The sequence below is a fragment of the Triticum urartu genome, chromosome 3, assembly GCF_003073215.2.
Source record: "Triticum urartu cultivar G1812 chromosome 3, Tu2.1, whole genome shotgun sequence".
NCBI classification, from domain to species: domain Eukaryota; kingdom Viridiplantae; phylum Streptophyta; class Magnoliopsida; order Poales; family Poaceae; genus Triticum; species Triticum urartu.
This window is the reverse complement of record NC_053024.1, coordinates 478,079,910-478,151,998: the sequence shown is the minus strand read 5'-3', so window position 1 is coordinate 478,151,998 and position 72,089 is coordinate 478,079,910. Positions and strand designations below refer to the sequence as shown.

Below are 72,089 nucleotides of genomic sequence, written 5' to 3'. Positions count from 1 at the left end.
GAAAATTGGGACTCGATCCGCACACCCATTGCCTGATGGGCGATAAAGCGACGGTATGGCGATGCTGGCAAAGGTTGGCTCGCCGAGGCAAAGCCCTCGGTCCAGCTAACGTGACGGAGCTGGACGGCTAGTGATGCCGAAGTCTCCGGAGTAGGTTGATGAAGAGATGGCGAAGCCCCCGGTCCAGCCGAGATGTCGAAGCCTCGATGTCAGCCGATGAGTTGAAGTAGGTCGGCGTGACAGACACTGGCTTGAAGGACCAATAGTGCGGCCCTGCCGATGCAGGTCGTGACATGGTCGATGCCGGCTTGATGAAGTGACCGTGCGGTGATGCCGGTATGCCCGCTCCGTGTAATCTGTGGGGTGGAGATGTTGGTGATGATTTATCCTTCGCGATGCCGGACTCTTGTTCAGCTTGCCGAGATGATGATCCGAAGAATTTGAGCTCTGCTCAACAAAGTGACGACGTGTCTAGCGCAGGTCGGCAGCCTTGGAGCAATATTGCCGGACTGGTTTGACACCAGCATGATGATGAAGATGACCTCAGGGGAGGCTTAAAAATTTACGGGCACGTGTTTAAAAACAATGCACAATACCCTAGAAGAGAATTCCTCTAAAAAGGTTGTCCAATATCACGTTCACAAAGAAACATGAATTCGGGTCGGATCCGTATTCGCGCAGAAAACAGATCCGAAAATTGGTCCACTCATCTGAAGGTTCCCGGAGTTTGAACCGTCGGATCGAGCTGAAATTTGGAGGGGTGGTAGATATGGGAATTCCGCAGTATATGAACGGCTGGATCTTCCAAAGGACCTCCGAGCTGGGCTCTGGAGGCAACTCTTGGGGAACGTAGTAATTTCAAAAAATTCCTACGCACACGCAAGATCATGGTGATGCATAGCAACGAGAAGGGAGAGTGTTGTCTACATACCCTCGTAGACCGGAAGCGGAAGCGTTAGCACAACGCGGTTGATGTAGTCGTACGTCTTCACGGCCCGACCGATCAAGCACCGAAACTACGGCACCTCCGAGTTCTAGCACACGTTCAGCTCGATGACGATCCCCGGACTCCGATCCAGCAAAGTGTCGGGGATGAGTTCCGTTAGCATGACGGCGTGGTGATGATCTTGATGTTTTACCGTCACAGGGCTTCACCTAAGCACCGCTACAATATTATCGAGGACTATGGTGGAGGGGGGCACCGCACACGGCTAAGAGATCAATGATCAACTGTTGTGTCTATGGGGTGCCCCCTGCCTCCGATTATAAAGGAGTGGAGGAGGGGCCGTCCAAGGAGGGTGGCGCGCCCTAGGGGGAGTCCAACTCCCACCGGGAGTAGGACTCCCCTTTTTCCTATTAGGTGTAGGAGAGGGAAGGAAGAGGAAGGAGGGAGGAAGGAAAGGGGGGCCGGGCCCCCTCCCAATTCGGATTGGGCTTGGGGGGCGCGCCCCCTCCCTTGCTCCTTTCCCCTCCTTTCCATTAAGGCCCAATAAGGCCCATATACATCCCGGGGGGTTCCGATAACCTCCCGGTGATCCGGTATTGTCCCAATCTCACCCGGAACCTTTCTGGTGTCCAAATATAGTCGTCGAATATATCGATCTTTATGTCTCGACCATTTCGAGACTCCTCGTCAAGTCCGTGATCACATCCGGGACTCCGAACAACCTTCGGTACATCAAAATATATAAACTCATAATGAAACTGTCATCGTAACGTTAAGCGTGCAGACCCTACGGGTTCGAGAACAATGTAGACATGACCGAGACACATCTCCGGTCAATAACCAATAGCGGAACCTGGATGCTCATATTGGCTCCCACATATTCTATGAAGATCTTTATCGGCCAAACCGCATAACAACATACGTTGTTCCCTTTGTCATCGGTATGTTACTTGCCCGAGATTCGATCGTCGGTATCTCAATACCTAGTTCAATCTCGTTACCGGCAAGTCTCTTTACTCGTTTCGTAATACATCATCTCGCAACTAACTCATTAGTTGCAATGCTTGCAAGGCTTTAGGTGATGTGCATTACCGAGAGGGCCCAGAGATACCTCTCCAACAATCGGAGTGACAAATCCTAATCTCGAAATACTCCAACCCAACAAGTACCTTCGGAGACACCTGTAGAGCACCTTTATAATCACCCATTTACGTTGTGACGTTTGGTAGCACACAAAGTGTTCCTCCGGTAAATGGGAGTTGCATAATCTCATAGTCATAGGAACATGTATAAGTTATGAAGAAAGCAATAGCAATAAACTAAACGATCAAGTGCTATGCTAACGGAATGGGTCAAGTCAATCACATCATTCTTCCTAGTGATGTGATCCCATTAATCAAATGACAACTCATGTCTATGGTTAGGAAACATTACCATCTTTGATCAACGAGCTAGTCAAGTAGAGGCATACTAGTGACACTCTGTTTGTCTATGTATTCACACATGTATTATGTTTCCGGTTAATACAATTCTAGCATGAATAATAAACATTTATCATGATATAAGGAAATAAATAATAACTTTATTATTGACTCTAGGGCATATTTCCTTCAGTCTCCCACTTGCACTAGAGTCAATAATCTAGTTCACATCTCCATGTGATTTAACACCAATAGTTCACATCACCATGTGATTAACACCTATAGTTCACATCGACATGTGACCAACACCCAAAGGGTTTACTAGAGTCAATAATCTAGTTCACATCGCTATGTGATTAACACCCAAAGAGTACTAAGGTGTGATCATGTTTTGCTTGTGAGAGAAGTTTAGTCAACGGGTCTGCCACATTCAGATCCGTAAGTATTTTGCAAATTTCTGAGTCAACAATGCTCTGCACGGAGCTACTCTATCTAACTGCTCCCACTTTAAATATGTATCCAGATTGAGATTTTGAGTCATCTGGATCAGTGTCAAAACTTGCATCGATGTAACCCTTTACGACGAACCTTTTGTCATCTCCATAATCGAGAAACATATCCTTATTCCACTAAGGATAATTTTGACCAATGTCCAGTGATCTACTCCTAGATCACTATTGTACTCCCTTGCCAAACTCAGGGCAGGGTATACAATAGGTCTGGTACACAGCATGGCATACTTTATAGAACATATGGCTGAAGCATAGGGAATGACTTTCATTCTCTCTCTATCTTCTGCCGTGGTCGGTCTTTGAGTCTTACTCAATTTCACACCTTGTAACACAGGCAAGAACTCTTTCTTTGATTGTTCCATTTTGAACTACTTCAAAAACTTGTTAAGGTATGTACTCATTGAAAAATTTATCAAGCGTCTTGATCTATCTCTATAGATCTTGATGCTCAATATGTAAGCAGCTTCACCGAGGTCTTTCTTTGAAAAACTCCTTTCGAACACTCCTTTATGCTTTGCAGAATAATTCTACATTATTTCCGATCAACAATATGTCATACACATATACTTATCAGAAATGTTGTAGTGCTCCCACTCACTTTCTTGTAAATACAGGCTTCACCGCAAGTCTGTATAAAACTATATGCTTTGATCAACTTATCAAAGCGTATATTCCAACTCCGAGATGCTTGCACCAGTCCATAGATGGATCGCTGGAGCTTGCATATTTTGTTAGTACCTTTAGGATTGACAAAACCTTCTGGTTGCATCATATACAACTCTTCTTTAATAAATCCATTAAGGAATGCAGTTTTGTTTATCCATTTGCCAGATTTCATAAAATGCGGCAATTGCTAACATGATTTGGACAGACTTAAGCATAGATACGAGTGAGAAAATCTCATCGTAGTCAACACCTTGAACTTGTCGAAAACCTTTTTGCGACAATTCTAGCTTTGTAGATAGTAACACTACTATCAGCGTCCGTCTTCCTCTTGAAGATCCATTTAATCTCAATGGCTCACGATCATTGGGCAAGTCAATCAAAGTCCATACTTTGTTCTCATACATGGATCTCATCTCAGATTTCATGGCCTCAAGCCATTTCGCGGAATCTGGGCTCATCATTGCTTCCTCATAGTTCGTAGGCTCGTCATGGTCAAGTAACATGACCTCCAGAACAGGATTACCGTACCACTCTGGTGCGGATCTCACTCTGGTTTACCTATGAGGTTCGGTAGTAAATTGATCTGAAGTTACATGATCATCATCATTAGCTTCCTCACTAATCGGTATAGTAGTCACAGGAACAGATTTCTGTGATGAACTACTTTCCAATAAGGGAGCAGGTACAGTTACCTCATCAAGTTCTATTTTCCTCCCATTCACTTCTTTCGAGAGAAACTCCTTTTCTAGAAAGGATCCATTCAAAGCAACGAATATATTGCCTTCGGATCTATGATAGAAGGTGTACCCAACATTTTCTTTTGGGTATCCTATGAAGACGCACTTCTCCGATTTGGGTTAGAGCTTATCAGGTTGAAACTTTTTCACATAAGCATTGCAACCTCAAACTTTAAGAAACGACAGCTTAGATTTCTTGCCAAACCATAGTTCATACGGTGTCGTCTCAACGGATTTAGATGGTGCCCTATTTAACATGAATGCAGCTGTCTCTAATGCATAACCCCAAAACGATAGTGGTAGATCGGTAAGAGACATCATAGATCGCACCATATCTAATAAAGTACGGTTATGACGTTCGGACACACCATTACACTATGGTGTTCCAGGTGGCGTGAGTAGTGAAACTATTTCACATTGTTTTAACTGAAGGCCAAACTCGTAACTCAATTATTTTACTTCTGCGATCATATCGTAGAAACCTTATTTTCTTGTCACGATGATTTTCCACTTCACTCTGAAATTCTTTGAACTTTTCAAATGTTTCAGACTTGTGTTTCATCAAGTAGATATACTCATATCTGCTCAAATCATCTGTGAAGGTCGGAAAATAATGATACCTGCCATGAGCCTCAATATTCATCGGACCACATACATCAGTATGTATGATTTCCAACAAATCTGTTGCTCGCTCCATTGTTCTGGAGAACGGAGTCTTAGTCATCTTGCCCATGAGGCATGGTTCGCAAGCATCAACTGATTCATAATCAAGTGATTCCAAAAGCCCATCAGCATGGATTTTCTTCATGCGCTTTACACCAATATGACCTAAACGGCAGTGCCACACATAAGTTGCACCATCATTATTAACTTTGCATCTTTTGGTTTCAATATTATGAATATGTGTATCACTACGATCGAGATCCAACGAACCATTTTCATTGGGTGTGTAACCATATAAGGTTTTATTCATGTAAACAGAACAACAATTTATTCTCTTATTTAAATGAATAACCGTATTGCAATAAACATGATCAAATCATATTCATGCTCAACGGAAACACCAAATAACACTTATTTAGGTTCAACACTAATCCCAAAAGTATAGGGAGTGTGCGATGATGATCATATCAATCTTGGAACCACTTCCAACACACATCGTCACTTCACCCTTAACTAGTCTATGTTCATTCTGCAACTCCCATTTCGAGTTACTACTCTTAGCAACTGAACCAGTATCAAATACCGAGGGGTTGCTACGAACACTAGTAAAATACACATCAATAATCTGTATATCAAATATACCTTTGTTCACTTTACCATCCTTCTTATCCGCCAAATACTTGGGGTAGTTCCGCTTCTAGTGACCAGTCCCTTTGCAGTAGAAGCACTTAGTCTCAGGCTTAGGTCCAGACTTGGGTTTCTTCACTTGAGCAGCAACTTGTTTGTCGTTCTTCTTGAAGTTCCCCTTCTTCCCTTTATCCCTTTCTTGAAACTAGTGGTCTTGTCTACCATCAACACTTGATATTTTTCTTGATTTCTACCTTCATTGATTTCAGCATCACGAAAAGCTTGGGAATCGTTTCCGTTATCCCTTGCATATTATAGTTCATCACGAAGTTCTATTAACTTGGTGATGGTGACTAGAGAATTCTATCAATCACTATTTTATCTGGAAGATTAACTCCCACTTGATTCAAGCGATTGTAGTACCCAGACAATCTGAGCACATGCTCACTGCTTGAGCTATTCTCCTCCATCTTTTTAGCTATAGAACTTGTTGGAGACTTCATATCTCTCAACTCGGGTATTTGCTTGAAATATTAACTTGAACTCCTGGAACATCTCATACGGTCCATGACATTCAAAATGTCTTTGAAGTCCTGATTCTAAGCTGTTAAGCATGGTGCACTAAACTATCAAGTAGTCATCACATTGAGCTAGCCAAATGTTCATAACATCTGCATCTGCTCCTGCAATAGGTTTGTCACCTAGCGGTGCATCAAAGACATAATTCTTCTGTGCAGCAATGAGGATAAACCTCAGATCACGGATCCAATCCGCATCATTGCTACTAACATCTTTCAACTTAGTTTTCTCTAGGAACATATCAAAAATAAAACAGGGGAGCTAAACGCGAGCTATTGATCTACAACATAGATATGCTAATACTACCAGGACTAAGTTCATAATAAATTAAAGTTCAATTAATCATATTACTTAAGAACTTCCACTTAGATAGACATCCCTCTAATCCTCTAAGTGACCACATGATCCAAATCAACTAAACCATAACCGATCATCACGTGAAATGGAGTAGCTTTCAATGGTGAACATCACTTATGTTGATCATATCTACTATATGATTCACGCTCGACCTTTTGGTCTCAGTGTTTCAAGGCCATATCTGCATATGCTAGGCTCGTCAAGTTTAACCTGAGTATTCTGCGTGTGCAAAACTGGCCCGTTGTAGATGGACGTAGAGCTTATCACACCCGATCATCACGTGGTGTCTGGGCACGACGAACTTTGGCAACAGTGCATACTCAGGGAGAACACTTTTATCTTGAAATTTAGTGAGAGATTATCTTATAATGCTACCGCCAATCAAAGCAAGATAAGATGCATAAAATATAAACATCACATGCAATCAATATAAGTGATATGATATGGCCATCATCATCTTGTACTTGTGATCTTCATCTCCAAAGTACCGTCATAATCACCATCGTCACCGGCGTGACACCTTGATCTCCATCGTAGCATCGTTGTCGTCTCGCCAATCTTATGCTTCCACGACTATCGCTACCGCTTAGTGATAAAGTAAAGCACTACAGCGCGATTACATTGCATACAATAAAGCGACAACCATATGGCTCCTGCCAGTTGCCGATAACTCGGTTACAAAACATGATCATCTCATACAATAAAATTTAGCATCATGTCTTGACCATATCACATCACAACATGCCCTGCAAAAACAAGTTAGACGTCCTCTACTTTGTTGTTGCAAGTTTTACGTGGCTGCTACGGCTTAGCAAGAACCGTTGTTACCTACGCATCAAAACCACAACGATAGTTTGTCAAGTTGGTGCTGTTTTAACCTTCGCAAGGACCGGGCGTAGCCACACTTGGTTCAACTAAAGTTGGAGAAACTGACACCCGCCAGCCACCTGTGTGCAAAGCACGTCGGTAGAACCAGTCTCGCGTAAGCGTACGCGTAATGTCGGTCCGGGCCGCTTCATCCAACAATACCGCCGAACCAAAGTATGACATGCTGGTAAGCAGTATGACTTATATCGCCCACAACTCACTTGTGTTCTACTCGTGCATATAACATCAACACATAAAACCTAGGCTCGGATGCCACTGTTGGGGAACGTAGTAATTTCAAAAAAATTCCTACGCACACGCAAGATCATGGTGATGCATAGCAACAAGAAGGGAGAGTGTTGTCTATGTACCCTCGTAGACCGGAAGCGGAAGCGTTAGCACAACGCGGTTGATGTAGTCGTACGTCTTCACGGCCCGACCGATCAAGCACCGAAACTACGGCACCTCCGAGTTCTAGCACACGTTCAGCTCGATGACGATCCCCGGACTCCGATCCAGCAAAGTGTCGGGGATGAGTTCCGTCAGCACGACGGCGTGGTGACGATCTTGATGTTTTACCGTCGCAGGGCTTCGCCTAAGCACCGCTACAATATTATCGAGGACTATGGTGGAGGGGGGCACCGCACACGGCTAAGAGATCAATGATCAACTATTGTGTCTATGGGGTGCCCCCTGCCTCCGTATATAAAGGAGTGGAGGAGGGGGGCGGCCAAGGAGGGTGGCGCGCCCTAGGGGGAGTCCAACTCCCACCGGGAGTAGGACTCCCCTTTTTCCTATTAGGAGTAGGAGGGGGAAGGAAGAGGAAGGAGGGAGGAAGGAAAGGGGGGCCGGGCCCCCTCCCAATTAGGATTGGGCTTGGGGGGCGCGCCCCCTCCCTTGCTCCTTTCCCCTCCTTTCCACTAAGGCCCAATAAGGCCCATATACCTCCCGGGGGGTTCCGATAACCTCCCGGTGATCCAGTATTGTCCCAATCTCACCTGGAACCTTTCCGGTGTCCAAATATAGTCGTCCAATATATCAATCTTTATGTCTCGACCATTTCGAGACTCCTCGTCAAGTCTGTGATCACATCCGGGACTCCGAACAACCTTCGGTACATCAAAATATGTAAACTCATAATGAAACTTTCATCGTAACATTAAGCGTGCGGACCCTACGGGTTCGAGAACAATGTAGACATGACCGAGACACGTCTCCGGTCAATAACCAATAGCGGAACCTGGATGCTCATATTGGCTCCCACATATTCTACGAAGATCTTTATCAGTCAGACCGCATAACAACATACGTTGTTCCCTTTGTCATCGGTATGTTACTTGCCCGAGATTCGATCGTCGGTATCTCAATACCTAGTTCAATCTCGTTACCGGCAAGTCTCTTTACTCATTACGTAATACATCATCTCCCAACTAACTCATTAGTTGCAATGCTTGCAAGGCTTTAGGTGATGTGCATTACCGAGAGGGCCCAGAGATACCTCTCCGACAATCAGAGTGACAAATCCTAATCTCGAAATACGCCAACCCAACAAGTACCTTCGGAGACACCTGTAGAGCACCTTTATAATCACCCAGTTACGTTGTGACGTTTGGTAGCACACAAAGTGTTCCTCCGGTAAATGGGAGTTGCATAATCTCATAGTCATAGGAACATGTATAAGTTATGAAGAAAGCAATAGCAATAAACTAAATGATCAAGTGCTATGCTAACGGAATGGGTCAAGTCAATCACATCATTATTCCTAATGATGTGATCCCGTTAATCAAATGACAACTCATGTCTATGGTTAGGAAACATAACCATCTTTGATCAACGAGCTAGTCAAGTAGAGGCATACTAGTGACACTCTGTTTGTCTATGTATTCACACATGTATTATGTTTCCGGTTAATACAATTCTAGCATGAATAATAAACATTTATCATGATATAAGGAAATAAATAATAACTTTATTATTGCCTCTAGGGCATATTTCCTTCAGCCACGCCCTAAACTCGTCCAGATTCCCGTCCAGATTTGACAGGGCTCCGGTATATCGTAGATTGTCGGAGATTCCTCCATCGGAACTCGACGAAATTTTGCATGGATGTTGTAGACGTAATCCCGCACTATTCCACTGAAGCAATCGTCAAACCGACGCTCGAGGAGGTGGTGGCGGCGAATACAAGTTCGTTGTCCATAAAAACAGCACGGCCGCCCGAGGGCAATGTTGACGTTGAGCCCTCGAGCTCCATGGATGATTCCTCTGTGATCATGATAGAGATTGGAGTTGATGTTGAAGAAGGCCCCCATCCGAACATGACGATCGGAGATGGAGCACGGTTCTCGGTCGAGCCAAGGTGACCAGTCGAGCCGGCGATGAAGATGTCGGCGTCGCAGTTGACCTGAGGGTGAGCCATTGATCCTTTTGCTGATCACACAGCGGAACTCTCAATGAAAGCACCAATGTCGGTGTCAAAACCAGCGGATCTCGAATAGGGGGTCCGGAACTGTGCGTCTAGGATCGATGGTAATAGAAGGCAGGGGACACGATGTTTTACCCAGGTTCGAGCCCTCTTGATGGAGGTAAAACCCTACGTCCTGCTTGATTTATTCTTGATAATATGAGTAGTACAAGAGTTGATCTACCACGAGATCGGAGAGGCTAAACCCTAGAAGCTAGCCTATGGTATGATCGTATGTATATGATCTATCGACTAGCCTGGCCTCGGTTTATATAATGCACCAGAGGCCTAGGATAACAAGAGTCCTAGCCGAATACGCCGGTGGGGAGGAGTCCTTGTCTTGATCACCAAGTCTTGAGGAATCTTCCATGTATGCGGCAGCTATCCGAACTGGCCCATGAGTATACGGCCATGGGGGTCCTCGGCCCAATCTAACATATCGGGAGATGACGTGGTGAGTACCCCCTAGTCCAGGACACCGTCACTTGGACTCGACGGTTATGGAGCTTGAGGGGGTCTTAGGCGTCGCGGAGGGAACAAACGGACGACATGGTCAATGGTGGTGATGTAGTTGGCCTTGGCGGTCCTCAGGGGTGACGGAGACGTCAGTGCAGGGTCGCCGGAGTAGTGTGCGATGACGACAAGCTTCGGGTGTCGACGCGTGCTTGTTTCTAGGCGAAATGGGGTGAACCAAAATGTCAGAAGAAGAGCGCGAGCACTAGAAGACAAATGGAGAAGGTGAGCAATCAAATGGATGACAGGGCTCACTAGAGCTTCTTCGGCAAAGGCATTGAGTTCCGGGCTCCGACGAACTTGGTGTTCCCATGGTGTCTAGGTGTGTAGAAGATGTCCAGGAGGTTCGTCGTGGGGCAGCTGATGAATGGTGGCGGTGGTTGGGCTAGGGGTGGCTTGCCTCGTCGCAATTTGACCAACGATGAGCTAGGTCAATGGCGAAGGTTGGGAGTCTGTCGGCGAGCAGCCTGACGGCGATTGCGGGCGGTGGCAGGGGCTTGTATAGAGGGGTCGAGGGATATTTAACGGGCATGGCCATGGCCGTTGGCTCGCATGGAGAGCGCAGGTGGAGATCGTGGGCACGCTCGCTTCGTGCGCGACTTGGGCGCGTGCGTCGGGCAATAGTTGAGCGAGGTGGGCGACGACCCTCACGGGTGTGTCCTGCATGGCTGTGAGGGAGAAGAGGGAGGGGGCGTGGTGCAAGGGTGGGCTCGCCTGTCTAGCTGGTCCTTGGTTGGCCTCGCTGGCTTTTTTGTTCTTTTATCTTTCTTTTGTCTTTTGTAAATTCAAAATAATTTGATTTTTATTTTTCTGCCAACTACAAACTTGCCTTAAATTCACTTTGGAATATTCCTAGTTGTGTAAACATTTTGTTTATGGATTTCGGCGAACTATTTTTGTCACCTATTGGGCACCTTTTTCAAAGTTTTTTTATTTATTTTCAATTTTTATTTTTTAAACCAGATTTTACTTATAGGTTAAATTGACCATATTTAAACTATTTTCAAACCCTGTTTCAAGCAATAATAAGGGGAAATATTTATCTTAGGAGAGTTCTCTCCTATCCTTATGCATTGTTTTGATAAACTTTTATTCGGAGAAACTTCCATGACCATTAGTTAAACATAACCCAAACCCTAGATCTAGAGTGTCGATGCGAAGAAGCGCTACAAACCGCATACATTTTACCTAAAGATTTATGGATCTGGTAAAATGGTAAAAATCAGAAATACGTCACAGAAATCATTCGTTCGGTTTGGATCTGGATCTGGATCAAACATTTTCAAAATCTGACTTGGCAACCAGGCTTACTTCAAGATCTGTGCATTCCATCTGACGGACAAAAACAATGTTCGTTCCAAAATTCTGAAAATCTGACATTAGATTTTTGTCGATTCTGTTAAATTTTACCAGCCAAAGTCATTGGTATAGTGTATGTTCAAATTGTTCTAGGTAATGTTGAAGCTGATTTTGTCAGCTATCTTCCCTTTTGGCTGCTTCACACAACTCCCTTTTCTCACTCTTTCTTTGGAAAAGGAGGATTACCTCCGGCCTCTGCATTAGTATGATGCATGCAACCATATTATTAAGCAATTTCTATAATCCGGTACAATCTCGCAAAAGAAGCTTGTAAAGCATAAAAAACTTGAAACATGTCACAACCCGCAAAAATAGAACAAGATGACTAAGCACCTATCCTATTATTGGACCGCCATCCAAACCGGTTGTAGGTATCTCGTGCTACCGTGTCCCAACGGTTGCACCCAATAGCCATATGCTCTTTGGCTTCCGCATGGCTGAGTGACAGTCACATACGAATTCATGCGGTTGTTCTGTAAATGATCTGTAAAAAAATTGTAATGGATTGTCTGTTGAAGATCACATCGTTTCGGCAGTTTCACATAGCCCAAAGTAATGCACACACCCCGACTTGAATATGTGCCACAATTTGAGACTCTACTCCGTCTAACCACATCCCAAATAACGTGGCAACACTATTCGGAGGACTGGCGTTAAAGGCCACATGTACCATACACCATAAAAGCTTGGCTAGTGGGCATTTGAGAAAGTTTCATCTCGATGACAAAAGCAACATCATTTACTACCCTCCCATCTGCATTTTGCCAAGTTAGCCTTAGTCGGAATCACTTCCTTGTACACAAACCACATACGAATTTTTTATTTCTAAAGGCCCTTTAATCTTTCAAATATGAAGTGATCTCAGGATTGGACTAGAGTCTAATAAATCTAGATACATGTACTTCACCGCGAAAACTCCAGACATCGAGAGTTTTCAGTGAAGCGTATCAGGCTCATCATAAGGTTAACCTCTATCAGCATGTGCACAAGATGTAGCCATCTGTCCCAAACTAGGGACCATTGGGACTGAATGTTTAACGGAACCGACCCTAATATTGTACTAATAAAAGCTTCCTTACGTTGTATAATATTCTAAAGGGAAGGATATTATGTGGCTAATGGTGTGTCTCCTAACCATGTATCTTATTTATCTTGTCGTGTGGCCATTCCTAACGATAAACCCTTTTCTCACTCTTGATTTGTGTCTCGCACACACACAAGAACCAGATTTGTGTCTCGCACACACACAAGAACCAGTGCAGTGTTCATAAAAAAAGTGCAGTGAAGCTTTATTGATATACTAGCAAGATCCCGTGCATTGCACGGAACATTAAGGTGCATTTGTATGAGTAGTTTATCTTGTGAGAGAAAAGAATGAACAAAAGAAGGCCTTATTTGTAAATATAGAGAAGGGTGTAGGTATCTTATTGTAAAATTGTCATAGTTTCTTCCTATCCGTCAGATATAAATCATCACTAACTCGGTTTTTTATAAGAGTATATAGATATATAGATATATAGATATAGAAAATCTCTATACACCACAAGCTTGTTGGTGCTGAATCAGCCAAACTCCATAAACCAAACGTTAGAGCTGATTGACTTGGCTCTAATTTCAAACCCACTCCGTGTATAAGCGAATAATGTCTGCAAAGCGGGCCCAACAAAACGAAGGCATGACAAGTCTCGGACAGGGACAATGCACGGCTACTGCAGAATACTGGATTCGACCGTTACTCTTTAATTTATATTTATATATATATTTCAAGGATACATCAGGGCCTTCACAAAACGAAGAAGAAGAAAAGTTGCTGCGATGCTCAGTCCTCATCCACAAAGATAGTCTCTTGCTTGAAGAGTCCCCCAAACACGGGCCTCACCTCCTTCTTGGGAGCCGGCTGCATTGCTGCCTGCTTCACCTTCTGCGCCACCGGCTTCACGACGGCCCTCTGCGGTGCCAGCTTCTTGGCCTTGGCCTGGCCTCTCACCGTGGCGATCTGGGCCCTTGGTTCCTCCTCGTCCGAGCTCCGCGCGGTCGCTCCTACGGCTGCAAGCTGTGTGCTGAACTTGTCCCAGGAGAAGTCAGTGTTAAGCTTGAGCCCCTTGGCTCTGGTTAGAAGGTTCTCCAGCGAGGCCTGCGCCTCGTTCACGGTGCTTGCGCCAGCCTCTTCTGAGGTCGTGTCCTTCCCTTCGGTTTTGAGCTTAGTGGTGGGTTCTTCTGCATCAGCAGCTCGCTGGGAGGCCAGGGCTTCCTCCTGCGCCCTCGCATTTGCAGCAGCTTCTTGGTACTCTTTTCTTCTAATGTCCTCAGGAATAGCTCTGAAGAGGGAGATAACAATAGTTTTTGAAGTAGCAATACAAAGAAGGAAACTTGTTGTGGCACATAACTATCTTTTGTTAGTTACATTTGTGGTCAAATCTAGGCTCCAAATCTGAGAGGGACTTAAATCCGGATGGAGGTAGTACAATATTAGCACGGTTCTCTTATTAAAGTGCCACATAAAAAGGCTATCAATATCAAAGGATTCAAGAAAGAATTAGGCGGAGAAATTTTGGTTAGCCTACTCACGTTAGTGCCTCCACTGTGGGCTTGGACGTTCCCAAGGAGCTAGTTGAAACTTCCACAACCTGGAAACGAGAAATATCATTGGGAAAATTAAAGTTGAGTAAATAAGGACCCATACGTAAAACTAAATTTGAATTATAGGGTGTCTTTTCTGTCATCATACATAGCATCTAATGGTATACACAAACTTGTGAATATAAGTTTTCAAGAAAAGCACATTCGCAACCAACAAGGCCTGGTCAGAAACAACTAGGAATTAGGACTGAAAATTTTGACACGATGTCTTCACTATCAGAAATTTAGTTTAGCAAAATCTTACACTTTTCCTAAATAAACAAGCATGTGCATAGCCAAATTTAAGTAGAAGCTGGGTGTATGCTTATTACGATTATGGTGGTGTTTGGTTCTCTAGTCCTAGGACTTTTTCTGGTCCCTAGGACTTTTTGAAAAAGACTCTCAAGGAGGTGCTTCTAAGGACTTTTAGCAAAAAGTCTCAAAAAAGTCCCACCATGTTTGGTGTGCTAGGGACTTTTTCTAGTCCCAACACAAAAAAGTCCCTGAAACCAAACACCCGAGCTTTGCTACATCTACGTAAAGATTTTTACGTAACCTACATAAAAGATGAGCTGGCCTGATTTGGTTGGAGGGGAAATAGGCCCAGGCCCACCCCGTGAAAATCAGGGGGGGCGATTAGTTTAGCGTTAAGGAAAGAACGTAGCTCTACGTAGCTGGTTTCGTAAGTCTAGCATTTTTGCCAAACACCCCTTATATCCCGTTCATGCTATATTTAGATGTCCTTTAGCGTAAAAAATGTGCATAGCCAGATGGATAGAAGAGCTTAGATCCGCGTAAAGCTTCCGTTTTGAATCCCATGTAGTATTCAATGTTGCCACAGTGTAGTAAAACTATTTGGTGGTCCACACATTTTTACTGCATGCATGGTTTTATTATGACATATACACTTTTGTTTTAAACGATAAAGTCAACATGTTCATAATTTGTTCGCCGCACTTCTATGACATGCAATACAAAATTTACTGTCGATTTAAGCAAAGGGGGTGGTTCATTGGTCTCAGAAGCGTTGTTCTAACTGAAACGCAGAAGAAGAATTTTGCGTTCTCGCTAAGAATTGCGCCACCATGCAGTACATATGTTTGTTGTTCTGCAATCGGTGGCAGAATAATTATTCCACACTATTTTTGAATTGCCTTCGCTTCACTATTTGTTCTGCCTCCGAATGATGCATTGTGCCTCACCAGACAAAAACTCAGAAGCAGTGCACCATTTTTACTGCCCAAACTGTGCGGGCAGTACAAATGATTGTTTTTTTTTAAATGAAAGTACAAATGATTGTGAAATTAGAACAATAGTGCAAAACTGGGATGCGGTACAAGATTGTACTGCAAGGTAATGCAAGCAATACAATGTAAGCAATCGGATTTTTATTGCGTGATTTTTGTGTGTGCACATTTTCCACGTTTCAATTAATAACGTCTTTCATGAAATTTGATAACCAAACAGTCAATGTAAGCAATCGGATTCTAGTTAAGCATGAAAACCCCATGCGATGGTGCTAGGATAGATAGAGTTCCACATGAAACTGCCAGAGAACCCTGGATTGAATTGCCTATCAAAAACTAAATAAGGTACCCCTTTGTGTGTTAAGTTTCAGTACCTTGTTCTCTGCGATCTCAATGTTGGAGAAAACATCAGCCACAAGGGAAGCAATCTGCAACTTGGACACCTACCAAACACACAAAGCAATGCACATGATTAAGAGAAAAGCAACGACACAAAGCTTCATGTGAACTGCATTGTACTATCACAGGTTTAAACTACCTTGCCAGTGTCAGTGGAGGAAGTCGTGGTGCTGGACGAACCCTCTTTGGCCAGGACCAGCCCATACGAGCTCTCAGGGTCGTAGTCTTCAGTGAGTGACGCCTTGACTAGCGTGTAGTTGACATCGGTCTCCACTACCTTGGCCAAAAATTCACTTAGCGGCAGAGTCTGCACGCGGGAGAACAGGTTCGAGAAAAAAGACGTGAACCCATTAAGCACACTGTTCGTGGAAGCCCCATTGACGCCACCGGCGCCCTCGTCGTAGACCACCACAACATGTGCCACGCCGGCGAGGTCCGCAGCCTGCACTACCCGGAGCGCATCCTCGGTAGTGACCGGCCCGCCCTCTAATCCCTTCTCGACCGGGCCGACGGTGATCACCACCTTGGCTGCTGGGCCGATGGACTTGGCGATCGCCTCAGTGTCATCGAAATCCGACTCCACCGCGTTGAGCCGGCGTGCCTCCGCGGGGGATATGAGTCTGTACGCGGCGGCGAGCCGAGCCAACTCCTGTGCCGACGCGAGGTCCGGAACCCCGGCGCGCACGGCGAAACCTTGCCGCAGCAGCGTCTGTGCAATGCGGACACCCGTCTGCCCCGTGGCGCCCGCCACGAACACCGTCTGTTGGTCCTTCTTTCCCCTCCCTCCGGCAAACAGGGACCCTGTTCCCGGCGATGGGAAGGCCTGTATCAGTGACTTGGCGTCCTCAAACTTGCCGCTGAAGTCGACAAAGAAGGGGTTCTTCTTGGCCTCCTCATCCGCCCCAGGCTTGCCGGCGCCGACGCGGCAGAGGAAGGATGGGGCGCGGCGGCGGAGAGGGGAGGATAAGGGCCGGAAGGAAGGGGGGTTGGAGGTGAGCGCGGGCGGCATGGCGGGCTGACAGGGTGGCGTCAGGAGGACGAACAGGTGGTGGGCATGGGCGCCGTGAGATGAGGAAGAGGTGGCGATGGGTAGCGCGCGCGTGGGATGGCATGTCTGGATTGGGGGAGGTGGAGAAGGAGCCTATCGCGGGAGGCCATGTAGGCCACCGTTTATCTCCTTCGCGGGGAATCGCTGGCCGTCAGCACGCCCCACGTCCATTTCCTTGGACCCACGGCGAAGATCGCATGTTTTTCCCTAAACCAGGTTTATATTATATTATTATTTTTTGTGAGCAACCAGGTTTATATGTTAGATCAATATATATGATATAATGGAATAAACTTTGTTAAAAATTAATTAAAATAGTTATTAGACGGTTGTGTAAGTTCACCGCCTCATTGCATCTGTGTGAGCATCTGTGTTAGTCTGGACACGACCCTACGTAACTACCGCCTTTGAATGGCGGTAGATAAGGTGTACCGCTACGCCTCCACATATTATATTCTGCTCATAGCACAACGCCTAGTGAGACGAAGATGCTTGGTAAACCTTTGAGGGCATCCGACCATGGCTACACAGCATAACATAGCATCGATCATAGAAAGGGTAATGATCATATACTTAGCCATTGTATAATTATAGTGCACACTGTCAATATCAACTCATGCACAAACATGTCTATTAAACTTGGACATCCACGAATCTATGTCTATGCCAGAGTGAAAATAAAGTTCTCTTGAGTTGTTATTATGTAGATTGAATAAGTTAATGGATTCTAAACTATCAAGTGATGCAACTCTCTTCTTTTCTCTATTATTAAAAGAGACCACATGACCCTCATTTTCATTTAAGAAAATGGAATTTAAAGCTTACAATACAACGATCTATGCATTAACCGGCGCACAACCTCAATTCTCCTTTTTGAGGTTATGATTTTAGCTTTTGTTTCTCTTCCTATACAGCCATGTTGTTGGGTATATTTTCCTTTTCCTGATCCTGGGCAAATGTACAACTCTCCCTTCTTATAACGAAAACAAAGCTCCTTTAGGTGGGCAGTTTCTGCCTCCATGGGCCTTTCAAAAAGAGAAAAACTACTATTGTTTCCCATAAAAAAACAAATTGTCACACAACAAACCTCAAGGCGGTAAGTAACTGGCTATCATGGCATGTGGGTTGCGGCTCATCCAACAACTTTTTTTTAGAGGAAGCCCATTCAGCCACTTGTTGTATGGTAATAAATAATAACATCCCTAAAGTCGATTTTTGTTCACGCCCTCCAAATAGCGCGAGAGCTATATATCGATGGAACTAGCTCTCGCGCCAGGCGCATCGCCAGTAGGCCGGCCTATTATATAGTTAGTCGTTCATTGTAGTTTGCTCGCTGTATGCTAGTTGATCTAGTTCTCTCTTGGGGTTTTTATTTCATTTTCGTTTGTTTTTCTTTTATAACCGGTTTTCTGTGGAATTTCTTTACTCTTCGATATAACTTTGGTTTTCTTTGTTTGTCTTGGTATTCACTGTGTTTTTTCTTTTCTTTCTTCTATTTTTCTTGTTTATTCTTAGTTTTCACTAGATTTTTAATTTGTTTTTTTGTTTTTATTCAGTTTTCTTTGTGTCTTTCTTCCATTTTTTTATTTTCTTTGGTTTTCTTTAATTCCCTTCTTTTTCACCAGATTTCTTTGGATTTTTCCTTTTTATGTGTTTTCATTTATGGTTTTCATCGGTTCTTCTTTTCTTTCTCATTTTTATTCTTTTTCTTTCTTTCTTGAATTGAAGTGGGTTTTTTTTCTTTGTTTCTTGGTTTGGAGTGGGTTTTTTGTTTCCTTTTTATTTTGTTTATTTATTTTATTCTCGTTTTCCCTTTTTCTTTGTTTATTTTGGTTTTCATTCAACATTTTTCGTATATGTCAAGAACATATTTCTAATATAGGTTTAACATTTTTAAAATACAAGTTTAACATCCTTTTAATGCATGGTCAACATATTTTCTATACACATTTAAAACATTTTCAAGTGCTTGATTAACATTTTGAAAATACAATATTTTCAAATACTTGATTGCATCTTTTAGGTACAAGATTAACAATATTTTAATACATGGTCAAAAATATAATTAACAATTTTCAAATACTTGTTTAACTATTTTTTTCAAATGCTTCATTACCATTTCTAAATAAACTGTCAACTTTTTTCATACACATTATGTACTTTTGTATACATTTTTTCGTATAGATGGGAAACATTTACTTTATACACATTTAACATTTTTAAATGCTTGGTTAACATTTTTTTAGTATATGGTGTACATTTTTTATACACATTTTTTACATTTTTCAAATGCTTGATTGACATTTCTAAATACAACATTCAATTTTTTTAATACATGGTCAAAACAATTTCTATACACATTTCAACATTTTCAAATGCTTGATTAAAAAATACTAGTTTGACATTTTCTTAATACATGGACAATATTTTTTCTATATACATTTAACATTTTTCAAATGGTTGATTAACATTTTTCAAATGCTTGATTAGCATTTTCAAATATTTGTTTAACATTTTTTAATGCTTAATTAACATGTTTAATATATATGATCAACTTTGTTGACGCCTATTATACCTCTTTCGTATACATAAAAACATTATATATATATATATATTTAAGAAAACAAATGCTTGGTTAACATTTTTTAAAATGTTTTTATGTAAGTGTTTTGTAGTATATTTATTAAGCATATTTAGAAGTATAAACAAAAGTAAACGCAAGAAGAGGAAACGAGGTTGTGGCCTCCCACCTCTGTCCATGTCATCAAATAGCGCCGGAACAACCGGCTACAACGCTCCTCTCTATCAATTTTCTTTCGCTTTTCTTTTCTTTGGGGGTTTCAGAAAATAGCTAATTCCTCCGATCCAATGTAACTAATGCTGCTTTACGAGAAATTTAGTAAAATAATCATTTAATTTGTATTAAAGAACGTCCATTGATTGGATTAGAGGGAGTACTGTTTTTTCACAGAGTAAAAGAATTGTTATTACAAGATAAAAAATGTTCAGCAATTTAAAAGATGATCAAGAATTTTTAAAATACTTGCAAATATAAAATATGTTCATTAATTAGAAAATGAGCCTAAATTTTAATTTATGCTCAAAAAATTATTCTTGTTTATTTTTCGAGAAAACTTCTAATCTATTCAACAATGGTCAAGGTAGTATAAAGAACACCAAAAGTTAGAATTACATCCAGGTCAATATACCACCTACCGACAATTACAACCACTGGAGCAAGACGAAGACGCGCCGCCCTCATCGCCCTCCCTCATCAGAGCTGGGCAAACATTGTTGTAGCAGACAGTCGGAAAGTCGTCGTGCTAAGGCCCTATAAGACCAGCGCACCAGAACAACAACCACCACCGATGAAGAGACGTCTAGATTGGAAGAATCCAACCTGCAGACACATAGACTAACGAAGACCAGATCAAAACGGATCCGCCGAAGAGAAACGTCGATTGGATCCCACGAGATCCGCTGAAGACACACCTTCACACGCCCTCCGACAATACTAGAAACATCGCCGAGACGGGGGCTAGGCGGGGAGGACCTTATTCCATCTTCAAGAAAACGCCTCCGCCTCATCTTCCTGAGCATGGTACAAACCCAAACAAAACTCCAAAAAAATCTGAAAACAGAGCTTTCCCGCCGGCAAGGCTGGGATCCACCGCGCCCCCATGATCCAAGGACCATAGGAGACGAGGCGGACCGGCGGCGGCGCCGGCGAGAGGCAGGGAAACCCTAACTCAGAGGTTGCAGGAGGCCGGAGCGAAGGGGTATCGTTTGGATCGATCGATAGACGTTATTCTTGGTTTTTTAGAAAAGATAATTAAAACAATGTTCACATATTTAGAAACAAAATTTCAAAAATATTTTAAAATTTTCATTAGGTTTATAAAAAACACTTATGACTTTTAAAAATGGTCTCGAATTTTGAAAATATTCTCGTATTACAATATGATCAGGAATTCAGAAAATGTTCACGAAATTATTTTACTTTTTGTCAAATATTTATGAATTTTAAGCAGGTGAAAATATAATAAAGGAAAAATAAATAAATAAAAATAAAACCTGAAGAGAACTAATGAAAACAATTAAGGAACTAAACATATACAGTAGAAGAACAAAATGGGAATAAAAACAACTAATGGACCAGCAATAATCACATGGCGACTAGAGAAGTTGAGCAGCCCCATATGCGCTACGTCGACATTCTTTCGCTGGAAGCAATAAATATGGTTTTCCATATTTCTGATGGCTTCTCTAAGTTGAAGTTTTTTTTGTCGAGATCTCTACAGATAAAGTAAAAGTAGAAGTAGTGAATCTTTGGGATAACATGTAGCAATTTAAAGGTTATTTTACTCTTTATTATTATTGTTGTTGTTGTTGTTGTTGTTGTTGTTGTTGTTGTTGTCTATATGAAGTCTGTTTTCTATTATCCCCAAGAAAATACTGCGAGAAAAAACTAAGATTTCACCACACACGAGGTGATTTGTCATAGTGACGAGCCCTTCAAGCACGAATCCCAAAGCGGGCACAACGCCATGTCTGACTATATTCACATAATTGTTTTGATACAAACATTTGGCATTGCCAATATTTGACAAGCCAACATTTGGCAAAATGAAAAGCTGCCAATATTAGCATGCCAACTTTTGGCATCAAATCAATATAACTACTGAAGGCTCAAAAAGCAAACGGCAGTGGGCTCACCATCAGCACCCAGAAGCCACCAACAAATTGACAACAGGCACACAGTCTAGTTGCTGTTCTATTCCACAACTGAGCTTGCTGCTTCAGGCTTTACACAGTGGCCTGACTCAGGAGGTAATAACTAGTGCTTCTGCTCAACCGAAAGAGGCCGGCTGCTCAGCTGCCAGATCCTCAAGGGTTCAGTTCCCAGCCAAGAATCCCAGATGCCTTATCCCGTTATCCACTGGCCTTTTGTCCAGGCATGCGATGCGATTGACAACCGACGCCGAGCCAGTAACCGACGGAGTTAGGCCGAGCCGATATTTCTAATTGCGATCAGGACGGCCTTACGTACTAACCCAAGGCCATAACCCTAGCCACCCTACTTCCAAGTTGCCAATTCTTGTATTCATGTCTGAAAAGTAGCTGGCCATCAAGCCCACCGCCGGCCGATACATGTCAGCCTCCATTAGCATTTCTATTCAGGCATTGACTTTGTTAATGATATCCTTTTGGTTGTCTCTTATAATTTTCTTTTTGACTCCACTACAGCCGCTAAAGCCCAGCCAGTCGGCAACTTCAGTCAACGCCTGGCTGACGACGATCGGGAAGTTCAAGGCCATCTTCAAGTCTTACTTGAATCTCCAACAAATTAATAAATGGTATTGGAAAGTGTCAAGGCTGTGCATTTCCTTGTCTTTCGACATGCGCAACAAAAAAGCCAAGTGTTCAAGTTGCCTTTAGCAGGGATCAACATAACCTATCATTTGTTCATCATGGTAAGAGAGCGAAAGGGTAACTCGCAACTGATTCTTCAAGTTGAAAACATTTGTTCGTCAACATCTTCGTATTCTCAAAGCCTCTTGATTGGGCCCGACTCATACTGAAATCTGCACTCCTCGACAAATAATAGTAACTGAAAAGCAAACGCACAATTGGGCTCCTCTCATCCTACTGTATCCAAGTAGTAGAAAAGAAATGCTAGCTCGCGCTGTCAGATTTCCCGTCGCAGAAAAGAAATGATAGTATTCAACACTTGGCCCCTTGTGCGATGAACCACGGCACACTGGATATGAAGCGAAATGGCATATTTGTCCAAGTTAAGGCACTGTTTGCAGGTCTGTGGTCTCTTTACAGCTGCAGCCTGCAAAGGACGGTTCCCAGATGGTGGGTGCACCGTCACTCAACACAGATGGGTTTGTTTAACCGTGACACTTTTCTAGCATGCGACCTGGCTGGTTTTAGAGGATAGGGTTCGGTTCCAGGTTCCAGCGTCCTCTTCCATAGAATCACTTTTCTTCCATGGCATATGGCATGGTTCAGAGCATCTGTGTGTCAATGGTCCGTCACTTCCTTAATGCATCAGCTCGAAATCAAATCACGTCGTCTCGACTGATAAACCCCCGAGACATGCTCTGTGTCGTATCTCATGCGATGTTCTTTCAACAACCTCCTCGCATCCATGTTCGTGGACACGTCGTCAAACTGTAACGGGGTAAAAAGAAAGAAATCATCACTCATCAATTCGTTCTTTCTTGCAATGGATATGAGCAAGTAAGAAAATGTGAAAACGGTTGACCTACTCCAGTCTCAGAGCTGGTCCAACCAAAAGGAGCACTAGTATAGTTCCAACTGGCGCATGGTTTACCATATGCCCCAATGGAACAGCTATCCTTGGAATTCTGGAAGAAATGGCTAGTGTGATCATGGGATGGTGAGGCTACTGACGCTTGACTTTTTAGTTTAAGCATAGACCGTACCGAACACTTGACTTGCGCAGCTGCCTGCATTCTGGCGCGTATTGACCTTGGCGGGCCGTTGAACTCGAGCCGAGCGTCGAGTTCGGCGCAGCAACGTGAGCTCTCGCGGATCTCCAGATTTTGTTGGTAGGTTCGCGCGCCTGCCTCGCTCCAGATCTAACGCGTTCACAACGTGCGGGCATGGCATGTGCCACCGCCGACACGCGCGGTCCGGGGCCAAACCGACCGGCGCGAGCTGCCGCCGAACAGGATCCGGCGCCTGATTCTGATTCCATCCGGATCGGCGGTGTCCCGGCGCTCCGCGTGCGTGGTGACCATGTCATACGTGTTCTCCGCCGCTTTGCGACGGAGTGGATGAATCGGATGTGCGTGCGCCCACTCGCCAGCTTGCCAGGTTGCGCCGCGCTGGGGCGCACGTCCGTCCGACGCGTCCCACCACCGCCGCTCCAGACGGATCGAGCAAGAGGGAGAGAGGGGCCGACAGGGCGCCGGCACCGTGAGTAGGGCGTCGAGCATCTCCCTCCATGCCCACTGTTGAAATGGAAGGAGCGGTGCATCCGACGCACATCCCAGTTTGCCGGCCCGTTGCGGCCCGGTCTGGCCCTTTTGGGCCGGCCGCCGCAGGAACGCCGTGGCACTCACCATGCCACCATGCCAGTGTGCGAGCTGGGGGTTTCCCTTTTCGGTCGGGCGACAGGGAATCGGCCGGCTCTGCACGATCAAGCCCGAACCATGCGTCGCGGAGAATGAGGCGCCGGCTAGGAGCAGAGGATAAGATATGTGAACAGTGTTTTTGCACAGCCTGGATGGATGGAACTGCTGCTGCTGCTGCTACCGGCAATTGGCATTGGCACTAGCAGACAGTGGCCGAGTGCATTGGCAATTTGCGCAGCCTCGATCGGTGACAGCGGTTGAATGCACTGCTGCGATGCACGTACAGTGCACATAGCTGTAAATAGAGGTGGGTGAAAAGGCACCAACTCTAGGAGGAGTCGGTCACATTGTCGAGATCTGTGTTCTCATCTTTGAATCCTGACCAAAATTTGATTTCTTCCCGGTCTACCGCAGAATTAACTACAGCAGGATGTTGCTGAGAGGGTGCTTGGATCCAAGAGACTATTTTTAGTCTGACTAAAAATAGTCTCTTTTAGGCCTCCTTTGGTTTGTAGGATTTTTGTAGGAATTCTATAGGATAGGATTTGTAAAGAAAAAATTCCTTTGAAGCCCTTTGGTTTGTAGGAATGGATTCCTATTCCTACCTTCACGTTTTGGAGGAAAAAAAAACATTAGCCTAGACTCAATGAAAAAAATCCTATCTTATACACCAAATGACATCACTTTCTCTATAGGAATTGACATGCATGTCATCTCACTTCCTATGATTTTCATATTCCTATAAAATTCCTATCCTATGAACCAAAGAAGACCTTAGAGGCTAAAGTTCCAAGCACCCCTCACTAAAGAGAGGCTAGGACTAGTCTTGAGGCTAAAATTTTTTAGTCATAGGAAACCTACTAAAATATGTATTAGCCCTCTCTCTCATCATTTAATGTCTCTCCTTTAACACATGCGAGTTCTGGATTGGAGGGTTTGGAGGATAATAAATGCTCAATAACTTGATTTGAGTCTCTTTAGTATTTGGATCCAAACATGGACGAGGCTAGCAAGTTTTTGTCCCACTACTTTTAGTCATGGGACTAAAACGTATCCAAGCACCCTCTGAGTGCGTAGTAGTGTGACCGTGGAGGCCAAGTACCCCTACCCAAAGTTCAACGGTGGGTTTGGTGGAGCAAACCCGTCCTTACTCCGATGAGATATCATTACTCTGTTGCGGACTCACAGGGCGCAATGTCAAAGCATGCACCCAAAGCCCAAAGCCCCTTTTGGGCGCACGCGTTGACCTCCGCTTCTGACACGCTTACACGATTACTCCACAGAGGAGGAGAGAATGGGGTTCTTCCCTGCGATGCGAGCCGAATCAGCAGCCACCGGTGTCGCGGCATTTTGCTTTCTCGGCAGTTGATCCGATCGTCCCTGACCGAGAAGGCGGCGGTGCACGTCCAATCTTGACCGGTGCGGCGGCACGGCACCGCTGGTTTAAGTGGGCGGTCGCATCGCGCAGCTGACCTGACAGGCACGCCCTATCTATTGCACTAACCACGCTCGTGCTTCACATGTGTGCATCTATTCTGGCTCAGAAAATAAGAGCCTATTTTTGCTCTGTACTGACGCTCGTGAGTCCCATTTAATCACACGGAAATCACGAGCAGTACTACGTCCCCCGTTATACAACGCGGAGCAGGATCGCCCTGGCGGTTTTCCGATCTCGTGTTCCTCGTTCTCAGTTTCCTGAAGAACCACGCGGAACGCAGAGTGCATATTGTATTTTTGGGCCTCACGCAAAGGAGAGCATATTGTATTGCTGCACCGCCACAAAAACAACACGAGGACACTGATTCGCTGAGCAGGCAGAAATAACGACGACAGTGGGATGCATGGGCCAAGCGCCTGCATGTGCAGGAGAGGAGAGGAGATGGATGCGTTTGACGGCGGCATGTGCAGCGAGCGAGCGGGCGGCCGTCGGTTGATTGAGCCGCCGCGCGTTCCCACCCACACAAACGCACGGGAAAAAGAAGGAAACAGCGTCCAATTGCCGCGCGTGGGTCGAACGCACAAGCCACGCTTTCTGGCTCGCCAAGTTGAGCATTGACACACACCAAACACCTTCCCCGCCACCCCGATCGGCCCCCTAATCTAACAAATCCCCACCCAATTAGCTCCAAGTCGTCTTCCCCTTCCCCTTCGCTTGCCTCCATGGATATATAAACGCGCGCAACCACAGCCCACCAGAACCCAACGCACACCAAACAAAAACAACAGGAACGAGATCGCCGGCGCATCCCATCCCAGAGCAACCACACACGCAAGACAAGCAAGAATGGCGATCGCCGTGAGCGGGCACTGGACGCGCCTGCGGACGCTCGGCTGCGGCGCGTCGGGGGCCGTGGTCTCCCTGGCGGCAGACGGCGCGTCGGGGGAGCTGTTCGCGGTCAAGTCGGTGCGCGCGGCGGACGCGGCGCAGCTGAGCCGGGAGCAGGGGATCCTCTCCGGGCTGTCCTCGCCGCACGTCGTGGCCTGCATCGGCGGCGGCGGCGCCCGCGACGGCTCCTACCACCTCTTCCTCGAGTTCGCCCCCGGCGGCTCGCTCGCCGACGAGGCCGCGAGGAATGGGGGCCGCCTGGAGGAGCGCGCCGTCCGGGCGCACGCGGCGGACGTCCTGCGCGGGCTCGCATACATCCACGGCAAGTCGCTCGTGCACGGCGACGTCAAGTCGAGGAACGTGGTGATCGGCGCCGACGGGCGCGCCAAGATCGCCGACTTCGGGTGCGCGAGGTCCCTCGGCGAGGCGAGGCCGATCGGAGGCACGCCGGCGTTCATGGCCCCGGAGGTGGCCCGTGGGGAGGAGCAGGGCCCGGCCGCCGACGTGTGGGCTCTCGGCTGCACGGTCGTCGAGATGGCCACCGGGCGCGCGCCGTGGGGCGAGATGGACAACGTCCTTGCCGCCGTCCACCGGATAGGGTACACGGACGCCGTGCCGGAGGTGCCGACGTGGCTGTCAGCGGAGGCCAAGAGCTTCCTCGCCATGTGCTTCGCGAGGGACGCGCGCGAGCGGTGCACGGCGGCGGAGCTCCTGGAGCACCCGTTCGTGGCATTGCAGGCAGGAGAGGCCAAGGCCAGGTGGGTGTCGCCCAAGAGCACGCTCGACGCCGCATTCTGGGAATCGGAGACCGACGAGGAAGAGGAGGAGGTTTCAGAGAGCCCGTGCGAGAGGATCAAGTCATTGTCCTGCTCCGTCTTGCCGGACTGGGATTCCGACGAAGGCTGGGTCGACGTGCTCGGCGAGGAGTGTGAAGAAGCTTGCGATTCACCAGCAGCAACCAAGGGGCCGGCTGATGTGTCGAGCAGGGCGCCAAGCAAGGTGCTCGGGTCCCCGGCGGTGCCAGCTGAAGACGCAGCTGTCGTCGGCACCCTTTCAAGTGACGAATTGGACGCAGAGGATGAGCCTTTCGGTGACGATATCATCCTGGCCGCTGATCCTTTGGTGGACCGCCAGATCCAAGTGTGTTGGAGTTCAGATAGATATGTGCTTTCATCATCACTTGTACCCTGTAATAATCGAATCGATGCAATAGAAAAGTTCCGGTTTCCACAAATTTTGCCGCGCCGTTCTGACCATCTATCTTGCGTTCCTACTCTGTTCTGGACCCGTTCTGATAGACTACGTACTGAATTTTCTACCCGTGCGTGGAGAACACAGTGCGCCTTCTGTACACTCCAACTCACAACAAAAATCTTGCTACAACTTACACTACAGTACTAACTCTTTTTTTTCAAAAAAGGGTCACCTCGGACTCTGCATCAGAACGATGCATACGGTCAACTACAGTATTAACTAGTAGCGGATAAGTGACCACGCAGTAGAGAAGAGCATTGCTTTGCCTGTGATAGCACGGCAAGAAAAGAAAACCCTCCGCAAAACGACTGTTTCCTTGTGCAGAGAAGCGAAGCTAGACGTTGGACGAAGCGTGCGGTTTATCCCATGCCGAAGAATTCCATCACAGGTCGATAACACGCGGCCGGATGGATCGTCTCGGCCTCTCGGCCACGAAACGGGCGGGCCGACTTGGGGGTGGCGGCGTCAGCCCACGCCATCCCGTCCACTTGATTAATGAATGAATGGCGCGGCAAGAAGAAAGCCTCCCGTCCCGAGTGGGAAAGCCAGCGACGGCGGCGCGGGCGTCCGCTCAAGCAAAGGGCGGAGAAGAAAAGAAGTCCGTACGTACCCGCCCCTTTCAATTCGCGATAGGGGTCAGGGAAAATGGGATGAATATATGCCAGCCGCCCAAGCCACCGCCCGGGGAGACACCTGTACTACCATCTTCTAGCGAGCGGCGCATCGCCATGCGGATGCATCTCTGGGTGGCGCTCGTCGGTGCGTGCGTGCATGGGGCCCGGCGGCCGGCGCCGGCTGACGCAGCCCATGTATCACCGGTTCCATCACGCCGCACTGCTGCCACATGCGATGAGTACGAGCACGGCGGGCGGCGCGGCTGCCGTCCTTGGGTGATTGTCCGGCCGTCACGTACCGCCACTGGTTAAGCCAATACGTGTGCGTACGTGTCGATCGCGGCGCGGCGTGGAGGCCCTGAGCTCAGTCGCCAGTCGGCCGCCAAGTCTGTCTGGTTCCGCAGCTCGCGCGTCGGCCGGCGCCGCCTATCATCGTCGCCAAGATTTTTGCAACTTTCGGGAGCGCGCTCTAGAGACGGGCGCCGTCTGATTGGGCCGCGCCGCACGGGATAAGGACTACTCTGCTGCTACGGAAGATGCGAGAGCATCCTATGGAATCCACGGGGGAATGGCATTTGGGTCTGGGAAATGATATGGCTGCCGACTCGACTCGTGCGACGGAAGAGTCCACGCCTCTCGGGTTGCCTCGCTCGCTCTCGAGGCCTCCCCTGTCTGTCTCTCTTGGTCGCCGCTGCGTGCTCTCTGTCGTTGCTTTCACGCATACGTACTTGGGTTGGGAACACGGTGATGAGGCTCAAGGGTTCTAGAGAGGTCTAGAACGTTTTGGCTTCCCGTTTCTGGAAAGATCCAGAACGTTTCGGCTCCTGCTTCTGGATTTTTGGTGAGTGGGGATTCGTTGGACGAACTTTAAGCCGTTTGGATGATGGTTGCCGGGTGGCATGCTATTACGTCGACACGTGCCATGTACTAATCGCTATCCAGCAAAATTGTAGGTGAACAGGACTGGAGAAACTCGGTGTCGTCGTGGCCAACTCAGCCTCCCAGCTCATTTCTAGAGAAAAACCAAAACTCAGCGACCAAGCGTGCTTTGGCGGCACCAAACGACTACAGGTGGAACGGCCCGTGATTTTAGACCAACCGGCTGCAAACATCTGCAGAGTGAGGCGATATAGGATTAAGCTTTTGATCAAACTCGTACTCTTGGTATACTACTGCTTGTAACAATGCGTGCACTCCTCTCAGCTATGTCTGCATTATGTGTTCCAATGGCGTTTACACGCATTCACAATTCTAATGGTCATCTTACGGGAAAGGCAAATCTAATGCTCCAGTGCAACAGTGCATACACATGAATAAAGGAGGAATAGTGAAGGGCTGACTTCCCTCCTGCTAGTCATTTCGTTCTTGGCGTGCCGTGCCAACACTACAGAGAAGTCAAACAGCTGTATAACCCAATACAGAAAGCAAAAGAAAAGAAGACGACGCCATCATGACTCCGCAAATGTCAACTGAGCTCAGGAGGGCCTACGCACCCGGCCGCAGCGCCTCACCGTTCGCCGATCAACTGCTAGTCGTATTATTAATGTCGACTAGATTCGCAAAAAAGAAAAAGTGTCGACAACACAACACTACGGCGTCCCTACCATGGTGTTTTATATATATAGGAAGTGTGTGCGCTCTATTCTACATCGCGTCAGTACTCCGCAGTGTCTTGGGCTAACATAATTAAATAAATTCCGGGGTAGTACCCTCTATTATCCACTGCTTTTCTATGAAAGGGCACAGAAATTCTAATAAAATTTGAGGCAACGCAAGTATAACGCCGCCCGTTATGACGCCGCGACGTGTCGTGCTGCTGAACAAAAACGCCAGCACTTTTCCGGCTTCCCCACGCGAAAAATGTACTCCAACGAAGAGGAGACACTTGTCGAGGGGACAAGTGCGACAGGTAATGGTGGATTCGGGGCGGAGCACCTACCAACAATGCCAACTCACTACCACGAGTGTCCCGTAGTAGTATAACGAAGATAAGTTCAGGTCTTTTTTAGGTTCTGCCGTGAGCTAATAAGCTGAGCTACGAATGATTCGATCGGATGGATGCGAGGCGGGTTGTCACCTCGCTGGCTTGGCCTGGCCAGGGGGGTGTTCATCGCCAAGCCAAGCCGTGGTTACTTCACGACAAGGCCCAAACAAGTTTACACAGATGAAACCATGCAGTGGCACTGCCAGCCATGCGGTTGCGGACACATTCCGCGGGCAGCAAAATGAGGCAGAGCGGCAGGCAGTACGTATCCATTTCTGACCACCGCTGGACGGAGTTAGTAGTTTGATTGCATCAAACTTGCTCGCCGCCGCCTGCGGTGTGGAAATACAATATGGGATGGACCGTCGGACGAGATAACCTGAGGCTGACATATGTGCAACCCACCGAACAGTTCGTTCTAGCGAGCGAGTCGTGTCGTCCCTAGGCAGGCAGCCGGGCAGGCGGGCGGCGAGGGTTTGCCAAATGCGGGCCGGGCGATCAACTCTGTGCCGGCTACGTGCGCCGCTCCTCCTGCTCTTCCGCGCCACGCGCGTCGCTGCATGAACCACATGTATGCGCCTGTCGCGCACGCGGCCGCGGTGGAGCACGCGCGCGCGCAGATAAACTTTGGGTTGGGTTGCCACCGGAGGCTCTCGCGGTGCTTCACCTCACGTTTCTTCAACGGTGGAGTGCCGGGTACGTAGGGGGAAAAAACTTCTTCAGTTTATCTGCATGCGTTTCCAAAGGAAAATAATACTACTGGTTCATATTGAGGTAAGGGTGACAGAACATCTCGCTCAGCCGATAGATACTACAACACGGTTTCGAAAAAAAAGAGGTAGACACAACACAAAAAATATAAGGCCGACTAGATCACCATTTTAGTGATCTATAAAAGATTTTATATTAGTTTACAGAGTAGAGCACAACTGATATTCCATGCAAAAAAAAAAGAACAGCCACATATTACTCCTTTTTGAGTTTTTTTTTGACAAATGTTGTACTTTATTAATTTAAAATAGAGCATCAAGATGATACAAACTCAATGAGTATACATCCGACCTCTACATAACTAAAATACAAACAGCCAATACCAACGTACATAGAAAGAACCACATCAACAAATACCAAAGTCATACAAGACCGAAGTTATGTCAAGGAGGATATGGAAAACAAGAGAAAGAGAAAAAAAAGATAGATACTACAACACGCTTTCAAAAAAGAAAAAAAAAGATACAACACAACAAATATAAGACCTCATTACTTTAGTGATCTAAAAGATTTTTTATTAGTTTACACAGTATAATGTCTAGATTTTCCTGTAATTTAGTATGCAGATGACACCATCCTTGTATTCCCTGCAATCCCATCTCAGCTTTGGCAAGTAAAAACTCTTCTAATGCACTATACTAATTACATTGGTCTCAAAGTGAATTATAACAAATTCATTCTTGTGCCTTTGAATATTCATGAGGATACCTTGCCAGGATTGTTGCAAATTTTGGGGTGCAAACTTGTCAAGCTTGCCTTTACTTACTTTGGTTTGCCAATAGGTATTGCACAGCTGAAAATCGATGATTTCTCCCCCATAATGCAAAGAGTGGAAAGACGACTCACGGGATGCTCCACACTTCTCTCATATGATGGGAAACTACTCTTAATCAAGTCTGTATTTTCCCTACTTCCCATATTCTTTATGTGTACTCTGGCTCTGCCTGTGGGAGTGATCAACCAACTCCAAAAGTATCTGAGGAATTTCTTATGGAGGAAATTTGACTCAACAGAAAGAAATGTCTCTACTGACTTGGGATAAGATCTGCAAACCAAAGACCCAAGGAGGATTGGGAATTCTGGGCATATATCTCCATAACAAGGTCCTCATGAAAAATGCGCATAAGTTCCTCAATTAGGAAGATCTCCCTTGGGTGAATCTTATTTGGGAAGTTTATTACTCAGCTCCCCTCCCATGGGATAAGAAGGAAGGCTCCTTCTGGTGGGAAATAAATTTCAGCTTAATACCCTCCTACAAGCAATCAACAACATGCATGGCAAGGTCTGGCTCTCTCCTATCCACTTTTGGACTGATAATTGGAAGTAAGAACTTCTAGCCCAACCTTTTCCCGAGCTACACTCTTTTGCCACGGATGAAAGTGAAAGATCGTGGATGTCGCCTAGGGGGAGGGGGTGAATAGGCGCTTTAAAATAATTACGGTTTAGGCTTGAACAAATGCAGAATAAACCTAGCGGTTAATTTGCCAAGCACAAAACCTAAAACAACTAGGCTCACCTATGTGCACCAACAACTTATGCTAAGCAAGATAAACTACTAGGTGATAGCAAGATATATGATAAGAAACAATATGGCTATCATAAAGTAAAGTGCGTAAGTAAAGAGCTCGGGTTTTCCCCGAAGTATTTCCCTCAGTTTTTGAGAACCAAGGTATCAATCCAGTAGGAGCCCACGCTCAAGTCCCTCGTACCTGCACAAAGCGATAGCTACTCACAACCAACGCGATTAGGGGTTGTCAAGCCCTTCACGGTCACTTACGAGAGTGAGATCTAATAGATAGAATATTTTTGATATAAATATACAAAGTAAAAAGTACAAGCAAAGTAAATAGCAAAACAATATAAAAGTGATGGAGATTGATATGATGAGAATAGACCCGGGGGCCATAGGTTTCACTAGTGGCTTCTTTCAAGAGCATAAGTATTCTACGGTGGGTGAACAAATTACTGTTGAGCAATTGATAGAATTATGCATAATTATGAGAATATCTAGGCATGATCATGTATATAGGCATCACGTCCGTGACAAGTAGATCGAAACGATTCTACATCTACTACTATTACTCCACTCATCGAAAGTGGGAGCAATTAGCTAGAGTAGCTCCATGCAAAGCATTGTAGACATAGAAAATTTGCAAAATACATACGACTCTGAATGTGGCAGACCCGTTGACTAAATTTCTCTCACAAGCAAAACATGATCATTCTTTGGGTGTTAATCACATAGAGATATGAACTAGATTATTGACTCTAGTAAACCCTTTGGGTGTTAGTCACATGGAGATGTGAACTAATCACATAAAGATGTGAAACATTGGTGTTAAATCACATAACGACGTGAACTAGATTATTGACTCTAGTGCAAGCGGGAGACTGAAGGAAATATGCCCTAGAGGCAATAATAAAGTTGTTATTTATATTTCCTTATATCATGATAAATGTTTATTATTCATGCTAGAATTGTATTATCCGGGAACTTAGTACATGTGTGAATACATAGACAAACAGAGTGTCACTAGTATGCCTCTACTTGACTAGCTCGTTGATCAAAGATGGTTATGTTTCCTAGTCATAGACATGAGTTGTCATTTGATTAACGGGATCATATCATTAGGAAAATGATGTGATTGACTTGACCTATTCCGTTAGCTTAGCACTTGATCGTTTAGTATGTTGCTATTGCTTTCTTCATGACTTATACATGTTCCTATGACTATGAGATTATGCAACTCCCGTTTACCGGAGGAACACTTTGTGTGCTACCAAACGTCACAACGTAACTGGGTGATTATAAAGGTGCTCTACAGGTGTCTCCGAAGGTACTTGTTGAGTTGTCGTATTTTGAGATTAGGATTTGTCACTCCGATTGTCAGAGAGGTATTTCTGGGCCCACTCGGTAATGCACATCACTATAAGCTTTGCAAGCATTGTAACTAATGAGTTAGTTGCAGGATGATGTATTACGGAACGAGTAAAGAGACTTGCCGGTAATGAGATTGAACTAGGTATTGAGATACCGACGATCGAAATTCAGGCAAGTAACATACCGATGACAAAGGGAACAACGTATATTTTTATGCGTTTTGACTGATAAAGATCTTCGTAGAATATGTGAGAGCCAATATGAGCATCCAGGTTCCGCTACTGGTTATTGACCGGAGACGTGTCTCGGTCATGTCTACATAGTTCTCGAACCCGTAGGGTCCGCACGCTTAAAGTTCGGTGACGATCGGTATTATGAGTTTTTGTGTTTTCATGTACCGAAGGTAGTTCGGAGTCCCGAATGAGATCGGGGACATGACGAGGAGTCTCGAAATGGTCGAGACGTAAAGATCGATATATTGGACGACTATATTCGGACATCAGAAAGGTTCCGAGTGATTCGGGTATTTTTTGGAGTACCGGAGAGTTATGGGAATTCGCCAGGGAGTAGATGGGCCTTATTGGGCTTTAGGGGAAAGAGAGAGGAGAGGCTGCGTGCCCCCCAAGGCCTAGTCCGAATTGGAGGGGCGGCGCCCCCTCCTTCCTTCTCTTCTCTTTTCCCTTTCCTTCTCTCCTACCCCTACTACTTGGAAGGGCTCCTAGTTCTACTAGGAAAGGGGAAATCCTACTCCCGGTGGGAGTAGCACTCCCCTAGGGCACGCCATAGAGAGGGCCGGCCCTCTCCCTCCTCCACTCCTTTATATACGGGGAGAGGGGCATCCCTTGGAGACATAACAATTGATCTCTTGATCTCTTAGCCGGAGCGGGTCTAGATTGGTTTTCGCTAGCTACAGAGGCTTGCGGCGACGGAACTCCCGATCTAGGTTTCTTTCTGGAAGTTTGGGTATATATAAGAGGTGTTGGAGTCGGGAACAAGTCAGGGGGTCCCCGAGGCGGCCACAAGGTAGGGGGGCGCGCCCCCACCCTCGTGGTGGCCTAGGGACTCTTCTTGCCCATCTCCGGTACTTCGTGGGCTTCTTCTGGTCCAAAAATGATCTCCGTGAAATTTCAGGTCAATTGGACTCCATTTGGTTTTACTTTTCTGCGATACTCAAAAACAAGGAAAAAACAGAAACGTTGGAGACGTATCATGAGTCCGCCCCGATTTAATAGGTCAGTCCCAAAAATCATATAAAATACCATATAAATGAATATAATACATCCAAGGTTGATAATATAATAGCATGGAACAATCAAAAATTATAAATACGTTGGAGACGTATCAGGAGTCCGCTCCGATTGGATTGAATTTTTTATCCCACCCACCCTCATGTCAAGTATTGCCCAAGTAATTCAGGGCCTCCCGACGTCTTGGACCTAATCTATATAAAACAACGAGCCCGGGAGACAGTCCGACAGTTTTGGTCGAGATTCTTGTTCGTCAAGAACAATATAACAAACTTCCCTGACACATAAGTACTAATTGCCTTCCGTCATAATTGAGACGACAAGGCGGTGCTATACGCTCTCACTCGGCGTTGAGTTCAAACTTTCTCTGAGATCTCTGAACTGGTATTGAAATTTTGCGCCATTGAAGATGCCTGGCTGTCTCAAGATGAATATTCTGAACCCATCCGATCAAGAAATTCAAAAAAACTCCGACCCCACACAGCAAATGGAGCCATCTAGGCGCCCAGTGCTAGCGGAACCATCATGAAAAAGAAAAAAAGACGGGATCCTAGACCGCCCTAGACGGACTGCTGGACCAACCGTGCCCTATACAATCTGTTTTGCTCAGCACCAATCCAACCCACAGCCTTCGAGCCTGTTGGGTTGTGAAACAAGTGGAAACGGTGGCGAGGCTCTCCTCGCACATAGGCATGCTATATTAGTCATTCAACGAAGTCCTAGGCGAAGCCGAGGTCCTGATAATTTACCAAACGTACAAATCAGGGAATCAAAGAAAACGAGCTCTACACGAGCTCGGCCATGCCCAGATAGGCACACGTTCGGCCACATGGTTGGACACGCCGATCACATTCAAGCAACACAATCAGCCGGTGGTCGATCTAAGCCGATGCCCATCCGCTTTGGTCCTCGACCCCATAGTGGATGTATCTCGACTGCATAGAGTGCTAATGTATGGCGGTAGCAGCTTAAACCTCATCTATGAGGACGTTGGTTATGGAGAAGTGATAGCAGTAAAAGGCACATTTTTTTTCTTATTGTTGCTTCTTAATAGAGTCAACACAAGGAATCTTCTCAGGAGAAAATCTATGCACTTAGACTACTATGAGTGTTTTTACTGGAATGCGGGAGCTGAAGAGACTTCACTACATCTTTTTTGGGATTGCACATTCGCTCCACCACCATCCCCTCTAGGCATAGGGGAACTTCCATATAAGATAAGGTTCTGCTTGCTCATCAACAATTGCCTAAATTCTTTGACGTGTACATTAATTCAGTAATCCGAGAAAAGAATTACAAAGAGCATGAGAGGAGCAATGAGAGCATCGACCATGAGATGAGAGAAGCGATGACGCGGCTGAAGAAGCTTCGCTCGATCGCGCGAGAGAGACAGGACCTCTCCCAGCCTCCTGCCCAACTTGACGCCGTTTTCCATCTGCTCTGCCCGCTCCCGGAACCCAACTCGGCAAATCCCCCACGTGCAGCGAAATGAGGCCACGTTGACGGTGCCTCCGACCCGCCCGGCCCACGCGACAGTGTCCCGTCAACGCCCACCCTCCCGTTTCCTCGCGCAGCTCCCGCTGGGCACATGCTTTTCACACCACGCCGCGGCCGGAATTGGTACGGATCGAAATCGAAGCCACGCCACCTGTCTTTTCCGGCCCCGCCATATACACACACACACACCCCGACCCCGAGCTCCACTTCAAATCAAATCGCACAAGGGAAACCAATCGAGCGACGAGCCAGCTACTCGCAGCCACCACAAATTCCAAACACCTGCAAGAACCGAGCGCCGAGAAAAGAAAATGGAGACAGCGGTCGGCGGCAGCTGGACACGCGTCCGCACGCTCGGCCGCGGCGCGTCCGGCGCCGTCGTGTCCCTCGCCGCCGACGACCTCTCGGGCGCGCTCTTCGCCGTCAAGTCGGCGCCCGCGGCCGCCGCGGACCAGCTCCGGCGCGAGGGCCGCATCCTGTCCGGCCTCTGCTCGCCGCACGTCCTGCCCTGCCTCGGCTTCCGCGCCGCCGCCGGCGAGTGCCAGCTCTTCCTCGAGTTCGCGCCGGGCGGCTCCGTCGCCGACGTCGCCGCGAGGAGCGGGGGCCGGCTCGAGGAGCGCGCCGTCCGGGCGTACGCCGCCGACGTGGCCAGAGGCCTGGCGTACCTCCACGGGAGGTCCCTCGTCCACGGCGACGTGAAGGCGAGGAACGTCGTGGTCGGCGCCGACGGCCGCGCGAAGATCGCGGACTTCGGGTGCGCGAGGGCGGTGGGCTCTTCCGACAGGCCCGTCGGGGGCACGCCGGCGTTCATGGCGCCGGAGGTGGCGCGGGGCGAGGAGCAGGGCCCCGCGGCCGACGTCTGGGCGCTGGGCTGCACCGTCGTCGAGATGGCCACCGGCCGCGCCCCGTGGAGCGACATGGACGACGTCCTCGCCGCGATGCACCGGATCGGCTACACGGACGCCGTGCCGGAGGTGCCGGCGTGGCTGTCCGCGGAGGCGAAGCGCTTCCTGGCCATGTGCTTCGCGAGAGACGCCCGCGACCGGTGCACGGCGGCGCAGCTGCTGGAGCACCCGTTCCTGGCATCGGCCGGTTGCGGCGTGAAGCCCGAGGAGGCGGCTGCCAAATGGGTGTCCCCCAAGAGCACGCTGGACGCGGCGCTCTGGGAGGAGTCCGACACCGAAGAGGACGACGACGGCATGTCAGAGAGCCCCGCTGCCGAGAGGATCAGAGCATTGGCATCCCCTCCCTCGGCATTCCCGGACTGGGACTCAGACGAAGGCTGGATCGACGTGCTCAGCGACAGCCGTGAAGCTCGCGATGCCGCCGCCGAGGACGAGCGCGCATCATCGGGCGAAGTAGCTTTCGAAGCGGAGGCCGAATTCTTCGTGTCTGCATACGTGGAGGATGCCGATCGTGTTGGCACTGTAGGATCAACTGCTCTCTCAGTCTCAGCTGAGCAGCAGAATGACTTTTGCTCGGGCCTCTTGAGTGACCCACCTGTATTTCCTGTGAGCAGTGCCTTCCTTGATGAAAGTGGAATAACAGAATCGTTATTGCATCGAACTAGTACAAGTATTACTGTCCCCTTCCGTGCGCGCTTAATTACTTCCGCCGAACTATCGTGGCGTGACGATTCCAGAAACGTTTGCTCTAGACTAGAGATATGCACGAGCCATTTGGGGATCACCTGTCGGGTTAGCATGGAGTAGGAGTAGGAGTAGCATATGTCTATCTTCTCCTCCGGTGTCTCATCTCATGGGGCCGGCCATCCATGCCTAAAGGAGTTGCTAGATCACGCTAGAGAAGGCCACTCCCCATTCGACACACTCGGGGTCCTTTATCCTTTCTTGGCCTGTGCACTTCTCCGTCAGTTCCCAGTTAGGAATGCAATGCTGAGCAGCAAAAAGCAGACCATAATAAACAAGATAAACTGATCGATGAGCACGCCTGATTAGACCGCACTTGTTCTAAACGGCCTCTTATCTTAGCGACGAACAGTGATCTGGTCAACGGGGAGTCTTGTGGCACTGGCTGAAGCTATAAGACCAAAGGCTTGGGACATATCGCCATGCACGCGGCCGCGTCCCCGAGCGATGGCCAAGTGGCGCCGTGCTCCCAACGCCCAGGTGTTCTTCTCGGACGGTGTAGAGAAAGTTGCCGTACACGTTTGATGTTTGCCACACGTGGAAGTAGGGATGGGATGAGAGTGAGCTTGTTCAAATCCTCAAGGTTAGCTTACCGTGACACGCGTCCACAACTCTCGGAAAGCTCTGCCGTGAAACTTGCGTCCATGTTTCTAGATTTTGCAGCTTGCTTGCCCAAGTGGCAGGAGGAGCGTGCATCTACTATTAGTACTCTGGTTCATCCGCGTTTTTCGAAAATGTTGTTTTATTTTGTGAACCGTGAAATCTGTATTTGTTTCTGCATGCATACTGGGTCCGAGAAGGGTGAATTCGTCGTGCTGCAAAAGAAATTGGTCGCCAATACAGCATCTGGATCTTCTTCTTTTTTTCAACAACCTTGCTGTGAGCCAACTACCTTGGCATTTCTGCTGGTTCTTCCATTTCCTTTTTTATTTTGTGATGAACGGGGGCGCGCGCTTTGGTGGTTCTACAGCTGCAAGGCCAGCGTTGTGTGTTTAGCTGGCTAGGAGGGCAAGGCAGTGCGGCACCCAACCGTATTGTTAGGTGGCTCGCGTCCAAAGTCAACACAACGATCTTTCTGCTTAACGATCTCAACACCCAAGATTTGACCTGCACATCAGGCGGTTGAGCAGCAAGAATCCCGTGCGCGCGTATGTCAGCCATGCGATCGCCAAATCTCACCGCTGACGTCACTCTTGTGTAGTTGTACTACTGTCTCAAGTGGGGATCCAGACGAGGTGTCGCATTTCCACCTGACATTTTGGTATCAAGAGGTAGTGGACCGGCGTTTGTGAATCTGCGATCTGTTTTTCACGAAAACGAGCATGGTTGAAACTGCTAGCCTTATTTATTTATTACTGAATTTAGTGTGGTTCTCTTTCTGTGTACAGCGAACTTGACAACTCGTGGTTTTCTGTCTCGGATAATGGGATGACGCGCCACTCTCTTTTTCAGGAAAAAGAAAAGCCTTGTTCTTATCTGAGATGAGAAATAATTGCGGTTCTGGTGCTACAGTAACTGGATGGCGCTGGTGTGCCGCTGCGAAACGTGGTTGTGTATGTACGGCATGGTGCTGCGTGACGCCCGCTGTGACGCCAACCCGCCGGCCGGTCCGCCGCCGGGGAAGTCTTCCTTTCGTCTCGGCTTGCTCGGCTTCAGATCAGCCAGAACCTTCCTCCTAGTTCCCACCCACCCGACCAGCCTGGTCAAGTATAGTAATCAACGTAGCCCAAAGAGTAGATGCGCATAAGAGACCGAGGGCGAGCAGCACACACTACTACCACTACCTGTACTCTACAGGTGCATGAACGTGGTCTCAGTTCATCCAGCATCACCAAGCAACAACCAACAAGCAACTTATCAAGTGGGATAAACCTGACTGGTGGGGCCAGGGGCGAGTAAACAAAAAATCTCGACGACAGACAAACGCATGTCGGGGTCACTCTGCCGTGCCCAACTGCCGCTTCGGTCACCCTGCACGCTACACTGCGTCGGTGCTTACGCCTCCTCCTCCTCTCCTCCGAAACGGAGCTGAGAGGGTGACGATTCGGGCTTTCAGAGTTGGACAATTCGACGGCGCCAACCACGGCCACGGCGGGCGTCCGATGGAGCAGGGTACGCAGCCTCGTAATTCGGCTCGTGCCGTTTACATGCAGACCGTGGACCGGTGGCTGGCAGCTTGGCCCAGTGGTCTCGCGCTAGTCTTCTCCGTGCTTGTGCATGCATGCGCTGCTATTTTGTTGTGTGCCCTTGGTCTTTCTCAGTCGACTCCGGTATGAAACGCCGGGGCACGGCCAACTCGGGACGGTCTCGGTAAATTGGCCACGCGGTCGTGTTTTTGGACTTGTCAACTAACAACGAGGACAAAATGTTTTAATAACCGCGCATGCCTCTCGCGACATGCATGGTGCATAAGTATATGTTACTCTGACAAAACACATGTGCACAACTTCTTATTGTACGGTTGACGAGCAATGCCAAGGATATCCAGTGACCAAAGCTTATAATAGATGGACTTGAGAGCAGAGCATGCTCTGTCCTGTTCTATTCTAAGGCTTGGCGCGCCACATGGTCGCCGAGACACGTTTGATTTGTCCAAGCATGTGCCGGACCTAGGACCATCAGGCCCAACAATTCGCGGCGCTGAATGGTTCAGCATCTCGGCGTCAAGTGCCGTAGCTCAAAAAAAAAAAGGGCAGATCAATGAGCCCGCCATGGGGGATGGATCAAGCGAACGTGCAGGTGTCTATAGATCCTAATAAAGAGGTCCAAGTGAAAGAAGCCACGACTTTTTAATCGCGGCGGCCTAACATGCATGCTCATGCTATGCTCGTTGCCAGGTCCATTGGATAGGTTGCTCTCATGACATGTACAGCTACCGCCTAACTCTAACCTGTCAAGCTGGCATGTGTGATGCAATGCTGCCTGCCTGCGACGCTTACATTTGCACATGATTTCAGATCGCGTCCTCCTTTTTGTAGATCAACCAAGCTACTTCCACGTTTATTGTCCGGACTAGCACCATGCCTTCGATCTATGTCGTTGCACACGGCTGTTCTGCTGCCCACAAGTGGCCAGTTCGGCGACAGTTCAATCAGTGTGAGCTGTTATTGTTAGACAAAAGCATGTCTTTCGTCCCTTTGCATTACCGTTGAGAAATGCAATGCATGCTTGGAAGCTTCTAGAGCTACGAGTAATGCTGCGAGAAGCTTGTAGAATATTACGGAATATTACATGATAAAGGCGGATATTTTCAAAAAAACTTCTAAAAGCTACATGAATAACCATTGAAAGTGCTAGTTATCGACTAGAGGGGGGGGGGGGGGAATAGGCGTTTTTTATGAAGTCATAGTCAAGTATGTGGAGCGAAAAATAAACTACACTAAGCAAGCCATAGTCAAGTATGCAATAACGTGAGAGTACGAAGACTAATAGCAGCTAGATAGTAAGGATCAGGATGGAAAATAGTATGAAGCCAAATAACAATAGTAGTCAAGCAATGAAGTCAAACAAGTTCAGCAAACATGCAATGACTTCATGAAGACAAACTCTAAGTAAAGAGAGGGAGAGGATAGAACCAGTCACTTGTTGAGGACACAGGATTTGTTGGACCAGTTCCAGTTGTTGTGACAACTGTACGTCTGGTTAGGGAGGCTGAGATTTAACTCAGAAGACCGCGTCTTCACCTTATTCCCCTTGAGCTAAGGACACCCAGTCCTCGCCCAATTACTCTGGTAAGTCTTCAAGGTAGACTTCCAAACCTTCACAGACTTCGTTCACCGGCGATCCACAATGACTCTTGGATGCTCAGAACGCGATGCCTAACCGGCTGGAGGATTCACAGTCCTCAAGTGTAATAAGTCTTCAGGTCACGCAGACAAAAAGACTTCAGTGATGCCTAACACTCTTTGGCTCTGGGTGTTTGGGCTTTGTCCTCGCAAGGATTTCTCTCTCAAAGGCTTCGGAGGTGGGTTGCTCTGAAACGACAAAAGCCGTGCACTAACTCTGAGCAGCCACCAATTTATGGTGTAGGGGGTGGGCTATTTATAGCCACTAGGCAACCCGACCTGATATGTCCGAAATGACCCTGGGTCACTAAGGAACTGACACGTGTTCCAACGCTCAGATTTCAAACACACACGACAACTTTACTTGGGCTACAAGTAAAGCTGACTCATCCAGCTCTGGATAAGATTTGCTCTCATTGTCTTCTCTCGAAGACATAGGATTTGGGTTGAGCATCACTTCAGTCACTCTGACTTTGTTCACTTGGACCCCACTTAACAGTACGGTGGTTCCTATGACTCAACAAAGAAGAAAAGGAAACAACGAAACGACTAAGTCTTCGCGCTCCATAGTCTTCACTCAATGTCTTCTCATGTCACAGTCTTCAATATGAATATCTTCATATACCACCATTGTCGTCAATGTCTTCATACATTTTTAGGGGTCATCTCTGGTAGGTAAACCGAATCAATGAGGGACTACTATCTGTGTTATCCTGCAATTCTCACAAACACATTAGTCCCTCAACCAAATTTGTCGTCAATACTCCAAAACCAACTAAGGATGGCACTAGATGCACTTACAATCTCCCCCTTTTTGGCGATTGATGACAAACTGGTTGAAGTTTTCAACGGGGATAAAGTATGTGGAATGTAAAGGATTTAGGAATTGTCTTCATAAGTGGCAAAGGCTCCCCCTGAAGATGTGCATATAAGTAATTTGCTTTTGGAATGCAAATGCACATGGCAGGTTGTACTTGTGGAGATCCTCTTCAACTTATGATGGCAATTCATCATGCATGATAAGATGTAACGAAGATAATGACATGCATAATGAAAAATGGACGTCTGCAAGATGACCTAAGTGCGGAAGTTATCATCGCACATGCGGAATTTATCATCGCATCACAGAATAGCAAATAAGTAGCAGACGACCATCGAGTTTAAGTGTTACAACTCAAAGAACCAAATGTATCAAAAGCGAGAGTTGTAAACACTAGGCAAAATATAAAGCAACTGCCCATATGGACCCGCTTGAAGACTATCAAACTCATATGCTTCTTCCCCTTTTGTCAGTAAGGACCAAAAAGGTTTGAAGACATAGAGCATCTACTCGTTCCCATGAGGAGTAGGTGAAACAGCAGGGTCCTCGGTGTTGTTTGGCGGTGCAGACGAACTTGGTGCAGTGTCGATTCACGTAGAAGTAGGGGGCGGTGAAGTAGCATCGTCTTCATCATCGATCACTCTGGCATTCACAGTTGCCGCGGAGGAAGAATAGTCGGAGTCTTCAAGGGATGGAGTTCGACGTAGGACATCATTCCGTGGAGGAGTGGAGTCAAACTTGAATTTTTCAGTGAAACCATCGTCTTGAAGATCTGCTTCAGCGCTGAGCAAGGTCAAACTCTTCCATGAGCGTCGACAGGTCTCATGAGTCACAAAAGCGTTCTTGGTGGCAAGATTGCGAATGCGATTGACATCCACCAATAGACTTTGCATCTGTCGTTTGAGCCAGTCATGATGTTTATCGTGTTTCTGATGCAGTGCCACAAGAAGTTCTCGGTCATTCAAAACACGAGAGCACTTGCTAGGCCTTTGGGCAATGGTGCTATCAGTAGCTTCGGTTTGCGCACGATGAGGCAAGCGAGTAATTCCAGCCAATGGATAGACACGAGCGACGGCTTGAACTCCTTCAATGTTTTGCGTGAAGCTTTGATGATCAGCATTATGAAGACTAAGAGGCTCCTTGGCAGGCTCTGGATATATGGCTTCAACAGACAGATCAACTTCTGGCAAAAAGATGATATGATTGCGTGCAGAGGGTTGACAGTTGAAGGCAGAGTGGAGCTTGATCAGACGCATGATCCAGGGAGCATAGAACTTCAGACCAAAAATGTCTGATCCTGATGCAGCAAGTTGGCGGATAAAGAAGTCTTGTGCATTGAAGCTTTTGCCATGAAGAATATGAAAGACCAAAGTCTTCATTGCGCCTTCCAGCTTGGCATGTGGAGAATGTCCTTTGATGGGCCAGAGAGTTCGCCTGATAATGTGATAGATGGTGCGGGGCAGATACTCAAGGTCTTCAACAAAGAACTCCTTAGTATATTCAACATCTGGAGGCAAAGGCTTCATCATGCTAAGCATCTGACTCATGTTGGGTTCAGGCTTGTGAAAGATGCTTTCCATAGCAGCACTGTGAAGCTGACAACCAGGTTCATAAAGATCACCTGGAGTGGGCAGGCCAGTAAGCTCAATGACATCAAAGCTTTGGCTTCATGATGAACATTGCCTGTCATCCACTTAAGGACCCAAGTCTTTGGATCCCTGTTGTAGCCACGAATATGAAGAGTGGCATAGAATTGGAGCAGCAATTCTTCATTCCAGTGCTCCTTATCAGTGACGAACTGCAGTAAGCCAGACTCTATGAAGCAATCCAGAGCTTCTTCCAAACAGGGCAGACCAGTTATGGCTTTAGTGTCAAGACGCATATGTGGAAATGTGCGACCTTGATTGTACAGAATGCATGAGTAATAACTGCGCTGCTGGTAGCTCTAGAACCGATCAGAAGATATTTTTGCCTTAGAGTAGGGGTTCTTGGCGCTATCAAAGAAGGTGTTGTGTGCTTTGAAGCCATTGATATTCAATGATCCGGGTGCTGATGCAGTACCTGGAAACCTAGGCAGCCTTGACATTGGCTTCTGAACCTGAGGCTTGTGCTCGACGTGATAATCAAATTGGGGATCGGCAGCAGGCGGAGGAACAAGAAGAGGCCATTTGACAGTGATAAGCTGGCCGTAGTTGAATGCTTGCTCGATAGTGTGTGGCCTTGATGGCGGAACAAGAGCAATGGCATCAACAGAGGCGTCTGGCTGCACAACACAGGCTTCAGGAGCAGTTGCATCCTTGGCTTCATTGGCTTCTGACACTTTGGTTGGTGCAGGCTTCACATTTGCTTCAGCCATGACTACGTCATTAACTTCATTTGTGTTGGTGGTGGCAGCCTCAAGACTCTCTACCTCCACTTGATGAGCTGGAGGGTCGGGCACTGGCACGTTCACTTCAGGAACAACTTCTTCAGTAATGGGGGGATTAGGGATACGTTCTTCTTCTTGTTTGTCATCGGCTGATGCAGCCGGATTGTCTTCAGCACCTTTGGCTCCAGACTCGGAGACATTCACAGTCGGAGTGGCTTCTGGGAACACTTGATGTGCAATAGATTGGTGGTGCACTTCTCCTTATGGAACGCTCGAAAGAGGGACTTGGGGCCTTGGTCCTTTGTGAAGCCTACGTAACGCTGGCGACGCCTGAGGAGATGGAGTTGGCTGGGCCTCAAAGTCATCCTCTTCTTCTTGTATAGGTGGTGTGACTTGATGTTGGGGAGTACGCGGGGTGTCTTGTTGTTGTGGGTGATCAGCCCATGATGCATCCTGAGCAATTGGCGTCAGAGGACGACCAATGCTGATGAGTTCGCTGTTCGTGAGAACAGGCGATGATATCAAGTTGTGTTCGATCTGAGGAAGAACTACATCATCTTCAACATTGTCATGGTGACCAATGTCTTCAGCAGCGGTGGGGTCAACTGCTGGAATGTCTTCAGCTTTAGGAGCCTCTGTGGAAGCAGGCTCATTGTAGGCTTGCACACACTTGTCAGCCAGGCTCTTCAGGTGCTCACGAGAACCTTTAGCTTCTTCACGCTTCTTGAGAAAGGCTTCTTTGAGCTCGTGCAGCATGATCTTGAAGTTTTTCACATCTTGCATGCTGAGCTTTGCCACGTGCTTCTTGAACTGAGCTTTCTCATAGTCGATCTTGTGCTTCAGTTCAACGATGCGCTGAGCAAGAGCTAGCTCAGAAGCAATAGCGCCATTGAAAGAGACGCTGAGACCAATGGGAACTTGCAGATCTTCAAAGCTGAGGTTGGGAGTGTCAAACCACTCATCAATGAAGTTATGGATGATTGCCACATCAAAGAGAGGCAAATCATTGAAGATTTCTACTTCTTCCTTGCTCTTGATCAGTTTCTCAAGAGCGTCATCTGCAAGGTCTTCATCACTAGACAAATCAATGTGTTCGTCACGCAGAATGGCAGCAGGGGTCAAGGTCTGATCAGTATTCTTGACGATTTTTTCTTCTTCTCCGTCTTCTTGGAGATACGTGATAGATCTTCAGACTGCACACTGTCTTCAGGAGGTGCAGTAGCCAGTGGCTTCACACGTGAAGCTTTTGGAGGAGCAGCTGACCTTGAAGCTTTAGCCTTCTTCTGCTTCTGCGGCTTTGGAGTAGGAGCAGGGGCTTCATCCGTGTCAGCATCATCATCAGAATGATCCACTTTGGCACCTTGAACAGAGATGTGAGTGATGAGGCCATCAAGGTTGTAGAAGGGTCCAATGAGATTGGGTTCAGCATCGCGTGTGCCGTCAGCCCGGGGAGCAGGAGGACCAGGAGTGAAGTCTAACCCCAAAGAATCTTTGTTCTTCTTTGCTGAGGCTTTTGCAAACTGATAATTCCGTTTGAAAAGATCATCATCTCGACACCACAAGAGAGAAGTGGGGTCGGCGTTGGTAGGCTGTGGTCCACGGACCATACAGGGATAGAAACCATGTGAAATAGCTTCAGCTCTGTTCCTGGGTGGAAGATTTATGTACAAAATATCGCCCCAGGGCCGCTTGATAGCATTCTTCTCAGCATACTCCTTGGTGACGAAGTTGTACTCGAACCATTGTTCAGCCCAATATCGTCGAATCCATTGGATTCGTGTCTTGCGCTGATTATAGTCCTCTTCAGGATCTGTCTTGTAAAGCTCTAAGAGGTCATCAGGCAAATCTCTTGATGTTCCCCCACGACGATGTCTGCCACCCTTCCTTACTGATTTCTCTGCAGCCATGAACTTGAAACTGAAAGGCTTCAACACGTTCAAAGGCTTCAAAGGCTTTCGCTTGCTGGACAAACATGAACAGGCTTCGGGAGAGTTAATGTGATGCTGTAAGAATTCTGCAAACGAATGCAGACTATGAGAACCAAGGGATTCTCCCACGGACATGTACCTGTGACAGCATTAGAGATGCGAGGGAAGGGGAAGAGGTCATATGCATTCTCAGAAGATTTTGAAGATAAATCAGTTTGAAGACATTGACCTCATGATGCGAAGACATGCACTTATATGTTGAGAGTTGTTTCCAGATTTGTACGAATCCGCGAATAAGTACAAGTGAGGAATCTAACTAGATGTGAAGCTTAAGTGAATATACTAGGCAGTATGAGATGTAGACAGGATAGATCTAACATTGTATAGGCAGAAACCTATTTTGGCAAACAGGATGAATCTTTGAGGATCAAAAAGATGGTAAAAATAGACTTGTATTTACCACGCGAAGAATTGCTAGATGGGAAGAGTAGGAGACCGAGCAGTTCAATCCACCGTGCCCTAACTTGGCGACGGAGGACACCTACGGCGGCGGCGGAGAGAACGATGTCTGCGGCCGGCGTGAGGACGGCCTCGGAGAAGTCGCGGCAGCTAAGCGCTTCGTCGCCGGCATCGTCGAGAGCTAGCGGTGGCGCTAGGGTTTTGACGAGGTGGAGAGGTGGAAGAAGGTTTTCTTGACCGCAGGGGACATGTATTTATAAGGAAGTGTGCGGCACAGCGCAATTACGCAGGTGCCCCTGGCGGTTCACATCTGAGGGGCACGTGGCAAGCATGCAACATACTCAGAGTTGTCCCACGTTCCCACGCCCGCCAGGTTTGTCGGATGGTCGTTCCGGCTTCTCCGGATTTCAGGCAATAAGGATGAATCATTTAAAACAGACTTAATGTTTGTCTCTGTATCTTCTGCTGACAAGGACGCAGAGAAGACATTTGATAGTTTCAATAGAATGCATATGATTTGGACAGATAGAGTTTGAGATAGAAAGCACAGAGAGATTGGGTCCGATCACATTCACTTAGTTCAAAAAGATTCAACAAGGAAGACATAGCTATAAGTGAATGTTGTAGAGGACAGAAAACTAGTATATATATCAGAAAGCAATCAAATCAATATAGTGAAGATAATCATGAAGACAAGTTGAAATTGAAGTCAAACCAAATGCGAAGACATAGCAAATGTAACGCCATGAGTGAAACACTTTAAACAGAGAGATTTGGTGGTGGCATTACCCACCGTATAGGAAGTATTAGACCCAGACACGGCGCACAATTATCGTGGCGCTCCGAAGTCAAATTCCACGTTAATGTATTCACACTCAGAATGTAAGTCTCAATTGATTGAAGATATACTTTACTTCGTGTGTTGCACATCTAAGTCATCAACATGCATAAGTGTTAGGATGTGTGCCTGATTACAGGACATTTGAGGATTCCAAGATATTTAGCTCACACCGTAACTTGCAAAACCTTTTCTCATCCAAGGGCTTTGTGAAGATATCTGCCAGTTGCTCTTCAGTGTTGACGTGAATGATGTCAATATGTTTCTTCATGACATGATCTCCGAGAAAGTGATGACGAATTTCAATGTGCTTTGTCTTCGAGTGCTGGACTGGATTGTTGGCAATCTTGAGGGCGCTTTCGTTGTCGCAGAAGAGAGGTACTTGCTCAGATTGATGCCATAGTCCTTGAGAGTTTGCTTCATCCATAGAAGCTGAGCGCAGCAAGATCCAGCAGCAATGTATTCAGATTCAACAGTGGAGAGTGATACACAGTTCTGCTTCTTTGAAGACCAACAGACAAGTGATCGTCCCAGAAAGTGACATGTGCCTGATGTAGACTTGCGATCCACCTTGTCACCAGCATAATCAGCATGTGAGAATCCAACCAGATCAAATTCTGAGCCCTTTGGATACCATAATCCTAGTGTTGGGGTGTAAGCCAAATATCGAAGAATTCGCTTCACAGCTAAGTGATGCGATTCCTTTGGTGCCGCTTGGAATTGAGCACACATGCAAACACTAAGCATAATATCTGGCCTAGATGCACATAGGTAAAGCAAAGAACCAATCATGGAGCGGTATACCTTTTGATCAAACTCCTTACCATTGTCGTCGGGACCCAGATGGTGTTTGGCTGGCATTGGCGTCGTGTAACCTTTGCAATCTTGCATTCCAAACTTCTTCATGCAATCTTTGAGGTATTTTTCTTGTGATATGAAGATGCCATTCCTTTGCTGACGAATTTGAAGACCGAGGAAGAACTTCAGCTCACCCATCATGGACATCTGATATTGCTCTTGCATCATGTACCCAAACTCATCACTGTATTTCTGATTGGTGCAGCCGAAGATAATGTCATCCACATAGATTTGACACACAAACAGTTCACCATCATATGTCTTCGTGAAGAGTGTGGGATCGAGGGATCCAGGTTTGAAACCTTTGCTCTTCAGGAAGTCTTTGATCGTATCATACCAAGCGCGAGGAGCTTGTTTGAGGCCATACAGTGCTTTGTTTAGCTTGTACACCATATCAGGATGTTTTGGATCTTCAAAGCCAGGAGGTTGTGCGACATATACTTCTTCTTCAATCTTGCCGTTGAGAAATGCACTCTTCACATCCATTTGATATAGCAAGATGTTGTGATGGTTAGCACAGGCTAGAAATATGCGAATAGCTTCAAGCCTAGCCACAGGAGCAAATGTTTCATCGAAGTCAATCCCTTCAACTTGAGTATATCCTTGAGCAATGAGACGTGCTTTGTTTCTGACGACTTGACCATGCTCATCTTGCTTGTTTCTATATATCCATTTTGTGCCTATAATGTTATGCTTGCGAGGGTCAGGACGCTTGACAAGTTCCCAAACATTGTTCAGCTTGAACTGTTGAAGCTCTTCTTGCATAGCTTGAATCCATTTAGGTTCCATAAAGGCTTCAGCAACTTTCTTGGGTTCTGATATTGACACAAAAGAGAAGTGCCCACAGAAGTTTGCTAGCTGTGTTGCTCTGGAGCGAGTAAGTGGTCCGGGAGCATTGATGTTATCAATTATCTTTTCAATCTGTACTTCATTTGCAACACGAGGATGAACTGGACGAAGACTTTGCTCTTGCTGATCATTGTCATCATTGGGAGGATTGTCTTCAGGCTGAGCATTGTCTTCAGGTTGGTTAGGTGCAGAAATGATAAGTTCCTCTTCAGGCCGTGCTTCAGAAGGCATGATTTCACCAGTTCCCATTAGCTTGATAGATTCGCTGGGTGGAGCTTCGTCTAGTGTGCTTGGCAGGAGCTCTCTTTGTGAACCATTGGTTTCATCAAACCGCACGTCCACAGTTTCGACGATTTTGTAGAGATAGAGGTTGAAGACTCTGTAAGAGTGCGAGTCCTTTCCGTAACCAAGCATGAAGCCTTCGTGAGCTTTGGGTGCAAATTTTGACTTGTGATGGGGATCCTTGACCCAGCACCTAGCTCCAAATACTCTGAAGTAACTGACATTTGGCTTCTTGCCAGTGAGGAGCTCATAGGATGTTTTATTCAGAAGCTTATGGATGTAAACACGGTTGATTACATGACATGCTGTATCAATAGCTTCAGGCCATAACTTTCTTGGTGTCTTGTATTCATCGAGCATTGTTCGAGCCATCTCAATGAGGGTTCTGTTCTTGCGCTCTACGATGCCATTTTGCTGAGGTGTGTATGGAGCAGAGAACTCATGAGTGATTCCCATTGTATCCAGATAAAGATCAAGTCCGGTGTTCATGAACTCAGTGCCGTTGTCACTTCTGATATGCTTGATCTTGACGCCACAATTGTTCATGGCTCGATTAGCGAAGCGTCTGAAGACATCTTGCACTTCAGTCTTGTAGAGAATTATGTGCACCCATGTATATCTTGAGTAATCATCAACAATGACGAAGCCATAGAGACAGGCAGTTGTTGTGAGGGTAGAGTAGTGAGTAGGGCCAAATAAGTCCATGTGTAGCAGCTCGAAGGGTTGAGATGTAGTCATGATTGTCTTCGAGGGATGCTTGACCCTCGTCATTTTTCTAGCTTCGCAGGCACCACACAAATGATCCTTCTTGAACTTGACGCCCTCGATGCCTATGACATGCTTCTTCTTGGCGAGAGTGTGTAAGTTCCTCATGCCAGCATGCCCCAGCCTCCGATGCCAGAGCCAGCATTCTAAAGCTTTTGCAAGAAGACATACGGCAAGCTGTGGACCTGCTGAGAAATCTACCATGTATAGATCATCTTTCGGGTACCCTTCAAAGACTAGAGACTTGTCAGATTCCATAAGTACAAGGCAACGATATTTTCCAAATATCACAATCATGTTCAAGTCACAAAGCATTGAGACAGACATTAAGTTGAAACCAAGGGATTCAACAAGCATCACTTTATCCATGTGTTAATTCTTTGAGATTGCAACTCTACCTAGACCCAATACCTTGCTTTTACCAGTGTCAGCAAATGTGATGTGACTCTTGTCAGATGGACGTAAGGTTGAGTCCATGAGAAGACTTCGATCACCAGTCATATGATTAGTGCATCCGCTGTCCATAATCCATTCTGAAGCATGAGGTGTCATACCCTATAGTACAGTCAGGGGGATAGGCCTCACCAAGAGATGTGTTAAGCATAAACATTTGACGGGCAAGAGGATTATTGAAGCTCAGATCAAGATTAGGACTGATAGGATGAATGGCAAACGATTCAGGAACAAAATTGAAAGGATCGAGAAGAGGTGTCTAAGGGGGGGGGGGTGATTAGACACTAAGTGCCAAAAGTTGCAGTTTTTAATATTCTTAAGTTTAAGTGGAGTTTAAGCACAAGTTTAACAAACACAATACATATCAAGCAAGCAAGCAATGAGTATATGAGCAGCGGAAAGTAAAGCATGCAACTTGCAAGAATGTAAAGGGAAGGGTTTGGAGTATTCAAACGCAATTGGAGACACGGATGTTTTTGTCGTGGTTCCGATAGGTGGTGCTATCGTACATCCACATTGATGGAGACTTCAACCCACGGATGGTAACGGTTGCGCAAGTCCACGGAGGGCTCCACCCACGAAGGGTCCACGAAGAAGCAACCTTGTCTATTCCATCATGGCCGTCGCCCACGAAGGACTTGCCTCAGTAGCGGTAGATCTTCACGAAGTAGGCGATCTTCTTGCCCTTACAAACTCCTTGGTTCAACTCCACAATCTTGTCGGAGGCTCCCAAGTGACACCTAGCCAATCTAGGAGACACCACTCTCCAAGAAGTAACAAATGGTGTGTTGATGATGAACTCCTTGCTCTTGTGCTTCAAATGATAGTCTCCCCAACACTCAACTCTCTCTCACAGGATTTGGATTTGGTGGAAAGAAGATTTGAGTGGAAAGCAACTTGGGGAAGGCTAGAGATCAAGATTCATATGGTTGGAATGGAATATCTTGACCTCAACACATGAGTAGGCAGTTCTCTCTCAGAAATGTGTATTGGAAGTGTAGATATGTTCTGATGGCTCTCTCCACGAATGAAGAGTGGGTGGAGGGGTATATATAGCCTCCACACCAAATCTAACCGTTACACAAAATTTGCCAAACTCGGTGGGACCGAATGGTTAAACTCGGTCGGACCGATTCAGCAAACCTAGTGACCGTTAGGATTTTCGGTGGGACTGAGATGCAACTCAGTAGGACCGATATGGTTAGGGTTAGGGCATAACGTAATCTCGGTGTGACCCATTACACAAACTCGGTGGGACCGATTTTGGTAATAAGCTAACTAGAGAGTTGGTCAGGCAAACTCGGTGAGACCGATTACACAAACTCGGTGGGACCGATTTTGGTAATAAGCTAACCAGAGGGTTTGCATTATAATCTCGGTAGTACCGATTGCTCAAACTCGGTGAGACCGATTTTGGTAATGGACATACACAGAGAGATTACAATCCCATCTCGGTGAGACCGAGATCCCTATCGGTGAAACCGATTTGCTAGGGTTTGTGGCAGTGGCTATGACATCTGAAACTTGGTGGCGCCGGATAGAAAGAATCGGTGGGGCCGAGTTTGACTTTTGGTTTAGGTCATATGTGGATGTGGGAGGTAGTTGAGGGTTTTGGAGCATATCACTAAGCACTTTGAGCAAGCATGCCATTAAGCAACACCTCATCCCCTCTTGATAGTATTGGCTTTTCCTATAGACTCAATGTGATCTTGGATCACTAAAATAGAAAATGTAGAGTCTTGATCTTGAAGCTTGAGTATTCTATAGTCTCACCTAAATAGCTTGGCGTAATCATGGTCATGCTACTCCATTGTTGAACTTATCTGAAACATACTAGGTAAAAGTGTTAGTCCAATAAGAGATATGTTGACATTAATTACCAAAACCACCCAGGGAGCACTTGTGCTTTCAAAAATACATAGTGAGACCATTTGGGCATTTGATCTTGCGCCCTACAAGATGTTTTAGGTCCCCAGCAACACCAGACGCTGAGGGAGACCTTCGAAGTGAGGGTGTCCGGGAAGCCGGACTATACCTTGCCGGACTCCTGGACTATGAAGATACAAGATTGAAGACTTCGTCCCGTGTCCGGATGGGACTTTCCTTGGCGTGGAAGGCAAGCTTGGCGACGGATATAGATCTCCTACCATGTAACCGACTCTGTGTAACCCTAACCCTCCGGTGTCTATATAAACCGGAGGGTTTTAGTCCGTAGGACACAACAATCATACCATAGGCTAGCTTCTAGGGTTTAGCCTCCTTGATCTCGTGGTAGATCTACTCTTGTACTACCCATATCATCAATATTAATCAAGCAGGACGTAGGGTTTTACCTCCATCAAGAGGGCCCGAACCTGGGTAAAACATCGTGTCCCTGCCTCCTGTTACCATCCGCCTAGACGCACAGTTCGGGACCCCCTACCCGAGATCCGCCGGTTTTGACACCGACATTGGTGCTTTCATTGAGAGTTCCTCTGTGTCGTCACTTTTAGGCCCGATGGCTCCTCCGATCATCAACAGCGATGCGATCCAGGGTGAGACTTTTCTCCCCGGACAGATCTTCTTGCGGCTTTGCACTGCGGGCCAATTCGCTTGGCCATCTGGAGCAGATCGAAAGCTACGCCCCTGGCCATCAGGTCAGATTTGGAAGAAACTACACGGCTGACATCCGCGGAGACTTGATCTTCGACGGATTCGAGCCACAGCCGAGCGCGCCGCACTGTCACGATGGGCACATGATCTAGCTCTGCCGCCGAACAGTGCCCTGGAGGCCGCACCGCGCTCCGACCCTTAATTCGGAGCCAACTGCGCCGATCGAGGATGGGTGGTTGGACACCGCCTCGGGGGCTGCGCAATCCTAGGCGATCGAGCCAAACACAGCCCGCCTCTGCAATACCGTGACTCCAAGGGCCGGACTCCTCTCCGGACTCCGAGCCCTCCGCGCCCCTGCCGATCGAATCCGATTGGGCGCCGATCATGGAGTTCACCTCCGCGGACATCTTTCAGCACTCGCCTTTTGGCGACATTCTGAAGTCACTAAAGTCTCTCTTTATCAGGAGAGCCCTGGCCGGACTACGGTCAGCAAGGTTGGGATACGGACGATGAAGAAATTCAAAGCCCACCCACCATCCACTTTGTAGCCACTGTCGATGATTTAACCGACATGCTCGACTTCGACACGAAGACATCGACGGTATGCACGCCGATGCAGGAGACAATCAAGAACCAGCACCTATAGGGCACTGGAAAGCCACCTCGTCATATGACATATACATGGTGGATACCCCAAAAGAAGGAGATGGCGATGGAACAGCGGGGGATGACCCCTCAAAACTGAAGAAACCCAGAGGCAATAAAAAGTTATTATTTATTTCCTTATAATCATGATAAATGTTTATTATTCATCTAGAATTGTATTAACCGAAACAAATACATGTGTGAATACATAGACAAACAAAGTGTCACATATACCTCTCACTTGACAGCTCGTACTCAAGAGTTTATGTTTCCAACCATGAACAATGAGTTAGTTGGAATAACGGATCACATCAAAAGAGAAAAAATGAAAAAAAAATAAAAAAAAAAAACCCGTGAACATGCCAAAAAGAAACCCATCTTCCCCATTACTTAGCACCCCGGATCATAGTAGTTGCGAGCTCTCAGAGCTTAACAATTCCTAAACAGGAGATGGAGCAACCTGCCGTTACTGAGGAACACTGGTACTGACCAAACGTCACAACGAACGGGGTGATTAAAAGGATACACAGGTGTCTCCAAGGGACATGGTTGGCGCGAGATGAGTTTGTCACGCCTGAGTCGGAGAGGACTCGGGGGCCCCGGACACATCACTAAGCCTGCAAGCATCAGACAAAGGAGTTAGTTTGCGGATGATGTATACAGAACGAGTAAACGAGACTGCCGTAACGAGATGAACTCGATCGAAACCGGACGATCCGAGCTGGCAAGTAACAACGATATAAAGGGAAAAAACGTATTGATGCGGCCATACCGATAAAGACTCGAAAATAGGGACAATATGCATCCAGGCCCGCTCAGGATTGACCGGTAAACGGCTCGTCAGTCGACAATTGTCTCTGAACCCGCAGGGCCCACGCTTAAGTACGATGACCAGTTAATTAAGTAGGCAGTGAGTTACCGAGAGGTGTCGAGTCCACGATGTGAACGGACATGACGAGGAGTCTCGAAATGGTCGAGACATAAAGATTGATATATTGGAAGCCTAAATTTGGACATCGGAAGTGTTCCGGGTGAAATCGGGATTTTACCGGAGTACCGGGAGGTTACCGGAACCCCCCGGGAGCCATATGGGCCTTAATGGGCTTTAGTGGAAAGGAGAAAGGGGCAGCCCAAGGTGGCCGCGCGCCTCCCCCCTCCCCTAGTCCTATTAGGACTAGGAGAGGTGGCCGGCCCCCCTCTCTCTCTTTCCCCCTCGGGGAATCCTAGTCCAACTAGGATTGGGGGGGGGGGGAGTCCTACTCCCGGGAGGAGTAGGACTCCTCCTGCGCCCTCCTCCTGGCCGGCGGCCCCCTCCCCCTTGGCACCTTTATATACTGAGGCAGAGGCACCCCAGAAACACACAAGTTGATCCACGTGATCTATTCCTTAGCCGTGTGCGGTGCCCCCAGCCACCATAGTCCTCGATAATACTGTAGCGGAGTTTAGGCGAAGCCCTGCTGCTGTAGTACATCAAGATCGTCACCACGCCGTCGTGTTGACGGAACTCTTCCCCGACACTTTGCTGGATCGGAGTCCGGGGATCGTCATCGAGCTGAACGTGTGCTCGAACTCGGAGGTGCCGTAGTTTCGGTGCTTGATCGGTTGGATCGTGAAGACGTACGACTACTTCCTCTATGTTGTGTCAACGCTTCCGCAGTCGGTCTGCGTGGGTACGTAGACAGCACTCTCCCCACTCGTTGCTATGCATCACATGATCTTGCGTGTGCGTAGGAATTTTTTTTGAAATTACTACGAAACCCAACAGTGGCATCCGAGCCTAGGTTATTTATGTTGATGTTATATGCACGAGTAGAACACAAGTGAGTTGTGGGCGATATAAGTCATACTGCCTACCAGCATGTCATACTTTGGTTCGGCGGCATTGTTGGACGAGACGACCCAGACCAACATTACGCGTACGCTTACGCGAGACCGGTTCCCCCGACGTGCTTTGCACATAGGTGGCTTCCGAGATTGTTGCCAACCGTAGGTTATACGGTGAGGATCAACCCAGACTCATTTCCTGCAGGAGAAACCATAAATTGTTGACCACCATGAGATATCGATAGTTGTTTAGTTTTGGCGCCCGACCCATCAGCTAAGAAGACCCAATCTCGGAAGAACCTTACCTAGATGAAGGATAGAAAAATTGTGGTAAAGGTTATGCCACTACCTGAAGAGCTCAGAGAAGAAATTTTCTCGAGGATTTGAGAAGACCGACGCTGTCAAGAATATGGATGGAGTATATGAGTATTGATGGAACAGTAACAATGTTTCTAAGGGTGGTAGCACCCCAGACCCCGGAGACGATCGATGGATTTTGAGGAGACCCCCAAACCCTAACCTTTTCTTGCTAGCCTCTCCGAATCTCGAGGACGAGATTCCTTTTAAGGGTGGTAGGTTTGTAACATCCCAAAATTCTAAATTTTGGAATGATATAAACACATAGATAGATTGATTGATTGTTTGATTGATTGCGTGAAATTGAGTGAAATTCGAATTCTTTTTGAAAGTTAAATGAGAGGGAATAAAAGGACTTTCCCAAACTTTCATATTAGTTTTCTGATCTTCGTGAATTCAAATTCTTTTCAACACAAAACCCCGGAGAGAAGATGACATGACTTCTTCCATTTATTTAAATGACAAGGGGTGTTGAAAATATTTGAATTTCATTTGAAAATATTTCCAATTCAGAAACTTTAAGCAACTCAATGATTTTCACGAGAGAAGATAAAATGACTTCTTCAAATTATGAAATATGAGTTGGGAGTTTCAAAGAATTAAATTCAAAGTTCTTTTGAATTTATTTTTCAAATTGGAATACATTAGATCATCATGCATATCTTATTTTCTTGCTTTTTGGTCGATCCTAGAAATTTCACGCAGCTCAAGGACCTTCGGAGAGAGTTGGAGATTTCGTTATTTTCTTATTTGAGAGTTTTCTCGAATTGGAAAAGAGGATCATTTGATTTATTTATTTCCTCTTCAATAATTTTTCCGTTATTAAAAAAATATAAGAGAGGGAATAATATGACTTTCCCAAAATATAGGAAAAATGAAGATTTAATAAATAGATCAAATTTCGTTTTCCGGTGTTTGTTTGTATTTTTTTTGAATAGGGAAAAATGCGCGTTTTCAAAAAATTGCTTTTAGGCCCGGAGAAAAGTTCATTTTGTTCGGCTCATTTTTAGGAGTCGGAGAAAATTTACTTTTAGAATTTTGGAGCCCGTTTAGTTTTCTTTTTCGTTTTTTTCCTGCACGCGAAATCTGTTTAAAAAAAATAAAAAATAAACTGCAGCGCCTTGGGCCAAAGGCCCAAGCCACCAGCCGGCCGAGGCCAAGGCCATCGCTAGCGCCCCAGCCTCCCCGTGCGCAGGCGCCAGGCGCCAGGGAGCCGCCGCCTGAAATCCTAGTAGGACTTTTGTCCTACTTTCGTATATTCCTTTTCTATTTCTAGATCTTTTCCTTTCCTCTTTTCTATTCCTATTCTTAGTCTATTTCTTGTCCCCTACCCCAAGAAACCTTCACCCCTCCCCAATATAAATACTCCCACACCCCCCCTATAAATCATTAAACCCAAAAGCCCCAAGCCTCCACCGCGCCCCTCACCCTGCGCCGCACCTTGCCGCGCCGCCGCCGCCCTGCGTCACCGCCACCGCCGCACCTTGCCGCGCCGCCGCCGCCCTGCGTCACCGCCGCCGCCGCCTTGTGCACCGCCGCCGTCGCCGCCGTTCGCCGGAGGTACCGCGCCGCGTCTCTTCTTTCCCTCGGTTCGGTTTTTCTTATAAACCGTTCCGGTTCTTTTCTTCTCTACCGATTCGTTTTCTTTCCGATTTTTCACTAAACCGTTCCGGTGTTCTAGATCGGTTTTTCATTTCGATCTCTTTTTCCGAAAACCCTAGATTGGTTTTCGTTCTTCTTTCGGACCGTTCGTCTCAACGAACGTGATCACCGATTATTTCCCGGTTAACGACGCCTGTTCGTATAACCATTCTTCTTTTTCTTCTCGTCGGATTTATTCCGCGATCGCGATCTCAGATCCGATCTTCGTTCTAGTTTATCTTCTCGCCCGTTTATCGGAATCAGGTGATTCAAGCGCCTGGAGTTTCGTCTCGAAACCGCCGTTCCGTCTAATCAACTTGAACAAGTTTTTGCTACTGTAAAATTTTGACCTAGTTTCAACTTGCTAGAACCGAGTTGTTTTCTTCCGCCGTTTGTTTTTCGTTTCTTTGTTCGGTTCGTTCTTTCTTTGCAACCAGAGTTCTTAAGTTGAACCTTCTGGTTCGTTCTCTCGTTCGAGTTTTACTTGTGCATTAGATGAGTACTTATTGTGTGGTTACTATTGTTTGCTTACGATAGATTGACCGTAGTGTGACGAGTAGATCTATCAAGAGTTATAAGTGTGAATCATCTTCATCTACATTGCAGGCAAGTTCACACTTTGATCATACCTTTTCTACAACCCAGTTTTATTGCATTAGATCAATCCTCACACATTGCATGATTAGGATCTAATTAAATTGTGGGATGGGAAGTAGATGAGGTAGTACCTATTACCTGTATTATTATGAAACCCTTGGGAGTTACTTCTACGTTTGCTTATTATGCCATGCTATGCTAGTAGACGTGGATTGGGTGAGTGATATCCATGACAGATGTGAGATTGATAATTTTAATGGTTTATCTAAGGTGGCAACCTAACACACATCTGGGTGGATTGAGGCACCTGATGTCTATCAGGACTTGCCTGTTTTTTTTTGGACCGCCACCCAGGCTCAAAGGGATCATAAGATCTTTCATGCTAGAAACTTCCGTGTGCAGCCACAAGCCATTATGGGCTCTGGCATAGTTGACTAAGTTGTGCAAACTCTTACGGGGTGGACTAGCAGATGTAGGGGATGTAGGTGTACCGGTCTACCCCACAAGTAAGGTGCTAGTGCTTCTGAAAGACTATGTCTCGGTCATCCGTTTCTCAAACACCATGTAGTGCGAGAAAACAAACGGAGGCGATCGAGTCATGTGGGGAAAAGTGCGCAAACCTCTGCAGAGTAACAAACTAATCATGATTAGCCGTGTCCCCGGTTATGGACAACTTGAGTATCTAGTACTTGAATATCGAGTGAATCTCAACATGTTACCTCTAATTAATGTTGTTTGGTTTTAATTATTTTTAATTGGGATTGAGAATGCTGTCAACCATTCTCAATGTTTCACAACCACCATGATAGTTAAATAAATTTATTCCTTTGCAGTAGGGAAAAATTGGCTTTACGCAAAACTGTAACCATAGAGCTTTCCACCAGCCATATATGCATATAGTATAGCTGTTTCATTCCATTACTCTCTATGTGTTACTTTGCCAGCATATTCCATGTGCTGACCCGTTTTCGGGCTGCAACGTTAATGTTGCAGACTTTTCAGACGACGATTGAGGTGTTTAGGTCGTGGCCCTATACTCAGTGATGCCGCTGGAGTTAATGGACCCATTTATCTTCCGAGTCTTCCGCTGTTATCGATATTAGATGGCCTTCAGCCATATTTATTGTAATAAGTTCTTTTTCAGCCATCGATGTAATAAGTGTGTGATTGCAACTCTGCTATAAAACCTCGATGTACTGTGTGGTGTCAGCATTACTGATCCAGGGATGACACCGTAGCACTGTAGACGTGATCCATTCGGGTCAGGTCGCTACACCAACTTTAGTTGAACCGAGTATGGCTACGCCCGGTCCTTGCGTAGGTTAAAACGGAGTCTATTTGACAAACTATCGTTGTGGTTTTGATGCGTAGGTGAGATTGGTTCTTGCTTAAGCCCGTAGCAGCCACGTAAAACTTGCAACAACAAAGTAGAGGACGTCTAACTTGTTTTTGCAGGGCATGTTGTGATGTGATATGGTCAAGACATGATGCTGAATTTTATTGTATGAGATGATCATGTTTTGTAACCGAGTTATCGGCAACTGGCAGGAGCCTTATGGTTGTCGTTTTATTGTATGCAATGCAATCGCGATGTAATGCTTTACTTTTATCACTAAGCGGTAGCGATAGTCGTAGAAGCACAAGCTTGGCGAGACGACAACGATGCTACGATGGAGATCAAGGTGTCACGCCGGTGACGATGGTGATCGAGACGGTGCTTCGGAGATGGAGATCACAAGCACAAGATGATGATGGCCATATCATATCACTTATATTGATTGCATGTGATGTTTATCCTTTTATGCATCTTATCTTGCTTTGATTGACGGTAGCATTATAAGATGATCTCTCACTAAATTATCAAGAAGTGTTCTCCCTGAGTATGCACCGTTGCGAAAGTTCTTCATGCTGAGACACCACGTGATGATCCGGTGTGATAGGTTCTACGTTCAAATACAACGGGTGCAAAACAGTTGCACATGCGGAATACTCAGGTTATACTTGACTAGCCAAGCATATACAGATATGGCCTCGGAACACGGAGACCGAAAGGTCGAGCGTGAATCATATAGTAGATATGATCAACATAACGATGTTCACCATTGAACTACTCCATCTCACGTGATGATCGGTTATGGTTTAGTTGATTTGGATCATGTAATCACTTAGAGGATTAGAGGGATGTCTATCTAAGTGGGAGTTCTTTAATTAATTTGATTAACTGAACTTAAATTTATCATGAAACTTAGTACCTGATTAGTATCTTGCTTGTTTATGTTTGATTGTAGATAGATGGCTCGTGCTGTTGTTCCGTTGAATTTTAATGCGTTCCTTGAGAAAGCAAAGTTGAAAGATGATTGTAGCAATTACACGGACTGGGTCCGTAACTTGAGGATTATCCTCATTTCTGCACAGAAGAATTACGTCCTGGAAGCACCTCTGGGTGCCAGGCCTGCTGCAGGAGCAACGCCGGATGTTATGAACGTCTGGCAGAGCAAAGCTGATGACTACTCGATAGTTCAGTGTGCCATGCTTTACGGCTTAGAATCGGGACTTCAACGACGTTTTGAACGTCATGGAGCATATGAGATGTTCCAGGAGTTGAAGTTAATATTTCAAGCAAATGCCCGGATTGAGAGATATGAAGTCTCCAATAAGTTCTATAGCTGCAAGATGGAGGAGAACAGTTCTGTCAGTGAGCATATACTCAAAATGTCTGGGTATAATAATCACTTGATTCAATTGGGAGTTAATCTTCCAGATGATTGCGTCATTGACAGAATTCTTCAATCACTGCCACCAAGCTACAAGAGCTTCGTGATGAACTATAATATGCAAGGGATGAACAAGACTATTCCCGAGCTCTTCGCGATGCTGAAAGCTGCGGAGGTAGAAATCAAGAAGGAGCATCAAGTGTTGATGGTCAACAAGACCACTAGTTTCAAGAAAAAGGGCAAAGGGAAGAAGAAGGGGAACTTCAAAAAGAACGGCAAGTAAGTTGCTACTCAAGAGAAGAAACCCAAACCTGGACCTAAGCCTGAAACTGAGTGCTTCTACTGCAAGCAGACTGGTCACTGGAAGCGGAACTGCCCCAAGTATTTGGCGGATAAGAAGGACGGCAAGGTGAACAAAGGTATATGTGATATACATGTTATTGATGTGTACCTTACTAATGCTCGCAGTAGCACCTGGGTATTTGATACTGGTTCTGTTGCTAATATTTGCAACTCGAAACAGGGACTACGGATCAAGCGAAGATTAGTTAAGGACGAGGTGACGATGCGCGTGGGAAACGGTTCCAAAGTCGATGTGATCGCAGTTGGCACGCTACCTCTACATCTACCTTCGGGATTAGTATTAGACCTAAATAATTGTTATTTGGTGCCAGCGTTAAGCATGAACATTATATCTGGATCTTGTTTGATGCGAGACGGTTATTCATTTAAATTAGAGAATAATGGTTGTTCTATTTATATGAGTAATATCTTTTATGGTCATGCACCCTTGAAGAGTGGTCTATTCTTGTTGAATCTCGATAGTAGTAACACACATATTCATAATGTTGAAGCCAAAAGATGCAGAGTTGATAATGATAGTGCAACTTATTTGTGGCACTGCCGTTTAGGTCATATCGGTGTAAAGCGCATGAAGAAACTCCATTCTGATGGACTTTTGGAACCACTTGATTATGAATCACTTGGTACTTGCGAACCGTGCCTCATGGGCAAGATGACCAAAACACCGTTCTCCGGTACTATGGAGAGAGCAACAGATTTGTTGGAAATCATACATACAGATGTATGTGGTCCGATGAATATTGAGGCTCGTGGAGGATATCGTTATTTTCTCACCTTCACAGATGATTTAAGCAGATATGGGTATATCTACTTAATGAAACATAAGTCTGAAACATTTGAAAAGTTCAAAGAATTTCAGAGTGAAGTTGAAAATCATCGTAACAAGAAAATAAAGTTTCTACGATCTGATCGTGGAGGAGAATATTTGAGTTACGAGTTTGGTGTATATTTGAAAAAATTGTGGAATAGTTTCGCAACTCACGCCACCCGGAACACCTCAGCGTAATGGTGTGTCCGAACGTCGTAATCGTACTTTACTGGATATGGTGCGATCTATGATGTCTCTTACTGATTTACCGCTATCGTTTTGGGGATACGCTCTAGAGACGGCCGCATTCACGTTAAATAGGGCACCATCAAAATCCGTTGAGACGACACCTTATGAACTATGGTTTGGCAAGAAACCAAAGTTGTCGTTTCTGAAAGTTTGGGGCTGCGATGCTTATGTGAAAAAGCTTCAACCTGATAAGCTCGAACCCAAATCGGAGAAATGTGTCTTCATAGGATATCCAAAAGAAACTATTGGATACACCTTCTATCACAGATCCGAAGGCAAGACTTTTGTTGCTAAATTCGGAAACTTTCTGGAGAAGGAGTTTCTCTCGAAAGAAGTGAGTGGGAGGAAAGTAGAACTTGACGAGGTAACTGTACCTACTCCCTTATTGGAAAGTAGTACATCACAGAAAACTGTTTCTATGACACCTACACCAGTTAGTGAGGAAGCTAATGATGATGATCATGAAACTTCAGAACAAGATACTACTGAACCTCGTAGATCAACCAGAGTAAGATCCGCACCAGAGTGGTACGGTAATCCCGTTCTGGAAGTCATGCTACTAGATCATGATGAACCTACGAACTATGAAGAAGCGATGGTGAGCCCAGATTCCGCAAAGTGGCTTGAAGCCATGAAATCTGAGATGGGATCCATGTATGAGAACAAAGTATGGACTTTGGTTGACTTGCCCGATGATCGGCAAGCAATTGAGAATAAATGGATCTTCAAGAAGAAGACTGACGCTGACGGTAATGTTACTGTCTACAAAGCTCGACTTATCGCGAAAGGTTTTCGGCAAGTTCAAGGGATTGACTACGATGAGACCTTCTCACCCGTAGCGATGCTTAAGTCTGTCCGAATCATGTTAGCAATTGCCGCATTTTATGATTATGAAATTTGGCAGATGGATGTCAAAACTGCATTCCTGAATGGATTTCTGGAAGAAGAGTTGTATATGATGCAACCAGAAGGTTTTGTCAATCCAAAGGGAGCTAACAAAGTGTGCAAGCTCCAACGATCCATTTATGGACTGGTGCAAGCCTCTCGGAGTTGGAATAAATGTTTTGATAGTGTGATCAAAGCATTTGGTTTTATACAGACTTTTGGAGAAGCCTGTATTTACAAGAAAGTGAGTGGGAGCTCTGTAGCATTTCTGATATTATATGTGGATGACATATTGTTAATTGGAAATGATATAGAATTTCTGGATAGCATAAAGGGATACTTGAATAAGAGTTTTTCAATGAAAGACCTCGGTGAAGCTGCTTACATATTAGGCATTAAGATGTATAGAGATAGATCAAGATGCTTAATTGGACTTTCACAAACAACATACCTTGACAAAATTTTGAAGAAGTTCAAAATGGATCAAGCAAAGAAAGGATTCTTGCCTGTGTTACAAGGTGTGAAATTGAGTAAGACTCAATGCCCGACCACTGCAGAAGATAGAGAGAATATGAAAGATGTTCCCTATGCATCAGCGATAGGATCTATCATGTATGCAATGCTGTGTACCAGACCTGATGTGTGCCTTGCTATAAGTCTAGCAGGGAGGTACCAAAGTAATCCAGGAGTGGATCACTGGACAGCGGTCAAGAACATCCTGAAATACCTGAAAAGGACTAAGGATATGCTTCTCGTATATGGAGGTGACAAAGAGCTCGTCGTAAAATGTTACGTTGATGCAAGCTTTGACACTGATCCGGACGATTCTAAATCGCAAACCGGATACGTGTTTACATTAAACGGTGGAGCTGTCAGTTGGTGCAGTTCTAAACAAAGCGTTGTAGCGGGATCTACATGTGAAGCGGAGTACATAGCTGCTTCGGAAGCAGCAAATGAAGGAGTCTGGATGAAGGAGTTCACATCCGATCTAGGTGTCATACCTAGTGCATCGGGTCCAATGAAAATCTTTTGTGACAATATTGGTGCAATTGCCTTGGCAAAGGAATCCAGATTTCACAAGAGAACCAAGCACATCAAGAGATGCTTCAATTCCATCCGGGATCTAGTCCAGGTGGGAGACATAGAGATTTGCAAGATACATACGGATCTGAATGTTGCAGACCCATTGACTAAGCCTCTTCCACGAGCAAAACATGATCAGCACCAAGGCTCCATGGGTGTTAGAATCATTACGGTGTAATCTAGATTATTGACTCTAGTGCAAGTGGACTGAAGGAAATATGCCCTAGAGGCAATAATAAGTTTATTATTTATTTCCTTTATATCATGATAAATGTTTATTATTCATGCTAGATTGTATTAACCGGGAAACATAATACATGTGTGTGATACATAGACAAACAAAGGTGTCACTAGTATGCCTCTACTTGACTAGCTCGTTAATCAAAGATGGGTTATGTTTCGTAACCATAGACACGAGTTGTCATTTGATTAACGGGATCACATCATTAGGATAATGATGTGGTTGACATGACCCATTCCATTAGCTTAGCACCCGATCGTTTAGTATGTTGATATTGCTTTCTTCGTGACTTATACATGTTCCTATGACTATGAGATTATGCAACTCCCGTTTACCGGAGGAACACTTTGGGCTACTACCAAACGTCACAACGTAACTGGGTGATTATAAAGGAGTACTACAGGTGTCTTCAAAGGTACATGTTGGGTTGGCGTATTTCGAGATTAGGTTTTGTCACTCCGATTGTCGGAGAGGTATCTCTGGGCCCTCTCGGTAATGCACATCACTTAAAGCCTTGCAAGCATTGCAACTAATGAGTTAGTTGCGGGATGATGTATTACGGAACGAGTAAAGAGACTTGCCGGTAACGAGATTGAACTAGGTATTGGATACCGACGATCGAATCTCGGGCAAGTAACATACCTGACAAAGGGAACAACGTATGTTCTTATGCGGTCTGACCGATAAAGATCTTCGTAGAATATGTAGGAGCCAATATGGGCATCCAGGTCCCGCTATTGGTTATTGACCAGAGACGTGTCTCGGTCATGTCTACATTGTTCTCGAACCCGTAGGGTCCGCACGCTTAAGGTTACGATGACAGTTATATTATGAGTTTATGCATTTTGATGTACCGAAGGTTGTTCAGAGTCCCGGATGTGATCACGGACATGACGAGGAGTCTCGAAATGGTCGAGACATAAAGATTGATATATTGCAAGCCTATATTTGGACATCGGAAGTGTTCCGGGTGAAATCGGGATTTTACCGGAGTACCGGGAGGTTACCGGAACCCCCCGGGAGCCATATGGGCCTTAATGGGCTTTAGTGGAAAGGAGAAAGGGGCAGCCCAAGGTGGCCGCGCGCCTCCCCCCTCCCCTAGTCCTATTAGGACTAGGAGAGGTGGCCGGCCCCCCTCTCTCTCTTTCCCCCTCGGGGAATCCTAGTCCAACTAGGATTGGGGGGGGAGTCCTACTCCCGGGAGGAGTAGGACTCCTCCTGCGCCCTCCTCCTGGCCGGCGGCCCCCTCCCCCTTGGCTCCTTTATATACTGAGGCAGAGGCACCCCAAAAACACACAAGTTGATCCACGTGATCTATTGCTTAGCCATGTGCGGTGCCCCCAGCCACCATAGTCCTCGATAATACTGTAGCGGAGTTTAGGCGAAGCCCTGCTGCTGTAGTACATCAAGATCGTCACCACGCCGTGGTGCTGACGGAACTCTTCCCCGACACTTTGCTGGATCGGAGTCCGGGGATCGTCATCGAGCTGAACGTGTGCTCGAACTCGGAGGTGCCGTAGTTTCGGTGCTTGATCGGTTGGATCGTGAAGATGTACGACTACTTCCTCTACGTTGTGTCAACGCTTCCGCAGTCAGTCTGCGTGGGTACCTAGACAGCACTCTCCCCGCTCGTTGCTATGCATCACATGATCTTGCGTGTGCGTAGGAATTTTTTTTGAAATTACTAAGAAACCCAACAGAAACAGCCTAAGCACCGGCGTCAGTGGCGCCGCTCTAAATCCCGCCAAAGCAAAAACGGTGATTCCAGCACAGGAGATAATAACACTCCAGATAGCGCCGAAGAACATCCCCTCCAGCAAGATTCAGCACAGGAGGATGGAGAAGCCAGCCCTCATGAGGGAGCGGCAGACAGAGAGGTCGAGGACGATAATTATATGCCTTCCTCCGAAGACGAGGCAAGCCTCGACAACGATGAATTCGTCGTGCCAGAGGATCCCGTCGAACAAGAGCGTTTTAAACGCAGGCTTATGGCCACGGCAAGCGGCCTCAAGAAAAAACAGCAACAACTTAGAGCTGATCAAGATTTGCTAGCCGACAGATGGACTGAAGTCCTTGCGGCCGAAGAGTATGAACTCGAACGCCCCTCCAAGAGCTACCCAAAGCGCAGGTTGCTACCCCGATTAGAGGAGGAAGCACCTACATCACCAGCGCATGACATGGCTGACCGGCCACCTCGTGGCCGTTACAGAGAGGCCTCTCGGCCCTCCACTCAAGTCGCGCCCCGGCGCCGCTCAAAACATACCAAGGCACGGGAAAATGCGCCTGACCTGCGAGATATATAGGAGGACAAGGCAAGGCAAAGAAGATTGATCTACGGATCGCGCGGGCGCCCCACGGCACGTGAAGGTGATTGTCACTCCGGATATAACAAATCCGGCCGGGCCGAACACAACAGACAAAGCACGTTTGAGCTGCGTCGTGATATATCCCAATACGGAGGCGCCGCACACCCACTATGCTTCACAGATGAAGTAATGGATCATCAAATCCCCGAGGGTTTCAAACCCGTGAACATCGAATCATACGATGGCACTACAGATCTTGCGGTATGGATTGAGGATTATCTCCTTCACATCCACATGGCCCGCGGTGATGATCTACATGCCATCAAGTACCTCCCACTCAAACTTAAAGGACTAGCTCGGCATTGGCTTAACAGCTTGCCTGCAGAATCAATTGGTTGTTGGGAGGACCTGGAAGCCGCATTCCTTGAAAACTTCCAGGGCACTTATGTGCGACCACCAGACGCCGATGACCTAAGCCACATAATTCAGCAGCCAGAGGAATCGGCCAGGCAATTCAGGACATGGTTCCTAACAAAGAAAAATCAAATAGTCGACTGTCCGGACGCAGAGGCCCTCGCAGCCTTCAAACATAACATCCGTGACGAGTGGCTTGCCCGGCACCTTGTACAGGAAAAGCCGAAATCTATGGCAGCACTCACGACGCTCATGACCCGCTTTTGCGCGGGAGAAGACAGCTGGCTGGCTCGTAGCAATAACTTGACCAAGAACCCTGGTAATTCGGATACCAAGGACAACAGTGGAAGGACGCGTCACAACAAGCAAAAGCGCTGCATTAATGGCGACAATTCTGAGGATACGGCAATTAATGCCGGATTTAGAGGCTATAAATCCGGTCAGCGGAAAAAGCCATTCAAAAGAAATACTCAGGGCCCGTCCAGTTTGGACCGCATACTCGACCGCTTGTGCTAGATACATGGCACCCCCAAAAAGCCAGCCAATCACACCAACAGGGATTGTTGGGTGTTCAAGCAAGCAGGCAAGTTACATGCCGAAAATAGAGACAAGGGGCTGCATAGCGACGACGAGGAGGAGCCCCGGCCGCCGAACAACAGTGGACAGAAGGGCTTCCCCCCACAAGTGCGGACGGTGAACATGATATACGCAACCCACATCCCCAAGAGGGAGCGGAAGCGTGCGTTAACGGATGTATATGCGATGGAGCCAGTCGCCCCAAAGTTCAACCCATGGTCCTCCTGCCCGATCACTTTTGATCAAAGGGACCACCCCACTAGCATCCATCATGGCGGATTCGCCGCATTGGTCCTAGACCCAATTATTGACGGTTTTCATCTCACAAGAGTCCTTATGGACGGCGGCAGCAACCTGAACCTGCTTTACCAGGATACAGTGCGGAAAATGGGCATAGATCCCTCGAGGATTAAGCCCACCAAAACAACCTTTAAAGGCGTCATACCAGGTGTAGAGGCCAACTGTACAGGCTCATTTACACTTGAAGTGGTCTTCGGATCTCTGGATAATTTCCGAAGCGAGGAGTTAATCTTCGACATAGTCCCGTTCCGCAGTGGCTATCACACACTGCTCGGGCGAACCGCATTTGCAAAGTTCAATGCGGTACCGCACTATGCATACCTTAAGCTCAAGATGCCAGGCCCTCGAGGTGTAATCACGGTCAATGGAAACACTGAACGCTCCCTCCGAACGGAGGAGCACACGGCGGCCCTCGCAGCGGAAGTACAAAGCAGCCTCTCAAGGCAGTTCTCTAGTCCGGCCGTTAAACGTCCGGACACTGTCAAGCGCGCCCGGAGTAACCTACAACAAGACTGCCTGGCACGTTCCGAGCAGGTGTAGCAATGCGGCCCCAACCCCAGCCCTTGCGAAATAGCGAAACCAGTGCTCCGCGTACATCACTACGCTCTTGAGATACCATGGGCATAGGGGGAGGGGCACCATCACGGCACGCCTGAAATACGGCTTAAACCCCACTAGGGGCTGCCGATCTCTTCATTCTCTCTTACTTTCAGGACTCCATACTTCGGAAGACCTGTTCGGCAATACAACTGCCGCACAAACGATGCAAGAACCAGGGAAGCAGAAAAGCTACGCCACATTATAAGAACTCCCAGGTGGTCTCTATCATGAGCAGTATACCTGTTTCGCATAATATTCCGCAGCTTGCCCCTGGAAAGGACATATTAAATAGTCCCACTTTTTGCTTATCGCACTATTTGTATCGTTCTGCTTTGATCGGAGCCTTTTTAATAAACAATGCATAGCTTTTGTCTATTATTGCATTAATATCTTTCATATATGTTCATTAATGACATGTTGCACCCGTACACTCTGGTACGGCTAATACACCAGGGGCTTAAGTACCCCTCAATATGGTGTGAGAAGTCCGAACACTTTCACAAGTGCGGCACCCTGAACTTATAACATTATATGCATCAGCTCCGAATCATGTCTTGGGTCAATAGTTGGGTTTGCCCGTCTCCTATGTTTTGGTGCCTTACGTTCCGTTATATCGGCTAAGGTAGCACTAGGAGAACTACTGCGATTGTGCCCCAGTTGAGCTGGGCGGAGCACCTCAGTAGAGAAAGCTAAAACTGACTGTCATGATAAAGCGAGAGACCGGTCGCTGTTCGAGAGGTTTTTCGAGTCCCTAAAGACTTATGCCGCTTAGAGCGAGGAGTCGGCTTTGTCCGGCCAAAGGCGTGGATAGCGCCCCGAACTCGGTCTTTTTAATACTAGGGGCTTCACCGAAATTTAAAATTATAGAATTCTATGGCTAAGTGAGAGTGTTCAAGCATTATAGTCTGATTGCCTTGTTCATTGTGCTGAGCGCCTCCCTCGAAGGACCCAAACATGGGGAAAAGAGCGCTCAGATTTATCCCGAACACCCCAGCACTAGTGGCATGGGGGCAGAAGCCGACGACTCACCATCTCTCAATTTTGATAAATAGCCGCACAGAAGGTAATATTTTAAATTCAAAAGGCATTGCTTAGCGCATATGAACAAGTTTTCAGCGCACAGGACAAAACGAGCGAGTTTACTCAAATATTACATCCCTAGAACATTCATCCGCCATAAGGCAGGCACCCTTCAGAACACCCTCATAATACATCTCGGGCTTGCGATGCTCTTTCCCCGGCGGTGGCCCGTCCTTCACAAGCTTCTCAGCATCCAACCTGCCCCAGTGCACCTTAGCACGGGCAAGGGCCCTACGGGCACCTTCGATGCAGACGGAGCGCTTGATGACCTCGAGCCTTGGACAGGCCTCCACCAGTCGCCGCACCAGTCCGAAGTAGCTCCCAGGCACAGCCTCTCCAGGCCACAGCCGAACTATGAGGCCCTTCATGGCCTGTTCGGCCACCTTGTGGAGCTCGACCAGTTGCTTCAGCTGGTCGCTCAGGGGCACAGGGTGTCCGGCCTCAGCATACTGAGACCAGAACACCTTCTCCGTCGAGCTGCCCTCTTCGGCTCGGTAGAATGCGCGGCATCGGATACGCTGCGGGGCAAATCTGTGAATGCTCCTGGAGAGCTCCGGATTCGGGTAAGTAACAAGTAATTCACTTTCACATGCTTGCTTTGCATAAATAATGCCTTACCCGCCGCTATTTTCTTCACCACATCCACCTCCTAAAGGGCCTTCTGGGCTTCATCCTTGGCAGACTTGGCAGTTTCAATGGCCGCCGCGAGCTCGGACGCTTGCGTCTTCGAGTCAAGCTCCAAACTCTCATGTTTTTTCATGAGAGCCTGGAGCTCTTGCCGCACCTCGCCGACCTGTGCCTCATACTTCTCCCGCTCGATGCGCTCCGAGGCCGCTCTCTTCTCGGCCTCGAACAGCGCCTGCTTGAGGGTCGCCACCTCTGTTGTGGCCCCTACAATAAGCCATTAATCCTGTCATTTTTTGCAATTGCATCTTTTTTGTATTTTTCTATAAGGTATCTCTTACCTTCTTTCTCCTCGAGCTGCCGCTTGGCAAGGTCGAGCTCTTGCTCGGACCGCTTGAGGCCTTGCTTCAGGGCGCCCACCTCCGCAGT

At 46.7% G+C, this 72,089-nt stretch overlaps 3 protein-coding genes across 3 annotated transcripts; 2 read left to right on the top strand and 1 right to left on the bottom strand.

The window, feature by feature from the left end:
* Positions 1-13,418: 13,418 nt before the first annotated feature.
* LOC125544456 (protein PLASTID TRANSCRIPTIONALLY ACTIVE 16, chloroplastic) lies at positions 13,419-17,096 on the bottom strand. The gene is made up of 4 exons (XM_048708158.1): positions 16,116-17,096; positions 15,952-16,020; positions 14,280-14,338; positions 13,419-14,029 (listed from the first exon to the last, which is right to left on the bottom strand). The coding sequence occupies exons 1-4, from the start codon at positions 16,983-16,985 to the stop codon at positions 13,531-13,533; spliced, it is 1,497 nt and encodes a 498-aa protein (XP_048564115.1). The 5' UTR covers positions 16,986-17,096; the 3' UTR covers positions 13,419-13,530.
* A 9,138-nt stretch (positions 17,097-26,234) lies between these two features.
* Positions 26,235-27,860, top strand: LOC125546887 (mitogen-activated protein kinase kinase kinase 17-like). Its single transcript, XM_048710986.1, has one exon. It carries the CDS (start codon positions 26,418-26,420, stop codon positions 27,858-27,860), a length of 1,443 nt encoding a protein of 480 aa, XP_048566943.1. The 5' UTR covers positions 26,235-26,417.
* A 9,003-nt stretch (positions 27,861-36,863) lies between these two features.
* LOC125548522 (mitogen-activated protein kinase kinase kinase 17-like) lies at positions 36,864-38,434 on the top strand. Its single transcript, XM_048712104.1, has one exon. It carries the CDS (start codon positions 37,019-37,021, stop codon positions 38,417-38,419), a length of 1,401 nt encoding a protein of 466 aa, XP_048568061.1. The 5' UTR covers positions 36,864-37,018; the 3' UTR covers positions 38,420-38,434.
* Positions 38,435-72,089: the final 33,655 nt, after the last annotated feature.

Excerpts from the sequence above, each read along its gene's own strand:
- LOC125544456 (XM_048708158.1), bottom strand. The coding sequence starts at position 16,985 with ATGCCGCCCGCGCTCACCTCCAACCCCCCTTCCTTCCGGCCCTTATCC. Across the intron at positions 14,339-15,951 it reads TTGAGATCGCAGAGAACAAG|GTTGTGGAAGTTTCAACTAG; the intron begins GTACTGAAACTT and ends TCTCGTTTCCAG. Across the intron at positions 14,030-14,279 it reads CCCACAGTGGAGGCACTAAC|AGCTATTCCTGAGGACATTA; the intron begins GTGAGTAGGCTA and ends CTCCCTCTTCAG.
- LOC125546887 (XM_048710986.1), top strand. The coding sequence starts at position 26,418 with ATGGCGATCGCCGTGAGCGGGCACTGGACGCGCCTGCGGACGCTCGGC.
- LOC125548522 (XM_048712104.1), top strand. The coding sequence starts at position 37,019 with ATGGAGACAGCGGTCGGCGGCAGCTGGACACGCGTCCGCACGCTCGGC.